Source organism: Coturnix japonica, chromosome 2 (genome assembly GCF_001577835.2).
Source record: "Coturnix japonica isolate 7356 chromosome 2, Coturnix japonica 2.1, whole genome shotgun sequence".
Classification (NCBI taxonomy): Eukaryota; Metazoa; Chordata; class Aves; order Galliformes; family Phasianidae; genus Coturnix; species Coturnix japonica.
The window spans coordinates 111,193,275-111,265,363 of record NC_029517.1 but is presented as its reverse complement, the minus strand read 5'-3'; the positions used below and the strand labels follow the sequence as shown (position 1 = coordinate 111,265,363).

The window sequence follows — 72,089 nt, the reverse complement described above, 5'->3', positions numbered from 1 at the left end:
CAGATATGACCTGATCTTGCCTGAAGGAGCAGTGAGATTTCAAATGCACTTTACCTTGGGAATATGGAAACTGAGAGACCTGTTGCCCACTGAAGTAAAAGGCAACATTCATTTATGGCAAATGGAGACTGACAAAGGTGACAGGACAGTCTTGCTCTTTACCTTTTCTATCCATGGATCATTGGCAAAGGCCTTTACCCACTACGATGGTACTTAACTACTAAATAAATATCTCTAGTTTCAAATTACTCGGCACATTAAGATGACATATATGCTTTATACATTTTTTAAAATACAAAAGGCTAATTTTTTTCCCAGATTTTATCCTGACCAAATTTCTTATGTGGAAGATTATTCTTAGCTTACAGGTTTCAATGCAGCTGAAAGAAAAATAAATGTAGTAACAGATACAGATTACCTGCCCTCTACCCAAACTTATTTGAACATCTTTGGCTTTAATGACTATAGAAGCATTTGTGCTGATGGTATGGTTTCACAGTAGACGTGAAAGAAGAAAAGAATCTACTTTCTAGACCATAAGGTTGTGTCTGGTGGCATTCAACACAGAATATTACCTTGGTTTGAATAGTGTTCAGAGCATCAACAACTTTCTGTATTTCAGGTTTGGCATTCCCTACCTGTAACACAAACAGCACAAAAAGAACTTAATGGCACAGTTTCATGACACCTTACTTTTCTGTTACAGTTCTCAAGGACACATTTTGTAACACATTTTCACATCACCATTTCATTACATAACAGGAATATTAAGCAGAAGTGACCGCAAGTGTCTCCCTAAAAACCCAGCCAGTTGACAATACAAATAGGTCAGCTGAGGACACTGGTCAGAATAAAATTATTATTTCAGTTTACAGCATGTGGATTTATTTTTGGATTTGAGCTGCTATTTTTTCATAGAAGTCACCCTACTGATAGAAGACAGTGAGGCCAGGACAGAGTGTACACAGTTAAATTACAATCACCTTCTTCAAGCAGCTGAGAAGACAATTTGGCTGATATTAAATGCTCTGGGAAATAGTAGGGAAATTAAAATAGTTGTTAAATAGGCTGGTCTTACCACTGACTCATATATATATACTACTTGGTCAGTAATGCAAATCGTTTCACTGTCCAAGTCACAGAAGTGCCACTATGAAGAAGGCAATCATGCTGCTGTAGGGTCATTACAGTGACAGATGACAGCCATACTCCACTGTAGGTGTACAGTTTTTGTATGTACAGAAAAAATCAAGAATCTGCAGCATTATTTGACTAGTTCTGGGCTTACAGGGTATAAAAATAACACTGCTTTATTCTATGTTTTGGGCTCCTGGTTCCACATGCAACATAGTAAGCGTACTACACTAATACAAATAATAGAACAAGAAGTGTAACTAACCTTCATGAGGATGCCTACCACAGTCAAACCATCAGGATGCTTCACAGCTTCAGCAAATTTGCCATATTTTACATTCCAGTGAACAATATGAAGCTAGGAACAAGAAAATATGGAGCACTGTGAAAATTATATTCCATCCATAATATTTTACAAATGAGGATGCAGGGAAGTAATTTATTAAACACTAAGAGCAGATGGTGTTTTACTGCTGAGATTTAAAACTTTTGTGTACAGTTAAGAATTTGTTACATAATTCATTAACTTTGAAGTTTCATTTATGCAAAGAGATTTCTGTCATGCATTTTATTTTGCTTCTGACTCTTGCTCCCAGATGAGTTTTAAATGCAAACTGTGGGCTGCATCTTCCTGCTTTTAGTCTGGTAAAACTCCTCTTATCTCTACAATGAGTTTTTCCTACATAAAACCCACAGGATTTTGACACAGTACTTCTAATATAGCCAGGTATTCATGAGCTCCTCTCAGCACAAATACATGGGCCTTCAGTGCAAGGACAGAAGACATTAAATATAGTTCTGACCTTCACTCTAAACAAAAACAGAAAACAGCAACAACAACAAAAAAACAGAAAAAAGCAATGAACTATCCAGACCTTTCATGGAAAGCATTTGAAAATGATATCACAAGAGTATTGAGACCACATTAGCAAGGATGCTCCTTCATTCTTTATTTCAGTGTTACTTAGTTCATATGGCTGTTTCCCAATATCTGCAACTTAAGCTGAACAAGTAATTATGGTGCCGTGAACAGATGTGAGGCAACGGCAGGATTTTTTCTGGATACGCCCAAAGTGAATCCTATCTCAGGAAAAAGCAAAGCTGATAAATTTGTGGGGCCATTCCCTTCATCTGTTCATTCAATCAGCAGCCATGTTCAGTCAATGTGTGCATTTATGGAAGGGTTAAAAAGGTATTTCACAGCAGTCATACATTTCTAACCTCTCTATTATCTTTAGAGACCTCACTGCTCTCTTTGAATACCTGAAAAGTGGTTGCAGTGAGAGCGGGGTTGGTCTCTTCTCACTGGAGACAGGCGACAGGATGAGGGGAAATGGCCTCAAGGTGCACCAGGGTGAGTTTAGGTTTGATATCAGGAAACACTTCTTTATAGAAAGGGCTGTTAAGCACTGGAATAGGCTCCACAGGGAGGTGGTTGAGTCACCATCCCTGAATGTGATTAAAAACCATTTGGATGTGGTGCTCAGGGATTTAGCAGAGGGTTGTTAGAGTTAGATAATATGGTTTGGTTGTGGTTGGACTTGATGATCTTGGAGGTCTTTTCCAAACTGAGTGATTCTATGATTATATGATTTGCAAAGGGCTGATCCTAATGTAGCACTGCACCAAAATCATCTATAGAACCCCCCCAGTCTCTTGCCCCGTGAAGGTTTGAGAGCTATTACTACCACAATGGAAGGTGAAAAAACAAACCAAAATAATAGATACAGAAGACTGGAAAGGCAAAGCACATCCTACCTCTGCATCATACTTCACGCCATCCACAGTGTGCTCAGAGCCCTGGCCCTCACAGGATCCCCAGTGAATGTGAAACTGCACCAACCTGTAGACTCCATCCAGCGCTCCTCCTTGCAGCACTGCAAAGCAAAGAGCCTCCATTAGCACCTCCTGGAACATCTGCTGTCACGTCTCACTTTAGACTGGAACATACACTCAAGTCTCCTAAGTGAATTAGTTTATTGCTCTGCATGCTGCGTGCTACTCCAGACTGTCTTCAGTGGTATGCTGCTTCAAAAAGCCCAAGTCAATAACAATATGAAACCATCAGTGACTTTATAGTGTCATCAGCAAATACACATGCTAGTATTAAAGGTGAGAAGAGAAGAATTAATAATGTAACTTTTCTGTCACCAAATAAATAAAAAAGTCCACGAAAAAGACTAGCTCTACATTAAGGTTATTCTGAGAAAGTTTACCTGAAGACCAAATCATCTTGAATTTAATAATGTACTCTATCCCCTCATTTTGGGCAGTTTATCCATAAAGGCAAATCCTGTGGCAAATCTGATCAAGTAAAACACTTTTGATTCCAAATTAAACCCAAACACTTGGCTGAGGGCAGATGCAAGGTAAAGTGCTGGGCAGAGCACAAGGCATTGCAAAGATTCAGCTCTGCCCATCCCCATCTTTTTCTTCCCAGTAATGAGTGTAAGAGAATGGTGGTGAGAACAGCAATGCTGCAGAAGCCATTTTTTTTAAGTTTGGTTTAGAAATGAGGCATTAATTTACACTCCCCACTATCTGACATTATCCCTGTGATGTGACTGATGTAAAAGAGCCCAGCCACACATTCAATTACACAGGAGGAAGCTCCCTGGTTCTGCCTGTTAGCTCTGACTTTGTACTTATTCTGTGACCAATCACCATTACAATATGCAGGATCAAGCCCCATTATTGCCAAATGCTGAAGGCACAGACAGTGTCTCCTCCAGTGCAGCATAAAGCCTGGAACAATAACAAACACTCCCGTTCAGTGGAGATATATATCTAAGTTATTAAGGCAAGGTTTCACAAAGGTTTGTGCTTTTTCTAAGTGTCTCAAATTCACTATTAAATCCCCGAGGTGCCAATATTTAAAAATCAGAAATATTTTTCAAATATGACCTGAAATGCTATAATCTTACAAATCCATTTCTGTATATAGGTGCATAGTATATATATATATATATCAAGTGACAGAAGAGTGCTGACATGAGGTGTTAGATGTACGTGTGCTCTGTACACGTGCCACAAACAAAATGATTCTGTGGAGTGAAGAAGATGCTCACCTCGGTCTGCAATAAGTCTACACATGGAATCATCACACGTGCAGGTGTGAAAACATAAACCAAATGCAGAGAGGAAATGGTCACTGTTCAGATTTCTTCTGATTATACAAAAGCATGGGCAAACATAGCTGTGGATACTTGGAAATGGAGGAACTCAGAGTGGTGAGGATCTGAGTAAACAATCAGAATGCATGAAATTTAGATGTAAGATGTATGAAACACATTAGTTTCCACTTGTGTGCATTACACATGCAGAATTTGATTCAGTGGACAAATTCAGCATTTGCCCTGAGCTCCTTCTCCGGCAAATAATTTTAGAAGTCTGCCAACACATTTCTGTTTGAAAATTATGAATATATGTTCCACTACAGTCTTTATGGTTTCACTGTGTGTAGCCAACAGATCAAGACTTACCCTGCCTATTGCCAAACTATGTGATACGAAGAGGAATGGCTGTTTGAAGTAATTAAATAGGCACATATTTCATTCTACTCCTGTATTTCTACACATTCTAATTGCCAAGGAGCACAACTTTTTCCAGCACAGTACTATGAATTGGAACAAGTGTTTTTTTCAGAACAGTTACTGGTAATGTGCACCAGCTCCATTTCAAGATATAATTGGGTGCTACATCGTTACTGATGTAAAATCATTTAATCCACACAATAACATGTTTCATTTAAAAATGATGCCATGGTGTTGCAGTTCCTTTGGCTAATGGACTTGCTGCTCATTGCAGATACAAATGGACCGTGGTCTCACCATTCCCGAACTTCAGAAGCACCAGCATAGCATGGGTTAATCTGTCATTATTAATCAATGGAAAGCATGCTGAAGAGCAGAACCATGCAATATTCTCAAATCCATTTGTGGTGTTATTTCTACACAAAGTTTGCTATAGCTTCATAATACTTAAAAGATGCACAAAGTCTCTTTGCAGGTTTTGCTTACTTTTCTCACTCTGTGGTTCTCAAATCCAGCACTAGCTTATTTTGTCTCACAGCAGAGCATTCAAAGAAAGTAATAATTAGATTAGTGTGAACGAATACAAACTCAACAGTCTTAGTTACACATCAGGCCTTCTCATTCTAGCCTCCATTAAAAGCAATTATTATTTTTCCTTAGTATTTTCCAGCCTTTACAAAGAATTAACATTTAAGCTTAAAATGTAAATGTGGAGATATTATAATTATTTTTTTCCCTCAGTACAAATTTGGATTTTTTTTTTTTTTTTTTTTTTTGTACCATAAATAAACGTTACCAGCTTCTGTACAGCAAAACCTCCTGGAGCATCTGAGCAACATTTCCATTGGAAACTTCCCTACCCTTGTCCATGTGACACACACATTAGTTCAGGCCTGAAAATAGAAGCCCAGCTCTTCTCTTTTTTTGAGGAATGGGAAAAATTCTGATTCATATTTTCATATTTGAGCACCTCAGCATTAGCTCTCTTGCTTTTGAGTTCAGTATTACTCTAAACAACCTGGAAATACAGATGTAGCTTTGTCCCCTTTTGTTCTATAGTATAGGTTCAGATGCAGAGTGAAGACAGCACTGGGCAACTTGGAAAACACATAATTTTCCCATAGATTCTTCATTCTCAATCTACATCAAAGAACTGGTCTCTACAGACATTTAGCAATCCAAGAGGTAACACCTTGAAAATGCAAGTTTTCTTCTATCTGACAGTTATTCTAAATACTGCGGTGAGACAGACTTGGAGCCATTTTGCTTACATTAAGAAATAGTAAATGTCCTCAACCTTCTACGAGTTACTGAAGAAGTTACACTACTAACATCCAGCAATTGCATTGCGCTGCCTTTACATGACCTCATAACATTTTCTAGATTAGGTAAAAATAAGTACTAGCAGAGCTAATTTGGAAAGCTAAATAACCACACAAACAGTTCTATTAACTGTTGGATTTCTGAGATAAAGAATTTGAACCATCTTTATCTCCGTTATGTGCTCATGGGATATGTGCAAATGCACAGAAACCAAGGGGCACTGCACTACACCCAGGACAGCTGCTCACTCAGGCCATACAGGTGCACTGCTGTTCCCAAAGGCAGTCACTGGGCAGTTATTTTCCCCCATGTAGAACAGGACAGCTTTACAGGAAATTCTGTGGACTACTTCATATTTTTCTTTAGGAAGTGGCAGCAGTCACATGCGCTAAGTCAGGCAGGAGTACCGTACAATTACCATAGCTCTCTGCATAAGTATGTAACGAGGCAGGAGACTAATAAATCTCAGTGAAGCAATAAACTTGTCAAAGACATAATCAAAATGGCTGAACCATAAGATTGCTTCCTGAGACAGAATGAATTCCTTCCTGTTATACAGATCGGCATGATAAGAAAATGCTGTTCTAAAGTTCATGATTCTGAGACAAAGCTGAATGAGAAAATACCCTTTGAATGGAAATCATTGCCAGCAAAACTCTTTCCAGGAGAAGAAACAATCAGCCCACTGCAGCACGATGGACATCAAAAGCTCAAAACAGAAAAGGTAGCCCTAAATGAGATACCGCCAAACTAAAACACAGCCACAGGACAGTTCAGCATATACCTCTGAGCACAGCCCAAAGCACAGATTGCTTTAGCGTAAAGAAAGCCATGGTTTTCTATCTGCCTCCAGTAGATAAGTGCATGCATATATAGCACTATAGATACGTGCACGTAACGTACATAGTGTGCATATATTTATAATGTTAACGTTGAGTAGGCATTTGTATATACACAGATATCTGTATGCTAGAAAACAGGCCCTGCAGAGATAAGGCAGAAAAACATCTCAAGCACCATGTACTATTAATGGCATAAAAAGGCTCTTATGAGTATGCTCAGGGATTAGCCCTGTGTTCTTATGCAAGGATGGACTTCCCCATCTGACAGTCTAAAGGGTTCAGCTGAGGTGAGCTGTCACTTCTGTGAAACGTGGAGTACAGAACATTACATTTAGTGAGATGTTTCCTTCTTCCCGTTATCTCTTTCAAACATTCCTCCTAGGACGCTATATCATGACAAGCAGGAGAGTAAAACAGGACGCAAGTGTATGATGTAGAGATCACACTTGCAGAAAACATCTGTAATGAGCTTCACCAAAAGAACCTACGTAATTGGTATCTCACATGCAAAAAAGCCCTGCTGTGACCTAGCTAGGGGGCTAGCCTGATAAGGTAGAAAGGATGTTCTTGAGAGATAGACCAGAATTAAACAAGTGCCAAAGCGTACCATGTCTGTATACGTGTGTATCAGCAACTGCTCAGTGATTTCAATTCAGCCCTGCTGAACTACTTGGCACAGACTGGGCAGCAGCCAGACAAGACTCTGACCTACTTAACCATCCTAAGTCATTCAGGTTCACATCTTTCCTTGTCAGCCCTTCAGGTCATTTGTCTGTGTGATTCCAACAAACATCTAAGAGAGAATGCTTGTATGCATGTAAATGTTTGTGTGTATATATCTGCAGAAAAGGAAATGTCCACTTGAGAGTGAATTAAGGGCAAGTGGCAAGAGAAGTTGCTATTTAAAAGAACAGAATACACTTTAAACTAATTATAGATGCAGCCTGGGAGTATTAAACACATGAAAATTTGACATTATGTTATGAACAATTTGTTCACATGATGTATTATCCCTGGTATAAGAAGGGTACTATTCATTTCACATGCTGAAACCCATTTCTCTCAGGACTAGGAGAGATTTTTTATGTACCATAAGGCTCCATAGGGAATCCCTGATTAGCATTCAGTCTTAACCTTTCAACCCACATTATTTGACAAAGACTTCCAAAGTATTGAGTTGGAAGCATTAAGATTCTTTTAAGAGTAACAACTGGCTTCATTTCTGACAGCTGTAACTAAAACACTAACCTCAGAGGTTGCTTACAGTACTGGATATAATGCATTGAACAAGGTGCTCATACTACTGAGATATAAGGAAGGTGAGCAAGGTGAAGGAAGGTGTGAGTATGGCCTCTAGGCACTCAACACTCAGCACCCCTTTCACTTATGAAAGTAAGTGAACAAACTGGCTGGGAAGAACAGTCAAGGTGAAATCTAGCACTAGGAAAAAATTATTTTTAAAGACATAATGCAGCCAAGTGGCTCTAAACTCAGATGGTAACTGTTAACTAGAGTTCTCTTGGTTTTGTAGTAAAAAATGCATCTAGAGAGGGAATCTGGAAGAGCAGAAGGAAGTCAACAGGATTCTTACATGCAAAAGCCATGACAAGTTTCTGCCCAGAAGTCACACATGTAAATAAACAAACAGATAAATAAAGCAAGCTGGTTAAAGTCAGGAAGGGCACTTTTGAGCTCTGTAAAGAAATTTAGGCCTGAATGAAGCAAAACTGATCTCGAGCCCTATCATTTTCCTCCCTATTTCCTTGAAGCACTACACTCAAACCACCTTCTTGCTTAGACTCTGCAGCTCCTACTGATACCAGTTGAACAGCAAAGTTACACAGGGATCAAACACACTCCAGGACCTCTGACTTTCTTGTCAGGCAGTGCACAAAAATACTTGTGACATATAAGCAGGTGTCTGAACATAGTCCCCTTGAGCCATAAGTTCCTTGATTTATGATCCAGATGGGTTATGACATTGCATAGCCCATACTGTACAGCAGAGCTTCAAGCTGTGACTGTATACCAATAACCTCCAATATTATTCTGGTGTAGCTAATGTTACATGCGCAGAGCTGGGAAGACTAAAAATAGATGCTTGGCAGTGTCTCTGCGCAAAAGCTTGGCCTTAAAAGCAGCAGATCTGCACTTTTCTTCCTCAGTTTACCTGCTGGGATGGAAGTGTAGGAAAAGAGTAACAACAGCATAGCTTTCAGTGTAACCCACTGCTAACCACACATTGCTAATGCACCAACTGTTGGCAACAAACACAACAAAATAGATTGGTCTGTGTACAGAGTCAGAATTTAAGACAGCTGAAGGATCTTCATTAATATTTCCCATCGTAGAAGAATTGAGTAATCAATTATGACTACTGACAGTCTCCCAAGGAATGCCAGTCCCAAGGTTAATGAATTATTTTCATTTCCCAGGTCTCCTCATAATTGTAAAGTTTCATCATGACTGAATTTCTGTAAAAACACCAAATTTACTTGAGAGCCTGTGTTGGACTTCAGTATCTCCAGCACAGCAGCAAGGAAAGAACACGAAACAAGACTCATTTACATACAGAAGTGACTAGTACATTTAGTAAGGTCTTTAGAGGTTTACACCAGAGTTACTGTTCACTTCTGATAGGTTTTACAGCTAAAATGTGACATCTTTATTTGTTATGAAATAATTAATGGCTGACTTTGACAAACACGTGATCAGAGAACACAGAACAGAGCACTCACTCACTGCTAAGAGCATTTCCCATTTGAATGTCAGGCTGTAGGTCAACTCCAAAAAGTTTCCCACAGGACTTAAGAGTGAAAATTATATATATATAATTATATATATATAAAAAACAAAATTGCCTTTCATGCTTTTGAGGCTCATTTGGGCACAGTCACTTCCTGTGGTTTTAGAGCTCTGAGAAGTCACCAGTTGTTTCCATCTTTCAAAGTGTATGACACAATATACATTTCCTTATGGCAGACTGCAATATCATTATGTAGGTACCCTGAATGAGATACAAAGCTCTCAGTTGCTATAAAACTCCTAAAATAAGGTACACTAGGAAGGGTCAGGGGTTACCAGCACCAGTGGATTGACACATGTCCCAGTATACAAGAGAGGATAAACCTAAACTGTATTTCTATTCCTGGTGATACTTCCACCATATAGAGGTCTTGCTTTTTACTTTAGGTTATAAAAACTTAAACACAAATGTGTACAAATACTTGTACTCTCACACTTGCTACAAGACAGCGAATGGAAGAATTCAAAAAGCAAAAAGCATAAGAGAAACTAAGGAATAACTGAAGGCAGAAGTACATTATTTGTTTCCTATATGTTTGAGAAAAAAAAAAATCCAGAAAAGGCAAAGAAAACAAGATAGGAGACAGTGTATTAAGAGAAGTATTGGAAATTCAGCAAATAAAAAAAGTTTAGAAAGAAGCAATTCCGAGTTGTCAGTTTACTTCCCATACATCCATTCTAACAGCCAGCAACTGTGAAACAGGAAGGGAACAGACTTCAGGAACCAACTGAGGCTTTAGAAGGGGAATAACACAGCCATCACATAGCCCAAGAAATTCTAAGGCTGTGCTACAAGAACTGAAATAGAAGGTTTGTGTTTAATTGCTTAGGAACAGGGTTTTTTTTTTTAAGCATGTTTACTAAGAACTACATTAATAAGAAAGTAGAGCAAAGTCTAGTACTAAAGTGATCACAATTTTAACATCACTGTAAGGGAAAATTGCATATGTTACTGGGATGGTTAATTGGAAATTTAGCCAAGTGCTACATCTATAGAGCTTCAGCTATTAGTAAAGAGATCTTTTAAAAGGGCAAAAGGGAGGAGAAAAACCTTCTTCTGAATGGGATATCACCTTAAGAAATGCTATTTTTAACCTTTTAAACTCTCCGTTTTTCATGGATATAGGCAGGAGCTCCTGTGTTCACACATGTAATATTCTAAACACAGACAGACAAAGCCCATAGCAGGGGCTTGGAATCAGGTAACTGTCTAGACCAGGTCACTCTGTGAAAATATTTCATATCAAAATTTAGAACATTCTGGTAACCCCTTGTGTTTATAATATTCAGTATTTTAATATTCAGCATCTTCTGAATTGAAATAAGTAACTGCTTTCAGAGACTTCTATGCAAACACATTTTAGCTTTCTTGCCTACCTTCACTATGTACTTTTTATTCCAAGACCTACTTCTGCACACCTTAAGAGCAGAAGTGCTAAAATGCTCAGAACTGCTGTGTCATTCGTTATGTGCCTGAAAATTCTTAATGAATGGATCTACATCTTTGTGCACTATTACTCATGCGTTGAAGATTATTCACAAATAATGATCTTACTGCTTCATTTTACGCCTACTGCCACAGATAATTCCTTACTGCAATGGGACAGATCACGGAAGCAAGCACTACAGCCTGTGGGGAATATTCACAGGGTTTTACCCCCACGTTTTCTGAAACACATAACAGAACATCACATAATCTCTCCTTGTGACTGCTGTCTAACCAGGAATTGGAGAGATCATTATACCGTTAGTCTCAAAATTCAGAAACAGGAGTGAATCAAGCACAGACAAGTCAAAGACAGCTTTATTTTCCCCGCAAAGAAAGTAGGTTACCCAGTTAGCTGCATACAAATGAAGACACTACAGGTCCTGCCAGGTAGATTTTGGGCTTTGTAATTTTTAACAGAAGTGTGATACTGAAGAATCTGCCCTTATCTGGATACACAGAACTGTTTAGTGCTTTTTTCCCCCCAAACACCCATCAGTTTCTGATTCACTGACAGAACCACTGAGAGCATTCCCACTTGCATCTCCTGCCCTCCCACTCTGAAAGCGGTATCACTGCCTATCTGTCACAAGATCCCCGTCACAGATGTTCTGGTTCTGCACTGACTTCTCAGAAAGAGCATTCTTCCTATAGATGTTCCTTTAGATTACTTTATGTTCCTGCCATTTCTCCCTCCCATGTTGTCAGACACAAACTCCCAGACCTACGCACACCAGCTGCGTTACACTGAGAGGACCCAGAGCTGCTTCCTCAGGCTCAGTGAGAGCTGACTTGCAAGGATCTGGTGAATGAAAACAGGATCCGTTCCTTATGCTTTCACTGATGGGACTTCTTCATCCTAACATTACTAAAACACATGCACTTAACTCCAGCCCTCATGGGTTCAGAGCAATATACGCTAAGAACTCAGAAGATCTTTTTCCCTTCTTTTAAACTTGCTCACACGGGTTAAATCAGACACTGCCTGGAGAAAGCAGTGACTTACAGTGAGGCTGTTTTGGCTCTCTAAGTTCAAAATAGAGGCACGCTCATTGCAACAAGGTGATTTCTGCAAACCCAGCCACGGGAAAAACTACAAGTAAGGACAACCGGCAGAACCCTCCTTGCAGCCATGACTTAAATTCCCTCTGCCTACCAATAGGGTCATTCCCTCCAGCAGGGTTACTATGGGGTTTGCAGGACAGCAAGCCGTGGGACACAGCGGGCCAGCTGCCTGCCTGCAAACTTTAAGGGAATGAGCTGGGTATACGTTGTCTGTATCTAGAAAGCCTTCAGTCAAGAAACATCATGGATTTTTCTTTAACTTACAGAAGAACAAAGAGGTATTTCCTAATCATTCTTCCTTTTACTGTACTAACCTGAGAGCATGCTGGCTTCAGAAATATGAAATAATATTTTGGTAACCAAAGAAACTATTTTCAAACTATTCCTGCTCCATGTCAGTAACTGTAATCCTCTGTTATTCTACAGCCCGTTTCCTCCAGCAGTGCCTTTTGCCTCCTCATTAACCATTTGTTCATGAGCTACACCTAGAACTGTTCTTACAAGCCACCTCTTCTGTTCTTCCTTCCCCCTCCCCATTCAAGCTCATACCCAAACCCTCCTTAAAGGAAGCAAAGGAAGAGTTCACTTCCACAGGAGTTTAAAGTAGGGCAGCTCAGGCAGTTATAGCGTTCTTCTAAGAGGAGCTCAGTTTTCCAACATATATGTATTTGTAATAATAATAATAAAAACCCTGCAGCTCCATTAGATGCTTAGCATTAATAGCAACGCTAACGACAGCGCCTCGCTCTGCCCGCAAGCACACACAGATGCGCTCACCTGACTTGTCGGAGGAGTCGTCGAACTCCACGTTGAAGGAGTGCCCGTTGTTGACGATGGCTTTGGCCGTGCCGGCATCGTAGCTGAAGCTGAGGGGCTTCAACGCGGGGTCGTAGCGGGCGGCCTTGGTGCTGATGTTGATGGGCGACTGGCGCTCCCCATTGGCGATGGGGAATTGCTCGTGCCAGTGTGCGGGTCCTGCAAAAGAGCGCGGGGCGGCTCAGGGCTCGGGGGTCAGAGCTACCGCGGCACCTGGACGGTTTAAAGGGAAAACCCGTCCGAGGAGCGAGGCGGAGACAGTCCGCGGGATGAGGGGGAACGCAGCCAGACTGTGCCGGGGCACCCGCTGCCCCAACCCCGCGTGTCGGAACGCAGAGGATGCTCGGCGCACCGCTCAGACGCAGGTGGCATCTCAAGGTTACAGCAGCAAAACCGAAGCGCCTCCGAGCTCGGGGAACGGCAGAGCCGCGGCGCTGCTTCCCGGGGCGGCAGGCGGGCAAAGGCGTCCCGCCGTGCCCCGCACTCACCGTTGTGGCTGTCGTACCCCCAGTGATGGGACATGGTGCACCGGCCCGGCTCCGTCGGCTATCGCAACGCCGTGGCCTCGGCGCGCTCTCAGGGGCTTTTATAGGCTCCCGCGAACTCCATGCCCTTCTCCGCGGCCGGAGGAAGGGGTGGGGAGCGCGGGCGGGGGCGGAGGGAGACTTCGGTCGGGGGCGGAGAGAGAGAGGTCCGCTTATAACCCGCGATCCTCCCGCCGCGGAGCCGTGCCGGGCCCGCTCGGGCTCCAAACGTCTCGTAGCTTCCCGTTGGGGGAACGAGAGGCGGCCGTGTCCCGCGCCGCATCGTGCCCGCAACGCATCGGGTCGGAACCACGCGGGCTCCGTGCCGTGCCGTGCCGCGGGGCGCTGCGACCTTGGGCCGGGGCAGCGGTTGCGGAGCGGGGCGCGTCTGTGCGAGCGCGTCCGGGGGCGAGCGGGGTGCGCGGGCGGCGTGTCGCTGCTGCGCCCTGCTGGGGGCTGCGGGAACGGCTCCGTGTGCGGGGCACGGCCGGGTCGGGCCGGGCTGGAGGAGTGCGGGGGGCGAGGGGTCGTTCCCTCCGTGGGTGCCGCTTTTGGAAGGGATTAACTATCCCCGTTAATATGGAGGCGCAAATCAAACCGCTTAGCTGGGGGAGCGGCGGTCGCATGTAAGAGGAAGCTCCTGGTTCTTACTTCAGAGTGTGCTTTCCCGATCGCTCTCGGAGAAGAAAGCAGGTAGAGCGGTGCTCACGTACACTCACCTCGTAGGAAATGCGCGCTTATTGCGAGAGCAGTTGAATCACCACTCCCACGGCTGGATGTGGGAACAGAACTGAGCAGTACATATTTCAGATGTTTTCATATTGCCCAACACCGGCCCGATTTACGCGAGCACGGGATAAACGCACACCTGGGAGCTTCATACAGAGCTCGTAGCACAGTAGCCCCGCGCCGAGCTCCGCTGCTGCTGCGCCGCTGGGGCTGCTGTCCCTTCGCTCAGTCGCTCGCACCCAGCGGGACTGCAGGCGGTCCGCTGTGAATGTTGCTCTGTGTCCGCACTGAGCAATGTATTTTTCTGTTACGGGTCTGACACCGGCAACGTTGCGATATTTTATCCCATTCTCTTATTAAGAGAGTTTATCCAAATATGTGTTCTATTGCGATTCAGCCCCAGGGTCCTAACTCTGCTGGCCATTGTGAGTCTGGGATAGCACCACCGGAACGATCCCATCATTTACATTCAGCATTGTGTGCTGTGCGTCATTTGTTTTTATTTGTGAAGAGGGGAAAAAAAAGTCCACTGCTACAATGTGGTTACTGTTGCTAATACCAAAAGGAACCAGCTGGGAAATTCCATATAAAAACTAAAGGCTTTTCTCTGGGTATAGGCAGAAAATATTTAAAGCTTATTCCTTGATGAACACAGTGTGTGTTCACTCACATTTGCATGCCTGTATTCAAGAGGATTTAGCAACCGCAAGACAGAAATGTGGAGGCAAAGCTGTATACACAAAAGTTATTAAGAAGTGTGTGTGATGTAGAATAGCAAATGGAAATGCATGTTAAAAGTGTACTGGCACTGCCTTGTTTGCTCATTAGAGGTCCTTTCTGGCAAGCATGTTAGCAGTCACTTATAAACACGCATACAGAAACCTATGCAGGTAAGTGTCCTTGAAGAATAAAACAGAAAATATTCATTTATGCCATAGGAAGGAATAAGATTTCTGTATGTTTCAGTAAGCCTCCTTCCACTTAATCTTGTTATAAAAAAAATCATTTCAACCCAATTCCTCTGTGCTCTTTATGTCAGGTATCCACTGACGTCAGAGGCAGCACCACATAAAGAACAAGGAGAGGATGAAGCACGACACAGTGTTTGGCATGGCAGGATTCATCAGAGTTGCTTGGGGTTCTTACAGGGAAGTGGAGCCAGCAGCACTACCAGGGGGCTGGGGTTTTAATTACGTTAATCTTTGTCACATTGCTGCTATGGTATGTGATGCATGCTAAGCACACACGGACATCCACCCACAAGTTTAAAGGCAGTACTTAAAATCAAGTCACATGCTGTTCAGCATGGTACTCGCAGGCTTATGTGTATGCCAAGAAGCTGCTGTTGTGAGCCTGGCCCTGAATGAGGCTTGAGGGTGGCAGCCTCTTCTTTTTCTATCTCCCACCTGCATCAGGCTCTCATCTGTGACTCAAGTTTCATGGCAGAGCACATGAATGAACCATAGAATGGCTTAGGTTGGAAGGAAACTTAAAGACAGTCTAATTACAACCCTCTGCCATGGGCAGCATTGCCACTCACTAGATTGAGATGCTCAGGATCCCATACAACGTGGCCCTGCATTCTTCTAGGGATGGAGCATTCACTGACTCTCTAGGCAGCTTGTGCCCATGCTTCACCACTCTCTGAGTAAAGAATTTCATCTAACCTAAGGTTCCCCTCTTTTAGTTTAAAACCATTCTCCCTTGTGCTATCACTATCAGAACATGTAAGAAGTCAGTCCCTCTCCCGCACAAGTACTGGAAGGTCTCCCCAGAGCCTTCTCTGTGCTGCAGGTGAAGGAGTTGGGTGCTGGTAACAGCATAGCTAACAATGCAGAAGCTGCTAAACAGAGACAAAAAGCGAGATGTATTAGCAGTATCAAAAGGACATTACGTAAATGAACATACATCTGCAGAAGCTCAAACGTCTCAGGTAAATATGCAGTATGATGCATAAGCTTGTTCCTCTGCTCCAGTGCTACTGAAATCTGTAGAATGACGCATACAAGTGAGGCCTGCTAGCACATACAGAATGTGTAGGAGCAGTTCCTAAAGCAAATGTTCACAAATCCCATGGCAATAGAAGCATTATAAATACATTTCAAGCAATACAAACACAGGGAACACATTAGATAATTAACGTACCCTTTTGATTGCTCACGACTCTGACATTAACACTGTCAGTAGAAAAGATGCCATTGTCATCCAATCTCCCATTTCTGTGCTATTGCCAGCAATTACTGTGTGCATTTGTTCTCGTTTGGAGCAATCTCCACACGTTGTGAAGGTGTTTAGAAACTAAGAACATTTCAGCTCGCTTGTGTTTCTCAGGGTTAAGTCATACTTTAATGTGGTAAACAAACAAATCTATGGATTTCATAGTACTTTTGAATCATACCCCAAAGTGCAAACAGAAGCTGCGCTGATAGCTTCAGTAAATGCAAACTGTTCACTGAGGTACTTCCAAACTGTTCGTGACACTCATTCTTGGGTAAATGACAACACAAAGCTTATGCTTCACTTTGGCCCCATTTGATCTCATGCATCCCAGCACAGCGGTTGACTCAGCACCAGAAAGAACGCATCCTGTTTGTCCACGATTATTATTATTTTGGAATCACTGACATCACTGAAAATGTCAGTATAGATGAAAAAATGACTCAGGTCCTTCCATCGCAAAGCTTTTTTTTCCCTTCTGTTTTAGTCAGTTGCCAACTTCTGCAAGCATCCTAGCTGCAGGAGTAGTCATGTTAAACATGCATCGGCCTCCAGGGTGGCTTCAGCAGTAGTGCACACAGTGACCATCACTGTACTTGCAGTCTTTTTTTCCCTCTCTTTCTGACAATGTTGCCTCTGCTCCAGTAGAACCATGCAACATTCTGATTTGTGCCAGCTGTGCTGTGAAACTTAAGTTGTAGAGTTTAATACTTTGTCATAAACTAAAGTCAGGTGGAGGGAGATCTTTCCTTGTATTACAAATATATATGTATATATATCATTCACTAGTAATTTTTAATGAGATAATAATGTATCAACACTGCAGCTCTCATGGCATATCAGTGCAGTAGAAAAGGACTGCTTGCCTCTGCCACAGCTACTGATACAGGTAGCTATGAAATACATGCTTAAGTAAACAAGCAAATATATATACCAAAATGAGCAACCTTGACTACATTAATAACCTTAGTTTCCAGAATAAAGCTATGCCATGATTCAAGGAAATTACATCAATTGACTAAACCCTATACACTGTAGATATGATGTCATCAAGCGCTCTTCATTATTGGGTTTGGGTTTGACTGGAACATTTAGCTAGGTTGCTCCATAATGCTTTCTATTTATTTCCATGGAAATTGCAAGAGATACAATGTGCACAATAACAGTGTTTGATAGACCAAAGTCTCAGCTACAAAACACTATTTTTCAACATAGACACCACCATTAGCGGTGCATTTTCACCAGCAATGAACAAGAGCTTGCATGCCATGCTCATTAAAATCTGCATGAGTGGAGGTAACCCACTGTCACTGTCAACAGTGCTGAAATGCACCACTCACTGCCTCGCTGTGCTCATATCCATTGTTTGGTTTCCCTCAGTGTTCAGCAAGCATCGGTGAAGGCCACTGAATGCATTTTTTTCTGCTTGGAGGATTTCAATCCTCCACCTTGGCTTTATATTCACTTCCATGTCAGACACCATTTTGTCAAACTTCCTCTCTGCTGCCAACTGTCACACAGCAAAAAAAATGTAATGGAATATTGGTGGGAAGGTTCAAGTCCTACTGCCATTCCACCAACATCTGCAAACATAATCAGATAGGAGGCATTATTTTCAGAGCAGTCCTCATATTTGTGTACACACCTTCCCATTCCAGGCTGGTATACTGGCTCACCAACCGCACTCCTTGATATTTTGAGCTGTCTCACAATGTGGCCTATACCTGCCTAGTCCTCACAGCTCCAGCTGTTATTTCCTTGTTTATTGTTACTTCCTCTTTACACGTGGATGTGTCAGTACTCATCATCTTGACTTTTTCCCTATGTATCCTCTTCTACATATACTCTATTAGTCTTGCAAACTACCTTCTTGTGACTTATCCTATTAAAATTGCACCAGATGGTGAACTTGTAGCAGCTCTCACTGTAAGTCCTTGTTACAGGATGTACATAAGAGTATTGCAAGGATATGGCAGCAGAAGCTCACCAGCATGACTCAGTACAACACCACACTGGCAAAGCAGTTAAAAATGGTTTATAAACTAATAAAAGCCACTAAGTTCCAGCTGTTCCATAAGCAAGTCACTTCCTATTCCTCTGAGGACAAAATCTTGGCAAGAAACACCAATAGTTTTTGGAAGACAGGGAAGATAACGTACATGAGGTCAAGGGCAGCAGGCTAGAGATTTCTCTTTTAATAAGTTCCCAGCAACCAAAGGTCTTGTTTTTACTTCTGAGATCCTCAGAGTTCTCTTGGCCCAATGCAGAGCTCCCACCTTCAGAAGGCTGTGTAGAACTCACTTTCTGAGGCAAAAGAGATTCTGGAAATTCTACCTTCATGTTATTCTCTGTGCCCAACCTGCAGAGATGATAATGTACCCAACACCGTGGCCTGCTGAGATTTTTGCAGACTAGAAGAACCTCTCCGTATAAATGCAAGTTGATTTCAGCAGCAGCAGTGAGAATCCCAGTGAGAATCCCAGACTTGCAAAGCTTTTCTTTGGCCCCAGAATAATTGTCCACACAAAGTCAAGTGTATTAGCAGTACTATCTGCTGGATCACATTCTGCATATGAGTCTTCTTTTCTCTCAAATTTTTAAGGACTCCTTGTGTTTCTAAACTGTGACATAATAAATAATGACTGTCCTGCATGTGAGCAAAATCAGATGCCTCCTGGTACAATTACCACAATGAAGCAGCAGAATTTATAAGGTGAGCTGGCCCTATGCAAGACTGTGAGTTAGAAGTTGCGTGGTTATATCATTAAAACCTGTATGTGGAAATAATGAAGCAATTCTGAGGTATAAAGTGACTTTTAGCATGCAATTATGATGAAGTGTTATCTCCAAATTCCCAACTCAATGTTTTCTACTTCAAACTTTGTGAGTTGCCACAGGATAGAAGCTGGGTTTGAAAGCCGTTGTTCACTGTGCAAAAAAGGCTTGCATTCTGCACAGAGATGGATGGTGCCTGAACAGCTATAAAAGCACTGGGTGAAAATACCAAGTGCCAAGGTAACAAATGCTCTGTTGATTTTGTTACTTTCTCTTGCTAAAGTTCCACATTCGAGAAAGCAGGAAATTGTAGAGAAAAATCTCTTATTACAAACAGAGCTTCACCCAGCTTTGTCTAAAAGCTACGGAAAACTCTTCATATAAATCTGTGACTTTTTGTCATTGATGGGTGTAAACTAGAGTGATGAATATGAGCCTTAGCCTTCGACCCAAAATTTACAGCTGAGGCCTCCAATTCTAGTGAAAAATTGCAAGCTGGGCTGGGTGATCCCAGCAGCTATGTGAGTATGTCACCAAATTGGATGTGGTTTCAAAGGAGTAATGAAACCTGCCAGTGTCTGCAAAGACAACGTAAATCAGTGAAATAGCCACATAATGGATACCCCTTTTTATTGAGTGGGTAAATAATTAAGCTTCGTGCTGAGAAAATATTTGTTGGTTTGTTTATATTTCTATCTAGAAATAACATTGTATGCAGTAAGGTTCTGAGAAATCTATTTCGCTATATATTTCTCTGTCAGGGTGCCTCTAAAAACAGCTTTTGTATTTCTAAGAAATTCAATAAGAAGTAGAGTTATTGGGCAAAGGACCTTCGGGTTTTTAAGCGTTTCATATCAGAATGGAATCTTATAACAGATAAAACTCAAGCCTCCCTCTCAGAGCTAATATTTCTGTCCCTATACTCTTTTCCTCCCAAGTAATATACCAACATTATTACCTTATTTCTGTCAGTGCTGTATTACATGCCACAGTCAGCAATATGAACGCAGACCACTGACTTCAGAAAGAATGCTGAATTTTTTCATTCCTATTTATGTGCCGAGTTTTGGATTTTAAAGGTTGCACAAACTAACAGGAAATACACCCATTATCATAGTCTGACTTTGTTTACATTTCCTCCCATACACTCCATCTTCCTCTCTCTTTATTCTAGAAATAGGTGAGACACACACACACAACCACAACTGCACCATCACAACATTTTAGGTTGGTGTATGATTGTAATGCGTTTGTTGTTTTCTGTTGTTGTTATTGTTTTTTTAGACGTAGTTTTCAGCAGGAGAGAGATACAGAGGGAGATACACACAGTTCAGCAGTAATCAGCAGTGAGTCTACCCATGAACAATGAATATAACATCACCTGCTTCACTTTTTAGGTGTTGGTTTTTTTCCCCTGCATAATATTTTCACTATATTTAAAATGAAACTTTGCTATTCTGGCTGTGAAATATTGACAATTTAAAACTAAATTATATCCACTGAAGTTGAAAAAGGAAAGCTCATTATGGGTATTATGTATGGTTGAAGCTTTGTCTTTAATCAGCCAAGGTGCTCTCTCAAACAGCTACAGCCAGGAGTACAAAAGCTTTTAAACAGCTTAGTAAAGCAGCTGCTATCCATCTCATACAGTTCAAATCAGTTCCTCTTTTTCAGTGGCACATGTAATCAAAGCAGACTGTAAGTCCAGACTTGTAGGTCAGCCAAACTCTTTTTTAGCACAGGCTGTGAAAATGTAAAGCAAAGGTGATTTTCTGAATTTGGACCCACAATGACCTCTGCTGATTCAGGCTAAGGTGCTGTGAATAACAAAAGTAGCTTATAGCTGGCTGAATTAGTTTTTCGTTATTTCTTTAACAGCTGTTAAAGTTCTTGAAAAAATAAAATCAGTCCCCATGAGTGGATAATATCACTGATTAAACAAATTACACTTGTAAGACTTGTGTTGAAATATATATTGTCTGCACCTCACTCTAGCCTACTGCCACAGGAAGCTTCTACTTGTAGGCAGAACACAAAGACCTGCTCTTTGTAAATGCATACAAAGCAGAGGTTTTTAATATAGATTATTGCCGTGGTGAGGCCACATCTGGATTGGTGTGCCCAGTTCTGGGCTCCCCAGTTCAAGGAAGACATGGAACTACTGGAGAGTCCAGTGGAGGGGTATCCAGTGGAGGGGATCGTAAAGGGCCTGGAGCTCATCTCTTATGAGGAATGGCTGAAACCTGGGACTGTTCAGCTTGGAGAAGACTGAGAGAGGATCTTATATATGCTTGTTAATATCTCAGGGGTGGGTCTCAAGTGAACAGGGCTGGGCTCTTTTCAGTGGTGCTCAGTGACAGGACAAGGTGCAAAAGGCACAAACTTAAACACAAGAAGCTCCATCTATGCATAAGAAAGGATTTCTTTACGCTGAGGGTGACAGAGCACTGGAATAGGCTGCACAGAGAGGCTGTGGAGTCTCTTCTCTAGAGATATTCAAGACCCACATGGATGCTTTCCTGTGCAACCTGCTGTAGGGAACCTGCTTTAGTAGGCAGGTTGGATTCTGTGATCTCCAGAGGCCCCATCCAACTCCAGCAATTGTCATTCTGTGATCTAAACTAATCAATACTGAAATTTATAATCATATTTGAATTTTTTCTAATTAATTACATTTTGATTAATCACATCTCACAAAACAGACTTTTCAATTCAGAAATCAAAGTTCAGTAATGTAGCTGCTATCTTTATAATTCATTCTGTTTTTCATTATATTTCTCACGCACGTACCTCTGAACATTCCTATTCAGTAAGCATTAGCATCCCTCAATCTTCTTAAGGATTCTGATCAGATTAGTATTCTCTCAGGACTGAGACACTATGCAGACCTGTTTTGAGAATACAGGTCATTTTTAAAGCCTCTCAAGATGTACAAATAACTGTACATCGTGTACAAAATTGTCTGTCATTATAGATACCAACAACCATAAATAATTAGTAACTACTGCCTATTTAAAATGAAAACATTACATAAAGTACTTTTGGCCTTTAAATTCAGTGTATCTTTCTATGTTGGACAGGCAGCTGGACATAAACTTTCCCATCACTCATTTTAACAAGAATATTTTTCAAAGAATGGAACTCAAACTTAATTCGGAGCATAGCAATTAATTACCCCTCATTGTCTGAGTTCAGAAGAGAAACAGTCCCGATCCCCTGAAAGAAAACAAAGATTTCTAGGAAATAATTACCAGCGCAGAGAACATTGGTATCTTCATCTCCTTGGTCTTGTTGTTTACAAAAGCTGATTTCCACATTTTGTGCCATTATAAAGCACATCACTTTTGGTACTAGTGATTTTGTTTGTCACTAATTCCTTGGGAAACAGGCTTGGTTAAGCTGTTAAACTATGTATGGGTCTTCAGCAGAATGTGCATTTGACATATTTTTGAGTAAGCCTGATTTTAACATGCAAATTGGTGGTTTTGGAAATAGTGAAATAACTATATAATAAGTTCACAGCAAAGAAGACACTCAGCACAATGGTGTATTGACCCAGAAAAAGGTCTGTGATAGTGTTGCATAAGCCATTAGAGCTCTTTCAGTGGCAGTGATGTGTTGCAATTGCCAGTGCAGGGGACAAGTCTTGTAGAAATACATTCTGAGAGAAGGCTGTTAACGTGAGGATAAAGATGCACATGCATAATAAGCAACACAGAATACAGGATCTGGTAATAAAATTAATAAAAAGACAAGAGTACTGGTTTATAACTTCTTGGATAACTTAGTACTGTGACTTAGAACAACAGAGCAATGTTCCACAATGAGATAGAATTAAGAATTGCTTGCCTTGTTATAATATATCACGTGTTGTGTCTGCTGAACTCATGCTGTGGCCAATACCAAGCATTATGGCAGTCAATTATTGCTACCATTTGAAATTTCTACACGGAGAGGAGAAAAATTTGAAGCAACATCCCAGAATGAAAAGTAATACAGAAGGGCACACTGACATCGCTGCACTGAATAAAACTGGCTGGTGAGGCTGACTGTGCCCACTCACAAATACACTTTATTTGAAGAAAGTGCTTAGATGAAGATTGTGATTTAGTGTGGGAGTGGTTTTACAATATGAAATGGAAGCATCCTAGCTGATCTGGTGGCAGTAAAAAGGCCAGTCAGCTTCTTCTTGAAAAGGAAAGGAGTACTCAGACTGAGCTGTCTTGGTCAGGCTTACATATGACATATATAATATGTATAATGACATATTGCTGACATATTGAATTAAAGTTAATTTGTCAACTAATACAGATCAAGTTGCAGGAGATGAAAGATCTCTGTGGCAGTAAGACAGTATTACTGCATTCATGGGCTGAGAATATTTAAGAACTCAAAAAGCAATTTTCAAGCAAATAATCAAGCAATTTCCATAGCATTTGTCCCTCTGCAGAGGCAAGAAAAGGTAGAAGTAAAACCTAGACTTTGATGCTGCTTCCATGAGTTCACTAAAACCTCTGATGAAGTCAGAAATTGGGACTGAAGACTTTTATTATGTCTTTGTCCAACAGCAGTTGTTCATTCTGAAGAATCTCTATTAGATGCAAGGCAAAGTAGAGGTCAGTCAAGATTTTTCTAACACTTTGTTGTAATGAATATCAAAAAATGATGCACTTTAGAGCATGTTCTGCTTGCCCTTCTTAGAACATGAGGCATGATGACCTCTAAGCTCTGAAATAAGACCTCAGATTAAATTCAAAATGCAAAAGTCAAATTTTTTTAATATGGTTTTGTAGGATAGATTAAAATAAACCATCTGTGCTACTGATTCACTCACTGATGCACATTTCTGAGTGACATTTAAGGCCTCTTCTTGCTTTGGAAGTGCTCTGAACAAATCACTAACATTATTTCTTGAAAAGTTCTGAACAAGTGCATACTTTCCTTTCTACATGCAACAAAAGAACTGAATTTTAAGTCAGTAATGAGTTTGCTTACATTACAAACACCTTGTATGACTGTGTCACCAGAGATACTATAGGTGGTCTCCTGCAAAAGGAAGAAACGTATTTCTGTCAAGTTCACTTAGTGACTATGTTGTCCACACAGGATCAAGTTCTCTTCTAGATTAAAGATTCACCAAGTGCCTGTACCTTCCTCTGTGTTGGACAGGGATAAAACCTGGCTTTTGAATGGGACAGATATCTTTTCACAAACCAACACAGTACAGTTTATGAGGTGATACAAGCTGATCTATGATGAAGCAGCATTTTCATCAAGCCTTTGTTCGTGGTAGTTCTATCATGAAGGCAGAACATATTTAGATGCTTAAAGGAACAAGCAGCTCTTGTTAGGGAAAGTACGAATGTGAAAAGATGATCTGTAACTGTTAAGAATGGGCTCCAAGTATTGTATGATCGATAGTCCAAAATATTACTTGACTGTGGCTATGACTTGTACCAGAGACTCTGAAAAGCTGAGGAAAGGAAGAATTCTGGTGACGATTCATAGTGATGTCAGCTTCTCCTTGTGGCCAAGGGTAAGCCGTGGGAGCTGTGTGCACAAAATGCGCTGGTGTGACTCCAGATTCTTCTTCCCACAGCTGAAGGCTGCTCACCAGACCTTATGCTCGCAGAGGCTCATTGCCATTCAGACACACCCCTCCAGCATGGATGCTGTGCTATAATTGCTTTCAGGTTACAAGAAATTTACATGCCAAAGTATGGCTACCTCTGCCTTGAAGACACACAGGGCCAGGTGCTGTTAACATCAGTTCACGTACATTATTTGCTGCACGGGAAGCAGTGGAGACTAGGATGATGTAAGAACCCCTTGAGCAGGAACAGTTTGTATGTGGACTGGAAAGCAAGACAAAGGACTGAATGACAGAGTCAGCAGAAAGAGCAGCAAACAGAAGGGCTCTGAACACTGCTGCAAATTGTGCAATGCAAGGTGTTGATTGCATATAGACCTGCAGTCGCTTGCCTGCTCACTGACCTTGAAAACACACCCACTCTGCTTTATGACTATTCTTTACAAGTGATGTACACTGACAACAGTCTGACACTTCATGGCAGGAAGGGTTCTGGGGAAAAGGTTACCCAGAACTCATTGTGGACAATTAAACTATTCCAGACCCAAAAACCAACTGCCAAACTGAAAGTCTCTCTGGAGAGTAACTATAGGGTGCTTCAATAACGAGTGATTATTTCATCAAGTTATATAATTTGTCCAGTCAGATTAATATGTTAGTGGCAAAGTCAGACCTACATAAATAGTGAGCTCTCTTTATCATTACACTGTAGGATAATCTGTAATTGTGCTTAATGAAGAAATGCAATCAGAATCCATGCATTTTTTTTCATGTCTATTATATAATATGTTCTATATTATAGGCAAAACTAAAAACAGTCTTCTATAAAAAATGTCTTAAAACTACCTCTAAACATTTTATCAGAATAAACATAAATTTAAATGAAGCTTAATTCAACATTCTTTGAACTTTCTGCTTGAAGGTATTTTCTTTAGGGACAGGACAAAGGGAAACAGCCATAAACTGGAACATAGGAAGTTCAGCACCAACATGTGAAGGAACTACTTCACAGTGAGAGTGACGGAGCACTGGCACAGGCTGCCCAGGGAGGTTGTGGAGTCTCCTTCTCTGGAGATACCCAAGACCCACCTGGACGTCTACCTGTGCAGCCTGCTGTAGGGAGCCTGCTTTGCAGGGAGGCTGGACTCGATGATCTCTGGAGGTCCCTTCCAGCCCCTTCAATTCAGTGATTCCGTCATTTCTATGCATTATCGTCTTCATAGTTTTTGCCATTAAGCTCCTTCAGGTGATGGAAAACTGAACTTTCCCTGAAAGCAAAACATATCAAGCCCTCCCACTTCTATGTCTGAATCTAATTTATGCAAGAAAAAGGTAGTGGGTGTGGATAGCTCAGAATTAAATATATGTCATAACTGTGTCTTGGTCTTTGTTAAAATTCTAGTCATTGAATGTTGTAGTCACTGCAAAGTAGATTTTATTCAATGGCTTGTATGCAAGCATTTCACATAAGCTTTTGCCTGGCAGACATGGCAAACTTAGAAAAGTGAGCAAAACTAACCTTAACAACCTTAGGTTTGGTCAGAATTGAGATAAGTCTCAGTAAAAGAATTTGTGTCATCAAATCTATCTGCTCTACAGGTTGCATGTTAGTATCTTATGCTGGCATAAAACCCATATAAATGCAATGTTGCATTCATCTATATTACGCTCTGGGAAGAGTTCCTAGAACGGCAGCAGTATATGACTACAATGGCCTCATTAAATATATATATGCATTTCCTTTAAAAAGACAGAAAAGAGAAAATAGGTTACTCTTTACTGTTAATAAAATGCTAAACAAACTTGACTGCATGGGATTTGGCTCTGAAACAAACTAAATATTTTGTCTGGTTACAAGGCATGTAATAGCTTCTGGAGGAGGTATCAATCTGAGACATCTTCTGCTTTATGCTAATATTTACACAGGGGATGAACGCGGTTTTAGCTTACTTGTCCTTAACATAAAAGTCAGTATGAAAAATAAGAGCACAGAAACACAATGTGATATATATTACCTTTTAACTGGCTCCTATTTCACTTTACATCATTCATAAACTACCAGGTCTAGAACAGCACAAGCTCATGGCAGCATGTCATGTTTACTACGAACACCGACCTTCAATTCAATATTTATAACTGGCAGTTATGCCATACAAGTTGTTCTTTCCTCAAAATATCCAAATTTATTTGGAAGCATCACAGACTCTTTCCGTATCTTGACTCAATCTTTCTTAACTCTTGATGTGTTTCATCCTCATTTTAGAATCTAGAATCTAGTAGACATGGCTCAAATAATGACTTGTTTTTCCAGCTTCTCCACTGCATTTGTTAACTCTCTTTCTTAATGCTTCTCATTTCTTTCTGGGCAGCCTGGTCTGATGGTTGGTGATCCTGCTTGTGGCAGGGGGGTTGAAACTGGATGATCATTGTGGTCCTTTTCAACCCAGGCCATTCTATGATTCTGTGACTCTCTCCCACTTTTCCTTACAGTCCTCTTCTCCTGAGGATAATTCATCCAAATCATCCAGCCATTTTGTCTCTGCTTTTCTGTAGCAGTTTATCTTGCTCTGCTCTGCACTGTGATTTGATGAATTTCTGATAATATCAGTTCATGCCTTGTTTTTCAAGCAGGCCTTGTGATCTTTCAGGCTGTTTTCCAGAGAAGCCTACTAAATCCACTAAATATGTATTTCTACCTTGTTTTTCTCTTACACTTTCTGCAGTGCATATGAAGCTTTTCAATCAGGTGGCAGAACATCTAAATTCTTCAGATAAAAGACTTGTCTAATTGCAAGCATTTTTCCTGTTAAGTGGCAGGTATACTCCATTCCCTCATTAAGAATTCTGAGTCTTTATATGTCTACAGTGATAACAACCTGAGTTAGCTGGCTTATCTTTAAGAGTAATATGATCTGAATTTACAAAACAGTCTTATGAGAATATATGAGTTAGAAGTGAAACCTGCCTTTTTACCTGCAAGTTTTTCAGACTAAATGTAACATTGAGGAGTCATTTTTGCAGGTCCAGGCATCATGGCTCTTCAGCACTAGGGCTATTCCGGACCACACAGATATTACTGGTGCAAGATTTGGGTACCTGCGGGGTTGATGGGTAACCAAAAGTTCCAGGCATTTGGGGTAGGGAGGTGCAAACAACAAAACAATGAGCTCAGGTGCTCAAGCTGCTGCTGCACTATGCAAGGTGTGCTAAACATCTTACTGGGACTTAAAAAGGAAGTACTCTGCAGACAGGCAGCAAATGACTGCTATTACATAACTCCTGCTAGGCAAGCTGCTAGAAAGCCTTTGTTTTCTATGTATGTCGAATCTCATTTTCATGAACCTAGGGTTAATTGTTCCACTTTTGAAATTCCTTCAATGTTCTGGTGTGCTTGTATTATCTCCCTGACTGCTCTTGCTATATATATTTGCTTAATATCTTATCCTTTCTTGCTTACAAAGAAATAAATCTACATACCTATGAGTTAGGAGCTTCTTTAAAATTTAAGAAAATATCAGTTCCTTAGAATAGAAATGTAAAGATACCTCCATTATGTTGAGTCGGTAAGAGAATTTAACAGATATTGACTATAGCAGGGAAAAAAAAAAACAACAACACAAAACCCAGTAAAACAATATGCAGTTACAAAACAACAACAAACAACACAGTGATTTGAACAGCCCTAGGCTGCAGTCTTGCTCTTTGCTTTTTCTTTCTGCCTGCCTGAGACTTGCAAAATGAAAGAACAGTTAAGCATTTCTCCATTGGCTGCGTAAAGGTCACATGAGGACAGCCTCTCTGATCACCCCGCTGATGTCTTCCACTGAGGAAGTGGAGGGACACTCTTCCTCCTTCTGTATTAGGGGCATTCCTGAGTTAAGATAAAATTAAATCAATCTATATTATGCAAAATAGATGCTGAGTAAGAGATGTTCCTGAGGTTATAGAAAATATGAGTTATCAAGTATAGAAATAATTTGTTCCTCCACTATTTTGGAATTAATTTGATTCTCTTTTCCCTTTTTAAACTGCTAAAGAGAAGAAGAGTTTGGATAAATCTGACAGATACAAGAACACCTTGTTTACCAGCTGAAACACAGTAAAACATGTCATACCTGCCACCCACCTCTGGAAGCCTCACCCTGCAAAACACTGAGCATTATTTACAGAACCACTGAAACTCCATGGTGTTTTGTCCCTTTGTCCTTTACTAGAAAAGACTTGATAGCCTTTTTACAGGTTAAGGCTTTACATTTTAATCCCTTTTACCAAACAACAGTCTTACTCCTACCTCCGACAGGGTTTATAAGGTTTCTTTCACAATTCAGATATAATTATTTGGACACAATATGCATAGCGCTGTGTACAGAGATGATGAGCATCTGAAGGGCTGTAGTGGAATGCATGGTCGTGCTGACCCAAAAAGACACTTCAAAAATTGAGATTGAAACCATCATGTATTCAGAAGCCATCACATCATATTCATCATATTCATTTGTGTGCGGAGTGTAGTGCAAATGTGGATATAAAAGCTGCTTATCTTCATTTTCTGTTACAGTGGGTTCTTGTGATTGTATGGAGTTGTATCAACCACAGAATCTCTACAGTGATGCAGTTTCTCTGCAAGGTAAAAGGCCTGCATTTTTGTGACTAAATCCAACTTGCATACAGAGGGCGGAGGAAAGATTATATCAGACGTGAACACACGGCAGCAGCCTGCACCCATCCCCTGCAATTCTTCCCTCAAATCCCCGTTAATCCGCTCCCTGCTTTCAGCTCAGAACCAGATTTCTACCATGTCGTGTCCCACATTTCTCTCAAGGCCGGTGAGGCGGCACTCAGCGGCTGTTGGGTCACTGCTGCCACCTGGCGCCCAGCAGAGGCCGAGACCTGCAGCCCCGGGCCCGGCTGGAGCGGGGTGACGCCGGCTTGTCCTACCTCTTTTGTGAGGGAACTGCGGGCTTCCCAGCTGTCCGTAACTTACTGTTTTGGGCCTGTATTTATCAAATACCAATTTATCAATATCTCCAGAGAAGGAGACTCCACAGCCTCTCTGAGCGACCTGTTCCTGTGCCCCGCTTTGTTATATTGAAGGCCTCAGTGCAAGAAACCCTGTTTTACCACTGACAGGAAGACACAATCACATCTACTCTATTACTACTTTAAACTACTTCAGTTTCATCAACTATAAGCTACTGGTTTGTGCTTTTAAGTCCCATTACAACTGTCTGCTGTGCTTTTTGTCATCTGTCATTCACCATTTAACACTAGCTCCTACACGCTATGAGGTTGTGCTATCGATCTGCATCACTTTCACATAAAAATATCTCAGCCTCCTATATTTAGTCCAATATTTGCATAGGGATTCCCTGGAAATACCTGCAAACTGTTTTCACTGCTTTTTTTTTGTTGTTGTTGTTCCCTTTATAAGCTTCCACTTTGTCATGGTTCACACAAAGAAGGTGGCAGTGATTAAACAACTGGTGTGCTGAGTTCCTTGTTTTTTGAGGGTAATTGTAAAATCCTTTAACATGCTTTTTTGTTGTTGTTTCCGCTTGAACTTAGCCAGTGAAAAAGCCTGTGAATCCTTCAAGTCATATAGATAGCCCATGCAGCCAGCCTTTACATGTACATATTTCTTTTTCACAGCAATTACATCTGATCCAGTGGACCAATTCCAATCACACCTATCTAAGCATTCACAGCTTGTGTTAGAGAAGAATAACCATTAGTCCCACAGATAACAGGCAAAAAAAAAAAAAAAATCCACAACATGAGATCAACCTATCTGAGGTCAGAGCATCAATCTGTTAGAGAACATCTGTTAGAGCTCACACTTTAGAAATTGAAGATGACCCTTAAAAAGCACATCTATAGAAATTAAGCTTCCTTGACTATACAAGGCAATTAACTACTATTTTTAGAGATCTTTGAAAATGAAAGGGTGTTTTCTCCAGCTCCTTCTTCAAGAATTGAATCTAGAAGGATGGTGGTATAAGAGTCTAGAGAACATTTGAGAAATAGAGTCTGCAGAACTATCTTAGCTATCATGTTCTTGTTCTACTCTAAAACAAGATATAAGTTAATAGCAGGAGGAAAAAAAAAAAAAAAAGAAAAAGAAAAAAAAGAAAAAAGAAAAAAAAAAGAAAAAAATCCAACAACTACCAAATACAAACAACATCATCATTCACATATAAAGAGGGTTAAGTCAGAATTATTTAGTATGTCCTTCACTTCAGTGGTGAGTAGAGTCCATGATACTAAAGTGCAATATATATATCCAGTGTTACTGACAACAGCATTAAAGCAAACCTGTAATTCAGTCAAGACTTCAAGCACCCACAAACAGCTATCAGATATTTCATAGTTATAGAAAAGAGTAAAATTACCTAGCTGGTATGATGGAATCCATGGACAGCATTTTGCATCTCTCTCTTAGGACTCAAATATTTCTAAAGCATAACTTTTAGTGAGCCTGTTTGTGCCTACTATTGGCCACCAGGTCCACAGACTATGATGGAAGTGCAACACACAGCCTGCATATTGACTGTAGTGATGCTGCTGGAGTGCTTGACTACGGCTGGTGCGAAGGAAACAATTAAACCCAAAATAAATGTGGTGGTGCCACCCACACAAAGTAAATATCCATCAAAAAGGTTATTTTACACTCTGCATCAGACCAAGTTCCAGCTGAGATCAAAAACATGTTGCAGATTGGACCAGTGAGTCAGACCTTATCTATTGTATTTTAAATGAATTTTATACTAAAATGAACATATGAAGGTGGGCAACATGACAGCATACTGACATTTTGGTCCCTGAGGCAACAGTGACTCAGTAATGACTGCTTTCCTCTGAGCCACAGAAATCTGTAGCTGATAACTCTGCAGCGCAGATAGCTGAGTCAGAAATGAGTCTCTGAACAGACTTGTGTTTTGGAGACAGAAGCTAATGTGATTGCACCTGCATGCATAGAAAAAATTCTGAATATCAGTTTTGGTAAGAAGAATAAGATATGGAGAAAACCTTTCCAGACAGCTCTACATTCAAATGTTCTATTTGAATACTGATATTTAAACACAGCTTGTGCAATAGCTTATGATAACTTTACCCTAAGGATTATGTTTCACATCATATTTGCACTCTGACGATACCAATCTATTTTTCATGAAAAATAAACAGATGTACCTGTATGGGATACTAATGTGAGCCAAAAATTCTAAGTAGTGGCAGAAATGCTTACCCCAGGTGATTTGTACAATATTATCATGAGCCCATAACAAGTTTTTCTAATGCTTGTTTGTTTTAATACATATATGATAGCACAAAAGGATATAAAAGATCTCTTAATTAAAAAACAAATGGAAGTTCACATTCCCACAGTGCAAGAGTAAGCACTGGGCGCTTACATGGACAAATACTATCTGAATAAGACAAATGAATGCTACAAGCTCAATAGTTTCAATATCCTTGCAATGGCAGTGGAGTGGCAGAGTGCTCCTTATGAGTAACCTATAATACAACTTTGTCTTAAGTACTCTTCATTTTCCTAAAAACATTAATTATCCCAAGGCTGAAGCTATGTATCAGAATTCTTCAATGAAATTTGCTCAAACTAAAAGAGGTTCTTCACTTGTGCAGTTGCCTCAGTGAACAGGGTAGAAGTCACTGAAAAGCAATGCTTTGGTTAGAATTAATTGAGATGATCTCCAGATGTATTTGTTTAGCATTTTATCTAATAAATAGAACATCCACTAGATTTTAGGAGGGAATCTGTTGGGTAGAACAGAGCTTTCCTTTGTCTTGGATGACTGAGGAAAAATCCAACACCACTGTCTAGCCCTAATCCTGACCCTCATGATAAGCATTGTGATCTGGGAAGAAACCTACCTAAAATAAAGTCAGTATAGCTTAATAGGTTTCTGGGTGGGTCCACTGAAATGAAGTGTAATGAAGTGACAGGACTAGAAGGAATAGTTTCAAACTGTGGCAGGGGAGATTCAGGCTGGACATTAGGAAATATTACTTCTCAGAAAGGGTGGTCAGGCACTGGAATGGACTGCCCAGGGAGGTGGTGGAGTCACCAACCCTAGGGGTGTTCAAGGACCGATTGGATGTTGTACTGAGGGACATGGTTTAGTGGGAGCTATTGGTGAACAGTTGGACTGGATGATCTTTTAGGTCTTTTCCAACCTTGGTGATTCTATGATTTAAAGTTCCGAGCATCTAGAGGAGGTATTTGTGGCTGAAGAAAGTGATGTTTCAAAAAGAAAGATTAATCAAGGTGAAACCACAAATGCAAGATTGCTTTGTGTGGCTTTCTTTGTTGATTGCTTCTTACAAAGTGTTAAACCTTCCACTAGATTTTAGTTCTGCAGTCTGACGTGATAGTCCACAATTCAAACTAAAGCAGCATGACTCTTCAGCATATAAGATGTTGCCTTTGTACTGCTCCTTTACAACATGACAAAGGAGACACAGACTGAAAAACATGTTAATTAGGTACAGTTGGAATCTAGAAATGAATAAGTATTTGTCTTAGAACAATGTTGTAATAATGAACAGCTAGGGAGCACTTTGCCTCTCTTAAAAAATTAGTTAATAAAGATTAATTTGAAATGTCAAAAGAGTTGCCAGATACTATTCTACAAATTTGCCCTCATTCAGCAGGGCTCTAACTCAGGGGTGTCCAACTTTTGGACTTGCTTAGACTGCACTGAGCAATGAGAAATTGTCTTGGGGCTGCATTAAGATGCATAATATAGGTAACGTATAGAAGCAACAAAACTTATATATTTATTATATGTTAAAAAAGAGAGAGAGAGAGAGAGGGAGGGCAACAAACATAAAACTAGTGGGACACTTGACCTTGCAAGTTAAACTTAAAACAGAATCACACAGAATCACAGAATTACAAGGTTGGAAAAGACCTAGAAGATCATCTAGTCCAACCGTTACCAATACTTCCCAGCTAAATCATATTCATCAACACAACATCCAAACGTTTCTTGAACACTCCCATGGTCAGCGACTTCACCACCTCCCAGTGCAGTGCATTCCAATGCCTGACTACCCTTTCCGAGAAGTAATACTTCCTAATGTCCAGTCTGAATCTCCCCTGGTGCAGCTTAAAACCCTTCCCTCTAGTTCTATCATCGATTACACGAGAGAAGAGGCCAACCCCCAGCTCACTACAACCCCCCTTCAGGAAGTTATTGAGAGCAAATGCATGAATAATGTGTGACGGTGAAGCGAGGGATCTTTCTTTCTGGTAACAAAGGTCTTAAAAAGTCCAGTCAGAGTACATAACCAATTTTTTGAGTTCAATGTCTTAATGCAACTCTGTACCTTCCAACTGAAAATTCATATTCATTCATATTTATGTCAAATGGATTTGCAAATATACTGAAAAATGGGTGATTTTTTAGAAACCATATAACCTATTCTCAAATTCCTACATCAAAATGTACATAAGCACAGCTGCATATTTTTGACTGTTCACATGTCCGTGTTTAGCCAAATGCATGAAATTGCCAGAACTTGAGCTTGCTATAGTTTAAATCTCATTTTAAATGCTGTTATTGTTTGAAACTTAGTATTGATAAGCTGATTTTTACCTTGAAGATGCGAGAACTACAAAATTACTCAACAAGTGACACAAGCACATGTAATGTGTAGCATGTGTGGGTTTCAGTTTCAGTTCAAATGAATGTGAGGCAATGTGAAAGACAGCCTGCACTGTGCCCTCCCCTCCACAGCACTCCACTGTCACCCACGCAGTTCACACTCGAGCTACACACAATCTTCTTATGAAAAATATCACCAAAATTCATATAATATTGTTAGAAGTTTACAACCCTCTGAGGCCACATTCCTGGCTGTCCAGGGCTGTAGGTTGGACAGGTCTGGTTTAGTGGTAGACCTGGCAGTGCTGTGTTAACTGTTAGACCTGACCATAGAGGTGTCTTCCAACCCAAATGACCCAAATCACTGAATAGCTTGAGTTAGAAAGGGCCCCAAGAATCAAGTTTCAGCCCTCTGCCACAGGCAGGGCCACCAACCTCCAGGTCAGGCGCTGGACCAGGTTTCCCAGGGCCCCATCCAACCAGGCCTTGAACACCTCCAGGGATAGAGCATCCACAGCCTTCACAGCCTTTCTGGGCAGCCTGTTCCAGCACCTCACTACTCTCTTTGAAGAACTTCCCCCTGACATCCAATCTTATCTCCTTGAGCTTAAAACAATTCCCCCTTGTCCTATCACTATCTACTAGAGTAAAATGTTGATTCCCCTCCTTTTTATAATCACAGAATCACAGAATGACCCGTGTTGGAAGGGACCTCAAGGATCATGTAGTTCCAACCCCCCTGCCTGGCAGGGCCACCAAACATACACATTTACTAGATCAGGTTGCCCAGGGCCCCGTACAACCTGGCCTTGAACACCTCCAGAGACGGGGAATCCACAACCTCCCTGGGCAGCTTGTTCCAGGGCCTAACCACTCTCCTAGTAAAGAACTTCCCCCTAACATCCAACCTAAATCTTCCCTCCTTCCACTTGGATCCATTTACCCTAGTCCTGCTATTGTCAACCCTTTTGAAGAGTTTACTCCCCTCCCAGGAGTAAGTTCCCTTCAGGTATTGAAAGGCTGCAATGAGGTCACCCCGCAACCTTCTCTTCTCCAGGCTGAACAAACCCAACTCCCTCAGCCTGTCCTCATAGGGGAGGTGCTCCAGCCCCCTGATCATCTTCGTGGCCCTCCTCTGGACCCTTTCCAAAATCTCCATATCTTTTTTGTACTGAGGGCTCCACACCTGGACACAGTACTCCAGATGGGGCCTCACAAGAGCCGAGTAGAGAGGGACAATCACCTCCCTATCCCTGCTGACCACCCCTCTCCTGATGGAGCCCTGGATCCCATTTGCTTTCCGGGCTGCCAGAGTGCACTGCTGGCTCATGTTAAGTATCTCGTCCATAATCCCCTTTTAAATACCAGAAGGCTGCAATGAGGTATACTCACAGCATTCTCTTCTCCAGGAAGAAAAAGCCCAGCTACCTCAGCATTTCTTCGTAGGGAAGGTGCTCCAGTCCACTGATCATCTTCATGGCCCTCCTCTAAACCCTCTCCAGCAGCTTCCCTGTACTGGGGCACTAGGCATCACTGAGCAACAGACTATGACATCACCAGGTAATGGACTGTGACTGCATGGCCCTCACTGCTTATATTGGGGTGCCAGCAGAGCCTGGCTCAGTCTGGACTGAACCTGAGGTAGGTTGCAAAAAACATTTTTTAGGTCTTATTTTTTCATGAGGGCCACCTGTGGCAACCTGGGCCAAAGTTTAGCCATGACATAAGTATGGGGTTAGGGAAAGGGTCAGGGTGGTTAAAGGCTAAGACTAAAATGCCTGTTGGAGTGGAGTTGCTTAAAGGATGCCAGTAGAAGCTGTAAAATGTAAAAAGATTTTTTGCCACTGCTTCTGAACTACTTGTCTATTTTCTTCTATGCTAGTCCGGACCCAAGGCTAAGTCAAGCTCAAGATTTAAAGCCAGGTTCGGTTCCAGGCTGGGAAAGAGTCATAGATTTACCATTGGTGTAAAGTTGAAAAGGAGCTGCTTAAAAAGCTGTGGGCTGCTCAAGGCCCACAGCCTTGGTCCTAGCCTCTACTGCTTTGCACAGAGCTTTACATAGAGCTTTCCCAGCCCTTTGCAGCTCCAGCGGCAGATCTACCATTTGTGCTTCGTTCAGCCTTACACCTAGCCCTAAGTAAGTTATGCTCGTCGCACAGCCTACTTCTCTGTTGGCTAAGTGATGCAACAGGGCAGACATGCCCTGGGCTCTGCTATGAAATCTCCTGAGGTTTCCAGACACTTATCTCTGCTCAGAGCTACAACCAGCGTCACTTTAATGGATGACACACAGTTAAATAACGTGACCGTCACTAGAGGGCAGAACAGTCCGCAGGAATTCAATGGCAAAGCGCTAGGAAGGAAGGCTTAGAAAGACTCTGTCCATATCACACAAAAATTAATAACGCCTGGCTGGACTTTCTTTCCATGACACACCTCAGAAATGAAGACCCTTTTTAAAACACTGGACATATTTTCCAAGTGAGCAGCTAACAGTGATTCCTCTCACTTACAGTTACCTGCCACAGAGCATATGAGGATCCTGTTCTTTTGGCACTTTCTGAACACAACTGCTGACTATTTCCATGCCACATATAAGTCACAGCTTCAGATGCTTGCACACATTTCTGCCTTTCCTTTGAAAATGAGGTTGGAGAACAAATGCATCTTCTTGCCTTCTACATTCAACCAGCTCTCCAGGGAAAATCTTTCCCCAGGTCCATGAAAATTTGCCCACAGCTGTCCACATTAAAGCCTAGGTCATATAACTCACTATGGGCAGATACCCATACTCAATATGCTGTGAGACTGAGCTGAGGGGCTAACTGTGATTGCCATGTCACTTTGCAGTCTGTGCCAGCCATGATACCAAGCACTGTGCTATACTGCTCTCCTTTCCTATGGAGATATGGCACTCAAACTACTGCCTATATACCTACCTACCCCTGCCATTAGATCTTCTATTAGTTTCAAGGCCTGGAATACCGTGACTGTACTTGTAGTATGGATCCAAATTAGTATGGATCCAAATCCTGTGATAAAATAGCAACTTTGCAAGGGATGGAAGGATGTCTCCTTTACTTTCAAGAACAGTTGAGCTATGTGAGACCCTGGAGACTTAACCCTTCACTTCCAGTCCTCATCCTCATGTCCGTGCATATGAGAAGCTGTCTTTGCTATTGTACCTGGAGCACCACTGGGCTGTGAACCACGGGCAGTTTGCCCCACAGCAAGTATGCATGTGAGTGTGTGTGTAAGAGACCAGCATCTCAACAAAGCATGAGAGAGAAATCATCATGTAATCTTGGACTTTGTGGACAAGTAAAACTGAAATACAGACAAAAACTCACTCAAGATGCTTCTAATAGTGGTGTGCAATGTGTGTAGAGTAGTACCCAAGCACTACTCAGTTGCTGCGGGTCAAACACTGGGCATTTGGTAGTGAGGAGAGTTAATCTAATCTGACAGCAACTAGACTGTGAAGGAATTCCTATTTGTCCCCTTTACTTTCCTGGGAGGTCAATGTTCAGTCAAAATTACACAACTAGCTTTGCTCGATAGCCAGTAATGAAAGGCATTTGAAAAGGGGTGGGTTTATCCCACATATATCAAGTACATCTTTTAGGACTAGCCCACACTGTTCCAGTGCTTCTGCTTTATGTTTTGTGGCTTTCTGAAATCCTTTCATAATTTTCAGGAAGGGAAGGATAAAACTGAATCAAACTGCTGATAGTGATACAAATGAAGGCTGACTTTTTCAGCGTTGGGAAAAGCTGTCCTATGGACCCTACTGAGGAAACGACTCTTTGAAATTTAATGAAATATAAGCTAGAAGAAGCTTTAGAAGATACCTATTGGGGCTTGGAATCGGAGACAGTGATTGGGATAAGCCCCATAGTTATACCTCTTGGTGTTAGAAAAGGAGAGCAGATCCCACTTGCACAGCTCTCCTTCCAGCCTGCTCAGAGGGCTGAGCCTGCCCTACTTCTCTGCTCTTCCTGAGGAGCTTTGTTTCTAGCAGGCAATATATTACTGCAACACATTTTCTTCTTTATTTTCGAATCCCACTGCTCCACATCTCCAATAACAGTCCAAAGGAATTAATCCTGTAACTTTAATGTTACAGTTATCTGAGTTTGAACTTCCCTTCCTTCCTCCCTTTTGCTGTCCAAATCTTTCTGTCTCTTGACACAGAATCTGTAAATTACAATGGAAAGCAGATGTAGCTGTTGCATAATAAGTCACTGTATATCTGTGACAAGATATCAAAGCTGTATCTTAAATTAGTCAGGAATTTCAATGAGAATAGCTATGTTCTTTAATAGCTGTGTTTGTGTATTGTTTTTTAATTGTGATCCATGTGACCTACATGAAGCAAGAAGACAAATGTGGCCATAGTGATGTGGTAATTCTGCTGGCAACAACATCTCTCACTGCTATGTTGATGAGTGTCTGAGACAAAATTTATGGCTTGGCTTTGTTATGCCACGCACTACGTAAATCACTAAGACAAAAAAAAAGAGTGAATTATGACTAAGCATTTATTTGATCTCACTCTCCTGCATCTAAAACAACCCCACATGTAAAATAAATAAATAAATAAATAAGCTAAATATGAGAAGTTATAATGAACAAACTGATATTCAGGCTTTTAATTTCCGCATACACATAAAGGTGGTAGCATAGAGCCTTCATAGATCGTTATATGGATAATCACATTATTGGGGAGCTATATTCAGCAGTTTTAGAGTGAATCTGTGGGAAACTCTTCAGTGCACAGTCCTTAATATAAAGCAGAAATGATTACCAAATACCACACATTTCATCACTGGCCATGAAATAACTTGTTTCCTGCTTCTTCTTGCCATAGCATACCTTGCAGAGTCACATACCTTGCCCCGTGCATTGCATACTGAAGAAGATGTGAAGGCTGCCTTTTTGGCACAGCTCTTCTTTGAAATCCAGCTTCTGGACGACTCCCACAGTCAGACAGATGCGGCCGCAGAGCAGATCCGGCACTTGTTAGTCTGGCTGTCTATTGGGCTCAGGCCTTTAACATACGCTTTGTGGTACCGTAGTCAGTTACACTCAGTGAGGATGAGGATTCTGCAGGGGGTTTGAGGACAATTCTCAGGTGGAAACATTCATTCATTCCAAAGCTGAAATTCTGTGGCCAACAGACCCTCATCTCTGTTTCACTTTTTGCAGCTATAAAAGTAGCTGCAGACACTAGAAAACCTGAGACAAGGACTTATCTGAAACACCTTAACTTGCATTAGAGCATATCTCTGTTCACGACAGCAATTCTTATGCAGTGTGAAAATCCAAGCAATGCGTAATCAGTACCATACATTTGTTGCCCCTAGAGTTACTCCAAGCCTTGTCCTCTGTATCATTTATTCTCATTGGTGAATTCTCATTTTGTATCCCCTGCTTCTGGTTCATTCAAAGCGACACTGAACATATGTGCAAGTCCATAACATCTTTAAGCACATGCATCTAGATTCTCTGCCTTATTTTCAGAAATCTTAAACATCATTTGTAGCAAGGGAGATAGAAAAGTAGAACAGAAAGAGAATTAACCATTTGTAGGTACCTAACATAGCAGAAACTGTCTAATCTCATATCCTTAGGTTTTGCCTAGAGTTCCCTTATCTGTACAGGGCACCTTCTTGAAGCAGTACAGATCAGTTTTCTCAGGTTTTGCACCCATCAGCAGTTTTAAAAGAGGAACACTAACAGGAGAACAGGCAAGAAATGTAGCAGAACTATATGGGGTGTAGAGATCTAGAACTAAACTAAACCAAGCTGGGAGGTGATGGTGTGCAATTTGTAACAGTAGAACCAAAAGTACTCAGGAGTCCTGAGGCACTTCTGGATGTTCCTCAACTCCATACTTTCTCTACAGCCTGTGTCCATTTATGAGTCTCTCAGGGGTGCTTTGCCATGGAAGCAAAGAATGAAAACCGAGCATAACATTTCCTCAATACAGGCTTCATAAAAAATTTAATATACTCTCAACAAAACCCAGAAATGTCTAAAGATGTCAAAAAAGAAAAGTTAGGTAGTGCCTCATTGATCCCTGGCCTTTCCAAGAATATAATGTTGCATTTCATTTATTATATCCTTCAACAACAAAAGCACACAAATGTGGTGCACAGTGAACACTCTCTTTCCTTAGGTGATTATTGCCACACTATATGTGCTCTGACTTTGATGGTATGCTCGCTGAAACTGAAGACTCTCATTAGGAATGAAAATTTGTCTTGATCTGTCTGCACAAATGTGCTCTGGCAAAATCTGATCAGAGTAATGCAGCAATGAAAGTTTGATCTAAGCTGTTTGTTCTTGTCAGCTCCACAGTCACTCAGTATGAAATGCCACAGACTGGAGACTTCCCTCCCCCAAGGCAAAACCTGTGTGTGACACATAACCAATCACTTGGGGACAGCTCAAAGGCAGAAAACAAGGGATGCAAAGAATTGGGATAAAAATTCAAGGCTAAGAATGCAAGTAAAACCATCACACCTTCATAAACGTCAGCATCAACTGTTTTCTCAGGATAAGCCTAAGATCAGAGGGATCTGTAGGGAAGGTTCTGTAGGAAATACACTCTGGTCTGGCAGGAGAGAACAAGACACAGTTGGACATCCAAGTGTCTGAGATGAAACCCATCTGTATCATCTCATAAATCTGCCAGAGTAAACAAAGGAATATATGTAAGCTATGTGGCTTTTATATAGAGCAAATATACACTTAATCTTCTAGTGAATCACCTTTTTCACACAAAGATCATCAGTGATCCCTAGCAGAACAGCTGCTCAGTCACATTCGGCTGTGGCCTCAGAAAACTCCCACACCAATGTCATGAGTAAAAAGCTATAAAAGCTGTTCTGCCAGGTTGGAGGGTCAAATAGCAGCCTGTAAATGTTTTTTATAGAGGAGAATGCGACTAGAGATATTCATCCTTCTCTCTTAATGGCCTTATGCAGAAGCAAAGACCAAGAGAATTTTTCATAAGATAGTAAAACATAAGTTCTGTCATAAGAAATAAATCATTTCCATCACATTTGATTTTTCATTTTGTTGGGACTATGAGTCTAGGCTTTGAAGTTGCCTTGGTTTTATTATTTCAGCTCTCATATATTCTTTATTCTTTACAATCGTCACTTTGATCTTTAAGAACAGATAAGTGGTTTTATTTGCCGTAACAAAAAGTGCATGTGCATATTCACTTGTGCACATATCTGACTGACAGTCCCTCCTGGATACATCTGAATCCATTGGCCAAATCTGAGTAAGAAAGGTCTTCAAGTTTTCATTTCTCTGTTGCATGGAGCATAGAGAAGATGTGAGGAGACCATACTTCCTCCCTATGGAGAAGGTCTGCATCTCCAGGTACAGCAGTGTCAGTTCCAAAGCTTCAGTGGTTTTGCTGTACAGTCACTTGTTTCCAATACAGGCAAGGAGAATCCCTTCTACTGGGAATTCTCAAGGGTCATGGTGGCTTCTGAGGATTGTCTGTAGGGGATTTTACCCAGATACTTGGCAGACTGACCTATTCACAAACTATGTAACAGTATTATCTTTCATCCGAGACATGCAGAAAAGTTATCAGTACCAAAGCAGTAAGGAACTGAGTAATGGTTGATCACCACAGAGTGTCACTGCACTGACAGAGTGTGTTTGTCTGGTTTTGTTTCTATAACTCAATAGGTAGAATAAAGATAAGACACTTCTTTGTAAAGGCACAGATAACTGTATTTTGTCTTAGAGTCTCTCTGCAAGTAGCAGAAGTGCTACGGATTCAACATTCCTCTGCTCTGCTCAAAGGGAGAAGGTAGGAGAGGGTGGATCTTTTGTGTCTATGTCCTAGCCTATGGCCTAGTTCTGTAGCTGTATTTGCACTGTACTCTCACTGTGTTCCTGTCCTCACCATTCTGATGCTTCTAATTTAATACACATTTTGACAGTAAATGCATTATTGTTAGGAAGCCCCAAAACTGTTCTCATCATTCATTGTGAACTGCAACAACCATGAGACTTCTCTACCAGGTACCACAATCTTCAGAATCTTCAGCCCAAAACAGAGAACCCTGGGACCTGAGCTTTCAAAGTGTTTCCACTTGCTTGCTGACATGGTTCCATAGATTTCTGCTTTCATTCTCCTCACCTTGCTTCCGTAGACAATCGCAAAGTCAGTCAATACTGAGCCCCACTACTGAAGAGTACAACAAGTACATTGGCATTAAGAGAAGTAAACCCAGAAATGAAAAAAACAAAACACAATGCCTTTTTTGCATAAACTTTTTCCCACAGGAACACAAGGCAAGATGGCAGGTCTAATGAACCATCTACTGGAATGAAGGCTCTCTGTCTCATCATCAGCTACCTGTGAATGTTAATACTACCCTGTGCTTCCATGTGGGATCACTACATCTCTGTCCTGCTGCAGCATATAAAGAGTAAAAGTCATAGCCACCTACCTTCTTGAAGGAGTTGATTTCCACTTACCAATGAGTTACACTTCTGCTTTTCAAGAGACAGAATTTGACCGCCTCCTAGTTTTAGAAGTTCTTCCTACTTTCTCCAACCATAGTGAATCCTACCATTAGATCAGTCTACACATCTACTGTGGTCACCTGTATCTGGCGCTACCTGCCCAGTTTTCTCCAACTCCTTCTGAGACCTATGAAGTTCTTCATCTTTTTCCTTCAGTCAAGACCAATATCAAGAAAAAATCTGTTTTTTCCTCTTAGCCTAATCAGACACTCTTCAGCTTCTTCAAAATTACCACTACAGTTTGTAGACTGGAGAATAGAAAAGGCAACTGCCCCAGTGATCTCAGTTATAATCAACTGTACTGTTTTGATGGATTTTTATTCTTTTTCTCCCAACCTGCAGAATATTTCCAGTTCTTGGAAAAGGAAGGACAGGGAGCTGTTTCCTCCACTACTTTATTCTGCAAGACTGCTAGATGGAGCAGGTTTTGTAAAAGCAACAGTAATTTCAGTAGAGAGATGCTTCTTCTCCTGTAAGTCTGAAACTAATTGTATTTTCAGTCAAAATACATTACATCACATTAAAAAAATAAAAAAATAAATGTAGTTTATTTACGTAGCAAGCATTTCGGATATCTATGGTTACGCATTAATATATATATATAAACATTAGGCTTTAAAAGCACAGAGACACAGGTCTATGGGAAAAAGGCTTTGAGATGTGGGATCAAACATCATCCAAAACATGCCAGATTTCAGCATGTTCTATTGAAAGCATGATGTGTTATCTAATGATCATAGTTAGAGATTAGCACATGTCCTTCTGGAAAGATGGATTTCTCCAGCTGTCAGATTGAAGAATTCAGGTCTAGCGAGATGACACTAATGTAAAACTGCCCATGAACAGGACAGAATGCCCATGTCAATCAGTTCTTGTCATCCCAAATATTTATCATAGGATGCTTTATAACAAGGTCGCAAAAAATGCATGACAGACCAATTCTAGCTGTAAAGAAAACCTCCAATATTTTCCATCATCAAAAGATAATGCTAAAAAAGTGTTGAGGAGTGATGTTACACCCATGAAATAGGTTCCCACATGCTTATCATTGAAGAGGCTGAGAACAAGACATTTTTCCCTGAACACCGAGGAAGGGACGTAAATTGAGAGATTTCAGTGGGAATATGATCTCATTACTTTCCATGGAGGGAGTATTAGTAATACTCAGGCTGATGAGACTACGGGAGCAGATTTGACACCATACATGCTGCAAACCAAAAACTCAAATGCAGGGAGCCTATGACTGCTACTCTGGAAGCAGCACAGACTGCAGAGCAGCACTGTGATTTGTCGACAGGCCCAAGGTATGAGAAATGATCCCACTTTGCATAATGTGTTCCTTGCACAAAGTCTACCCATGCACTCCGCAGAACAACAAAAGGAGACCAGGGCAGCTGGGAAACAGAATGCAGGAAGGGGAATTGCCCACAAAATCAGGCTGCACAAATTCATGATCAGGCTGCTGCTGCGAGTTAGCATCATCCTTCCTATGAAATCCAGTGAAGAGAATAAGATTTTCATTTCACAGTATCACAGTATCACAGTCTGGTGCGGGTTGGAAGGGACCTTAGAGATCATCGAATCCAACCCCTGGGATTCGAGCCTCCTGTGTAGCAGAGCGGCACTTCTACCACTTGCGCCACAGGGGGGATTCGAACACCGGGCCTCTGGTGTTGCAAGCGGCACTTCTACCACTGCGCCACTGGAATATCTCCAATTTTTAACAGAAATAATTTAAACGCAAGTCATAATAATAATAAAAAAAGAATAAACAGTCTTCAGCAAAGGACTAATCTTCACCTCTTCTTTGTATCTTGTTATCTTTTCTTAACCTCCCTCTTTCATAGGTAATACTAATATTTGTCTAGTCTTCATGTTATATCGCGTATCTTGAAAGTGAAGAAGGAGGCCAAGTAGTAGCCATAAAGAAACCAAAGTGTGAAAACAAAGCAAGCAAAAGTACACAAAGATCAGTTGTGTGGCTTGTAACACCCATGTCCCAGTTCACTTCACTTTACCCTATTCCTTCATGGTCTTTTCTGATGAGGAAAACAATGTTACAGAGCTTCTGGTTTAAAATCCACACTGGTGAATAAAAACCTTTCCTATTTCACACATTTGAAGTAGTGACATGAGTAGTCAATTTCTATTTTGCAGCACTGCTTAAGTTCTTTTTGAAAGCACAACAGACATTGCTGTTGATTCCCTTCCTACAAGGAGAAATTTGAACTCTTCACAACAAAATCTGAATCTTGAGAAAATAATTCAGAATTTTTCTCAAGGTCTTTATAGCCAGGCACATTGTGTCTTATTTAACATAAAAGAAGGGGTCTTAAAATCTGCCCCTTACAATTTAGATGACTCCAGTGAAATGTCCAAGGAATAAATCTGGACACAGAATAAATCTCATGTAGTCCAAATCTAATTAAATCCCCATTAAAAACCGTGTCTATTTTAATAGAAAATTTCAGGTCAATATGTATACCTACTTCTTTTTGCCTGCCTTGGAGATTTCCATAAAGTGAGACTGTGAGTTGTTTCCTGCCTAGCTGCATACAGTTATCATAAGGATGCCTTCTCAGACCAGCGTGATGTTGGGGCTACATCAGAGACTCCCAGTGAGCAATGTGAGAATTCATTTCTCACACATCTGTCATGGACATCTTTTAGTTTGACCTTTAGGAGGATCCTCCATAAAACTGATAGTGATTCATCTTCACTGTTGATAAGCATAACTACCTCTGGTGCTAAAAAAAAAAAAGCTACGATTCTTTCCATATATACCTTCTTATTCAAGAAAGCAGTAACCTGGGTGCATGTACCTCAGCATCTTTAAATGTTTCAAGCTTCATGAAGACTCACAGCAGTAGAGAACGAGGCCCAGCTACCTATTTTTGATATCTATAGAGGATGAACAGTGACTTAGAGAAGAGGCTGTCAATGAGCTATTCAACATGGCTGAATGTCTCGTGTCTACACTTCTGTTTTAAAGGGAGGGATTGCTCCTTTTTAGCACTGTAATACCACATATGTCTTAGCTGTAGTAAATAAAGTATAAATCCTTGTTTTCCATTGCATACAGATAAAAATTCTATTCTTCCTCTTTAACAGGTGGCTTTCTTTTTCTTTTCCCAGCTGAAAAACAATGATCCAGGGCTTTCTGCTCTCATTGCACTTAGCAGTACCACCCCCGTGGAGGAAATGTGCAGATAGAATTGAGATGTGTGGGATGTTATGACTACAGTGATCTGTGTTCTTAAATTCATTCAGATCAGTGATTAATTTTTCTTACAGTTACAGAAAGCTGCAAGCTACAGGCTCAGAAGGACATTTGTAAAATAACAGTGAGCTTGGCCAGAAGGGAGGGAACACATTCTGAATGCTGACTCACATTGCCACCCTTGCTGCCTTCAAAGCTCTCCTTAATCTCCTCATACTCACAGTTAACAGCTCAATCTACAACCCCAGTGCCCTTGCCACCCCCCTTCTTAAGCTTTTTGTTTTCCTTGTACTCCTACATTTCCATTTTTTTTTTCTGACTCTGGCAGTGCCACTGTGTTCTTGATTCATCCATTACCTCAGACAGTCCCTTAGGCACTGCAAAACAGTCCACAAAAAGGCTGCTGGAGTATATCTGGAACTGAGTAAATCAGTTCTGGGCCCAGTTTAGTCTACATTTTACTAATTATTAATAAATATACTATGGAACCACCTGCATGAGAAAGTCAAATTACACTTTTTTTTTCTAGAGGTTACTTAGTCTGCAAGTTCAAAAGAGCATCCTTTAGAGATGTAACTCTGAAGGATGAGGCTGATCTTAGCTTCATTTACAGAACCCAAAGAGTTCCTTCACAAAACGTGACTGGGAAACCATCTCACCATTTAAAAAACCCTGAGATTGTATGTCCCAATTTTTCACCATCATAAATTTCATGAATGATATAGCCTACTCAAAGCCCTAATATATACAACTTAGTTGTTTTCATAAAATAACCTACCTATCTTCTAATTCATGGGATATATATTACAGAACTGACTGGAGAAAAAGAAGTAGAAAGATATTCATAATATTGTGTTCTCATATTTTCATGCATCAGGAAATTGCCGTTTTCACCCAAAGGTAGGAGACACAGGGTACTCCATCAAAACCCTGTCCTGCATAGTCAACAATGTTATGACTTGTATTCCTGTTCAGAATAGAATCATTTCTCAGATATAGAATACTTACTGTTTCTGTTTAGATATTTACTTAAGATACGAGATAAATAAACCTTTGTGAATTAAACCTGCCTCTAGGAGAAAGCAGAATCAAACAGCACGTCCTTGTCCCTACAGCTAACACTGTGTTGGGTACTGGTGGTCAAACAAGAAGCTATGGTTTGAGTTGTCTTTGAATGACCTAGCTGAGAAAAAATACATTTAATCAAGCATTTATATATATATATATATATATATATATATTTCAAACGTAAGAACCACCACAGGCTGATTGTAATTCTGAGTAATTAGAATTATACATAAGATAACCTATGTCAAAATCAGAATTGTATATGTGCAGCATAGAAAGTATTAACTAACTCATCTGAATCCTTTCACAATATGGCTGCAAATGAGAAGCAAAAAACATGAACATTACAGTGCAACACACATGGAAATTTCCCAGCCAACAGACTGCCTATCTGAAGGAAGAATGCAGGGTACAGAGACAGTCTAGAAGCACATCCCCTGTCACATGAGTAAGTTCAGCAATACCCCCTGTCCTAGAAAAGAGTAGCAAATAATTCACTCATGGCACAGACACTGCAGCACTTTGTATTTCCAGAGCTGAATCTAAATTACCATCCAGATTAATGGTTTTAAATACAGATTGAACTTCCCCAGCATAAAATCAACTTGTGAAGGAGTTGATTCATGTGATATTACAAGAAAGCCAGAGACAGAAAAAGGTGATCTCACTAGAAGAATTGATGTGGATCTCTCAGCCCCATACCATGTTTAAGATGTTATTTCCTTGCAGTCATATAAAACATTTTCAGTACTCTGGAAATCCAAGTTAAAAGTCTGAAAATCCATCCATCATCAATTTATTACAGTGGACACTGAAAAGTCCTTCTTTAAAGTTTTCTTATTTTTTCATGCTCCCATAAGTGGAAAAAAAAAGCCATGCAAAACAAAAATCCTTAAGCATATGTATTTATTAACACTGGGTTTTCAAATGCAGAGATGATGTTATTTCAACTACAGGTTTACAATCCTGCTATATTGCTCCTGAGGCCAAAACAAAAGAGAAAGAACACCTGGGTCTACTGCCTTTTGATCAGAAGAGTCAAACTGCATTCAGATATTTATGCACAAATCTCATTAACAGCAGAATCAATTATATTTGCATATGAACAAAATAATTGCCTCAAAAAAGCACTGAAAAAGTTAAGAACTTTTACTATTTTAACAATCTTTTAACAGAAAAGCTATTAGCATACATGCAGAAAAAATATATATTTAGAATACTAAGATGAAGTTCTCAAAATAAATGTCACTTTGGCTGTTATAATGTTGAAATACAAACTAGTCTTAATATGGACAACCAGTTGTGACACAAATAGAAATAGCTCTTCATCAATTCCATAGTTTTATCTAAGTATCATTTAGTGAATACAGTTTTCAGAACAGACCTCTGTTACACCTGTCCTTTGCTTTATCAAGTTAAAAGCTGACTTTGAAATCAATGGTAACGAAGTAATTCACTGTTCTTACATATTTAATATGAATATCAAATATCAACAGTGCTTTCATTTATTGATATGCATAACTGGTGCAGCTCAGAGCAGAACACAATCTGAAAGCAATTACTGAAGAATACAGTTTTATTTTGAAAACAATTACTTCTCTTAACTGCAATCTCTTTAGTTTGTAATAAGGCAAGCACCAAGAGACGCGGGCAATGGGAAATGCTTTTATATTCATTAGTAACATTTTCTTTATTCCTTCATACTAACAACAAAAGCTAATGCTAAAGCAGTTATGAAGAGCCAAACAGACTTTTTATTTCCATTTTAATAATAGGACTTTCAAATGTAAATTTTATCCTCTGAAATTCCCATTTCACATCTCAAAGTTTCAGCTTCCAAACCTATACCTGGAGTCCTGTGCAACAGAGGATCCAAAGCTGGACCATCTCCTAGTTCTAGGTATCACCTCACTGAAGGGCAACAAACCCGAGCCAGGTCCTAAAGGAATGATGCGCTCACCATCCTGAAATATCGAGGCTGAGTTGGGCGCCAGTTATCAACCAGGGGGAGATCGGGTTCATTCTCAGCATTCTTTGATAAGCTACGAAGCTTCGCCATCTGCAGGAGAGCAAAATCAAAGTGTAGTCATGGAAATCCCTTGGGATCAAATCCATAAGCCCAGTAGTTAAACAAAGAGAATGGTCCAGATCCAGAAGCATGGGATAAAGCTTCCTTCAAACTTTGAGGATGTTCTTCACCCTGTCACCACAATAACTGCACTCACCTTGTTTTCCTACCAGTAATATTCTTTGAAATAAGAGACAAAAAACGGGTCATGTGTGAACAGCATTGTGAGAAATTAAGTGCCATCATGTATGCATTGTCTACAGAACTGAGAACAGCTACAGAAATAGTAGGAAGTCCTCAGAATATGGTTCAGAATATCCTCAGAAATGGCTCTGGGCAGCCTAGTCTGGTGGCTGGTGACCCTGCACATGGGCGTGGGCTTGAAAGTAGATGATCAATGTGGTCCTTTTCAACCCAGGCCATTCTATGATTCTATGAATACGTGACTAGAACAGCCTAACAAACTTCTACTATTAGCCTATGTCCTAATAAACTTCTACTTACTTTCACCCCACCTTAATGTCTGATTGTTTACCAGCAACTAGAATTGGAAAGTGTTAAAGGGTGTAAAGACTAAATGATATACTAATTCATCACTTCTGTGGTGAGTCTGTAGCAAAGGATATACATCCTGCTGCTGAGATAAATACATTATTAGTTAAACCTGGATAATGACCTGGTCAAGATGTCAGATGGACTGTAAACAGGGTCTGCAGCTTCACTTTCTGGTCTGCCTTTCTTTCTTGCTTTTTTTTTTAATATCAAGCTGTATTCTTCTTGAGAGATGCCATAAAAATTCTGCTCATATTCTTCAAAAACACATCATTCTCTTCTGCTGCTGCTCTCTGATCTTCAAAAACCCACACCCACTCACAGATACATTACGTTCATTTGTTGTCACTGCCACGTATGACACTAAGACAGAAAGCATATCAGCTGTGATTCACACACTTGACATTTCCCTTTCCCTGGCTTACTTTGAAGAGGACGCACATATTTTTCCTTATGTACACCTGAAAATGTATCCCCACGCACTTCACAAGTTAAATTTCCTTACAACTAGCTTCAGCACGCTGATGTATCTACCTTCTATAGAACAGAGTTCAAGCCTAATTGAAGCAGAACATCTGTCTGGGCTGTAAATCCACATTCACCACGATCCTATTCATTCTAGATTATGGGTTGAGCCAGCTCACAGATCTCAACATTGTCCTTCACTGCACAGCTTAGAAAAAGTGTGAGCAATGACAGAATCACATTTATACTCAATATGCATCAGGTAGATTATTCATCTGAAACTAAGTTTCTTATTTCAAATGAAAAGTAATTTGTATGGGATCAGTAGGACATGAAAATAGTTCATCAGTTTTGTTAACACTGAAAAAGTAATATTAGAGAAGAGACTAGTGGTTTTCATTTCATTTTCATTCCAAAAACATTTTGGAAGATGCTTTTGGAAAATAATATACCAATTGAGTAAATATATATATATAGTTCCAATCCTCTGCTATGGGCAGGGTCACCATTCATTAGATCAAGTTGCCCAGGGTTCCACCCAACCTGGCCTTGAATGTCTCCAGCTACATAAGGCAAATGAGTCTGCAATTGAATAGAGGAATTCCAAAGTTAAATCCTACCCTTTAATGAAACTAAACCTGAACACCCAGGTTGCCCATATTACATCTATCACAAAGATTTCTGATTTTTCCGGCAGAGTACTGATTCTCAGTGACTGAACTTATGCTTGTGGCTAATATGCTACTACTGGCTGGCTGCAAAAAACATCCAAATGATCCACATGCACTTAAAATAAATAATAAATAAATACTGCAATGGAAGCATACTTTCCAGGATTAGAAATAATTGGTAACATGATTGTGTTTTTATGAATACATTATATGGACTGCAGACACTCTGGAGTAAGAGTCTGTTGTACTTGTATATGGCACCATGTACAAATGGATAAATTTGCCGGTAAAAAGTTATCTCAGGAAGAAGCCTATGTCCAATCTCTGTATTGAAACACCCTTTTTACCTTAAATACTCTTTTCTTCTGCAGCAGGACCAGTTACAGATCTGCCTGTATATCTCCCGAGACTCACTAACTTCAGATAAGCTGAAAAAAGACTACAGCCCAAACAGATCAGTGACCAAAAAGTCTTCTGATAGAGCTGGATCAATGACATGATTAGCCATTCCTTGCCAAACTCATTTTAAATTAGAGATGCTCAGTAATGACTACATCTTCCCCAACAAAACTTGTAGGAGGCATTACTTTCAGATTGACCTACAAAGTTACAAAAGCATTCAGTTCTTCACTGTACTTTTAATCATGGAACTTCTCACAGCATCCAGTAAGCAGCTTCACTACCAAAAGAATCAGAGCAGCTTACAGAATGCAACTAAAATGAAGTAAAATATTATTTGAAGTTTACCTGGTCAGAACTGACTATGATAGGCTCTCGAAGAACAATCCAAGTGATGCACTCTTCACAAGGTGGGGTAGTGAAAGAACCATGGTATGTCCAGTAGTCATGGGATTTAGGGAAAAGAATTGAAGGATCAAAGTTTGGAAAAGGAGCTTCTTTTCCCTTTAAAAAACAGTAACAACAAAAACAAACAGATTACACACCAACAAAAAAAACCAAACCTTTTCAACAGCTCTAGTCAAGATTAGGTAAAGAGTCAAGCCTGGCTTAAAAAAACAGCATGACTCTTATCAATTAAAAACACGTGCATGGTCTGAAAAAAGCACTCATCTAAATAACACAATCACAGAATCATAGAGTTGACAAGGCTAGAGAACATCTTAATCATCAAGTCCAGCCATTAACCTGACCTACCACGATCCACCACTTGACTTCGTCCCTTTGTGCCATGTCCATACATTTCAAATAATGATACAGTGCAAAGGTAGCTGGACTGAATAACTCTCACAGATGGAGAATGACACAACTCCATGATAATATTTTTTCAACTTGACCTAACTCATGTAAAGCAGCATTCAGTACCAAAGTGTCTCACTCCTTTCTGCTCTCTTCTTTCTGGCCTGCTTTCTCATGGCAATTCTGCTTGTGTTTTGAATCGGGATGGGTCACTATACAATGAAGTATGACATACTTTACATTTTTAATATTTGTGTTGATAACAAAGAAGAGAGCCTAGCAAATGTATATTAACGGAGAGATTCTTATCACATGAAGTTTTCTGAGACACAGATGTCTAGTTAGTGGCACTCCTAGAGAACCATTAAGCAGACTATCTCAAGGCAGAGTGAAGTATTTTCCAAAGGTGCCCTTTCCTCCTAGCTGTCTACCTCAGGATTAATACATGTCTAGTTTTAGGACAGTGAAGCTTGGTGAAATGATTTTCATTTTAACAAAGTGTTGCAAGGTCCATTAAAGTCAATAAAGGCTCTTATGAGAGCAGGAAAAAAACCAACTTTTCTTGCTAAGGAAAGTTACCCTTGATTTTATTCACAAGTATACTCTGGCAATGTTGCAAAGTTGATGTTTTTTTTAATCTTGAGAATTCCCAGCAATCTTATTAAAACAGCCCAGCACTGTTACCTTTGTTTTGATAGCATTTATTTCTTCAAGAATTCTTTTCATCTCTGGTTTGGGTGTTTTCCCTACCTGTAAAGAAGAAACAATGAGCAATCCAAAAAGTTCTGCTTGTCAGTTTTCTTCTTTTTAATATTCTTTAAATGTGCATCCAAACATAAATCAACTATTAAATTATTATGTGTCGACCAAACCTATAACTCCTACCAGATAAGTAAGATACATCTTCTGTCTATACCTTCTGTCTGTACCCTAGTAGGTAATGTGATTCAAATGAGGAAATGACATCAGTATAGAAGCTCAGCAGTGCAGATAATTTTGCAATGCAGTAATTCCTTTTGACATTGTAGGCAAAGAACTCTTCAGATTCAAGTATAGACTTAGGAAAAGTTTCACACTAGTGTGAAATTGAGACATGATCATATCTACTGTTGACAGCTGCTGATCTCAGAAAGATGTTGATCTTTTTTATCTCTGGTGTATATTAATCAAACAAGAAATAGCAAAAGCCTGTATTTCAAGCTAAGACTTCATGCCTCTAGAAGGATTTATTTTTTTCTTTTTAAGGATGAGTTACATGTATAGTCTATGAGTTAGTTTTGCCTGGGAAAAAGTTCACAAATAGCCTAGGAGCAATACCTGTCCTTGAAATCAGCCGATGACTAGCACCACAAACATCTGACTGCTTATGGTCCAAGGGCCACTACTGACACTGTGTCCCCAAAGCAGGGGAAAATACATCTGGATTTACAGCTTCCACCAGCCACATAGTGACACTATAGCTGCTGGGACAAAGTACTGGATACCATTTGAAATAACATGACTCATACTCTGTAACTTGAAAAGCATGCACTACTGAAAGTCAAGCCCTTCAGTGTGATATGAACTCTAGAAAATATATTCAGAAGGTTTTGTTTTTTTTAACCCTGCTAGAATAGAAACCCCTAGAGTAGCTGTACAAAGGAGGAACAAGAGCTCCTACTTACTTGCAAGAAAATGGCCAAAACAGCTATACCATCTGTTCTTCTCACAGCATCAAGGTAATTACTGTATTTTGGATTCCAGTGTAATAAATGTAACTGAAAATAAAGAGATAAAAAGAGATCTATTACTGAGTTGTAAGCCATTAGAGGCTGCATATAGAGTTCTTCATGTATATGACAAATTTTGGGGCCACAGAAATTTAGACACCAGTTGAAATATGAATTATACCAAACACACTATCATTTAGAATATTATTTTTATTAAAAATAATCTACAAACATATATAAACAGCAAGGAATATCAGAAGTCTCATCTTGAAGCTAAAGAAAAGATATTTAAGTAGGCAAGCAGAATATATATGTACATCAGAAATTATCTACTTGTACATGATTCATTTTATTTTTTTTTCACAAATTACTGCAATTTTAGCAAAGATTTCATAAGAATATATGCTCTATTATTAATCTACAGTTCTTATCTTCTCACCCTCAAGGCAGAAAATCAAAGTAACATATATTTTTATTTCCATGTCCACGATTCTTTGCTTTCACTAGGATGCTAATCTTTCAGAATAGTGTATTACTAAGTTTGCTTTGCTTCTCAGTAATCTTGATGCCCTATTTTTCAAGCCACAATGGCTTGAAAACATGGAAAATTTTGTTTCACACAATCTTTTTCTTTTCTTGTGTTATAAGAGTTACTTTAGCTCACAATCATAATTATTTTAACTCACAATCATTAAGAATCCATGGAAGAAGAAAAGATAATGCTAAGATAAAACATAAAGAAAAGATAAATTAAGTTTGACCTATTAAGTTTGACCTGCCTGAAAAGCAGACAAATCATAATTCTTGCCCAGTCCCCCAAATGATAATGAGAAATATTACTTTATAGCCTATTTTAAAGCAAGAAGTGGTGGCACTTACCTCTCCTGCATATCTCTCTCCATTCACAACATGCTCAGAACCATGGTCATCAGATGAACCCCAATGAAAGTGAAGCTGACGCAGCCGGTAGACTCCCTTAAGTGGCCCACCTCTCAACACTGTAATTGACAGTCTGCATCAGCATTAGATTCAGATAGATATACTTCAACTTACTTTTAAGAAATGTATAGAATTCTAAAAATATTTACATACTATCACCATATGGAGGCCCTCTGGGAACAGAGTGCCACCTACACTTTGGAATTTGCAAGAGCACTTCAGGCAACCATTTTCAGCCACAAGCACTTACAGGCACCAAGTGCCTAGGCTTTCATTACAGACAATTGAAATCATTGTTTTAATTCCACTGCATAAATGTGAGCAAGCTGAGATATGCTAAAGGTGTCTGCACAGGGCTGGCAGATGTGGTACGAGATCTGAAGGAGAACTGTACACTTCTAAAGCAGCACCTGGAGAAAATCAATAGACATTACGTCATCAAAACCAGCACAAGATACCTATCGTTTAGGTAACTGAAATAGGCTTCTAATCAGAACAACTGAACTGCTAAAGTAATTCTGCTTGCTTTAAGCAAACACTCGGCAGATGATGACCTGACGTTCTCTCTAGACTCCATTGATTCATTGTGACTCCACCTCCAGTGAATAAGATGTGAGTTTCGATACATAGCTCACCTACATTTAAAAGCCCACATAAGACACCTAAGCTTAAGTGCCTTAATGTCCTTCTAAATATTTACTCATGTCAAAGCTCACAAAAATATCCATGAAACTCCATAGACTGTGTCTGGTACTGCAGACAAAAAATAGCTAAGAAAACATTGATGCTGCTTCTGTTATAATGGCCTCTTCTCCTGGCTATAGTAACAGTAAATGAGCCAGAAAAGCAATCACAGAGAATGCAAGCTATTGTCCTGAAGAAAATTTCAGCCTGTGACAAGCAACAGTCTGTATTCTAAATAATCTCACCATTTACACAGTAATGGAAGCAGTGAGTTTCAAAATAACTCATGCTAATTAGGGAACAACTTCTCTACATTCATAAAATATTAATTAACATTCAACTTTCATTTGTATTATTTGGAGATAAATTAATAAGTGTTCCATTCAGCAGTTCACAGGAAGAGGCTTTTATAAGCTAAATATCCTTAAGTCTGGAAAGATAAGGAATAAATTCTATGGTCACCTCAAGTAATAAAGAACTGAGAACATAAGGAATACATTTTATTGAATATTAAGAGCATGCTGTTACTCTCCACAGATGACTTTTACGTGTTCCACAGACATGCAGTACCGTGACTAATGCTGATACAGATACGGTAACAGTAGTAGCTAATAAGGCCATCAATTCTCCATTAAAATAGATCTGTAAGACCAAATAATCCAGTTTAAGACCAAAATGTGTCATTATTTACACAGATGGGCCATCAGCAGACATTTTTGATCGGGTATTGTGTGAAGCTCTGCATTACCTCATGCCAACACATTACTCTTCACTCCTTTATAAATAGACTAATTTTTACTTAGGACATTTTGAGCAGACAGAATGATGCAAAGATAGTGATACCTATAAATCAACATTTGTCCACAAACAAAAAGGGTTGGTTTTTTTTCTGTTTTATTCCAAGTGAATTGGCCAAGAAGGCCAATGGCACTCTGCTGCTGAGGCTGCACCTGGAGTACTGTGTTCAGTTTTGGGCACTACAGGAATGACACTGAGGCCCTGGAGCATGCCCAGAGAAGGGCAATAAAGGTATGAAGGGTCTGGAGCACAAGTCCTACGGGGAATGGCTGAGGGAACAGTTGTTATTTAGTCTGGAGAAGTGGAGGCTCAGGGGAAACCTTATTGCTCTTTACAACGATATGAAAGGAGGTTGTGGTGTGGTGGGGGGTTGAATAACATAGGGAGCACCAAACAGACTCATGTAGCCAGTTGTGTTTATAAACAGGACAAGAACTAACTGCTCTTACAAGGTTCACCATCCTCACATGCTGCCAAATCCATAAAGCAGATTCCACAGTGAAATGAAATTAGTAAGGTATTACCGCAAGACAATTGAAGGCCATAGCCTCAGAAGGCCCTTAGCTGTTCAAGCATTTATAGCTTCAACAGTTATGCAGAAGTCCAAAGTCAACAGAAACTCAATTCCTAAATCCCCTGAACCCAAGCCCTGCACTGCTCATTAACACTAAATAACTTCATGAAGACACCACAAATGATAAATGTGCTAAGCACCAAAGGAAGAATTTATCTTTGCAGCCTTTGGCGGTATGCAGTATACCATCCAGTGGTATGCAGCATAGCTACTGGGGTACACAAGCATTGGAATTAAGCCGTGTTATTTCTGTAACACCTACTGACTTCTTGTATCACTTCAGTACCCAGGAATCAACCAAATCTACAGCATGCACAGATACACTTGCCAGTTAAATTTACTGGGTTTCTTCTTCATTGTAAAACAAGTCAACAAATATGTTTCTTCATCAGAAGCTGATAATCAAAAACTTATTTTATTTTTAACAGAGATAAATGAGATTTCCCACAAGGTGGTACTCTTAGAAATGGTGACCACAAGTGCTAGTTATGCTAAAGAAGAAAGATAAGCAACAAGCTCTCACTATTTACAGTAACAGTCTGCCTTTGATAAGAAAACAAGAGATTCTGCCAAAAGCATCAAGGCAGCCTTATAAAAAGTGTCTCTGCACAGTGGTACTCCAAGTCCTTAAATGTCATTCATCAGAATCTCATTAAAAGGATAAGCAGGAATCCACTTTGGCCAGTGAACCTCCACAGAGTATATTAAAGAGACAACAAAAGTGCCATTTCACATCACCTTAGCCTATCTTTCTCCAGCTGCTGGGGCTGTGTTCCAGAAAAAGACTTAAAAATCTTTACTGCTTATTTAGTGATTGAGCATTTGACCTATCCCACTGTCCACAGAAATGACAAATAAAGCTACAGTAATTAGTGCTAATTAAGTTAGAGGCTAAAGAACTCATGCAACATCATGACAATGCTCCTTCCAGTTGGATGGTATCAGGATGCTCCTCTGGTGCGAATATTTTTGGGAACTCTAAAAGCAAAAAGACTCTACTAGTAGAAATAACACTGCAGTGCTATTTCAAAACAAAACAACTACTGCTGGATTTAGAAGAATACCTGACTTGACATTGCAGCCAAGAAATGTGGCAGTGCCATGTACCTGATGAACAGATAGACTGCCAAAGTACCCCAGAGTGCAGGGTTTTCTTGTAGCCACCAAAAGGTGGCACAACCACCTTCTTCAACATAGGTATGGCAAGAAAGACAACTGAGTCCATGGTAACCCATTAACTTTCAGAGACAAGCATCAGAGATACAACATAGCTCCTAAAGCAAGTATCTGTCAGAAATGTCTTCAGTTATAAAGCTGATTCTTGAAGTAAACCAAATTTATAAACCCCAAGAATAGGTCCAAAGATAAAGCAGTTAAGGCCCTCTGCAACAGAAAATGTTAATTACACTGGGCTGCACTTTTTCCAGAAAGTTCTCTCCAATAATGTAACAAACTGTCCTAATGGTGAATATTAAAAGTTTTCCTGATAGAGAAAATACAATGAAAGTATGACTCCGAGAGGTCATTTGCAATTTACTTAGCAATTAGGGGAGGTATAGGTCTATTTTATCCACCACTAATGAAAATCTAGATTAAGTACAGACCACAAGTACGACTGCTCTACCCAAAAAAGTTACAGAAATAAAAGAAGCCCTTAATTTTCTGGCTAACTAAGAAATATTTCAGATAGACAGAATGACAGGTAGATAGAATGGTTTTGTTCCAAGGGAACGAAATATTTAATTTGTTATGATTGTTATTATATAGTTTTATAGTATGCAGCAGGTGGTTTCTTTACAGAGAAAATAAGTTACTGTACATATCAAAAGAAACTTAAAACTTGCTCAAGTCGGTAGGAGCATGCACAGTGGAATTCGTCCTGCAATTAGCACTATATTAGAAAAGGAACACCACCCACAGACTGCAGATAATGGTATAACAAAAGGGCCATAACAGTAAACACTGACTGTTTCTTGCCTTCAAAGACTTCAAAAATACACCTACTTTTCTTCCAATGAGTCACTTTTTATTTCTGAGATCAGAACACAGCAGTTACTGAGTAGTTTATCTGAAAAAAAAATTCAGCATATTCCAAACCTTTCTGCTCTTTCTAGCTGCAGTGTATGTATTGCTGTACCTGTACATTCCCCATCACACACAACTTGAGTAATCGTAACACTGACATTAATGCAAGAGATGCAACGGTTGATATATTTGATGCTGTTCCAACATGCAATGAAGTTGGTTAAAAAAAAAAGCCAGCAATAGTCACAGAGATCCTCACATATGCCACAACAATATACCGTTACTAATGTGCAGTGCCATCTGACTTTAAGAATAATATTTTAAATAAATAACAGTAAATATTCCCACTTTGCTACAAAGTTAATCAAAGACTTCACTTCTGAGTTGTGATAACATATTGACTAGTTCTCCTCACATAATACATTTTATACTCAGTTTATGTGAAATCCAAGTCATTGAAAATCCAACTTTAATGCATGTAGATATTAAAGACCAACAAATTTATTAGCCAAATTTCTCCTATGATTTATTGCAGTCAATCTTAATTATATATTAAGCTTCATTTGCCACTACAGTATAATTAAAGTGTAAGTCTGTGCACTGCAGTAGACAGACTTCCAATATTTTACTAAAATGGCCTTTTTTTCCTTACCAACTCATGTGCTATAAATAACACAATTCTGTTGAACTCAATAAAAGAAGAAAGAGAAAGGTATGCATTTGATTTTTCCCTTTTATCTCAGTACTAATGCAATTTCATACTTCTTTAATGTAATGTTTTTTCCTTTGAAATACAGCCAACAGCATCAACATGAAACTGCAGTGGTTATGCCAACAAGTTAAATACTTCTAGCACCTGTTGAAGAGAACAGACATAACTCTTCTAAATACATGGCCCCACTAGCTCTTAAAAGGTATGCATTATATACTGAGCATACACTTCATCTTAATCTGAGTAATAAGATTAAAGATTTTGGACATCAGAACATTCTGGACATTGAAGATGAAGTGTTGGAATTTCTCAGCCTTCTAGTTAAGATTAAATCTCATGAATGCTAAGGGGCATTTTAACTAATTAAAGTTATAAGGTGGCAACATCTGATCAATTTCTTCATTTATCAGAAATCATATAAGCATAGTTTGCGAATATTGTGACAGTTACAGATGTTCTTCTGGGCATCTCAGATAGCCTAATATGGAATTCAGTCCTCACAGTCCCCTGTGTCCCTAGGAAGCAACACAGCAGCACCGGCCTTTGCAATTGCAGACATTTATCCTTCACCTGTCCTGCATCGAGCTTTTCTACAGTTCTCTTAATTCCCTGGGATTTTACCTATAGACTTCAAAAGTAGTTTCACATCTTTCCTGTCAGATGTGTGGGACACTGGAGGCACAGGTTCTACATAAGGACCTTCTGACAGCTATGAACACTCAGAGTACTCACCCAATTTGAGAAATATATGCTAATATATAGCAGCAGCTCAAGCTGAAAACAAGACTAACCTGATCTATCAAAAGAATCATCAAACACAACTCTGCAGGTTTTCCCATTATTGAGGATGGTCTTAGCTGCACCAGGATCATAACTAGCAAACCAGGGCAGCAGGGAGCTGTCATAGTGCACTTCTTTGTTATTGATCTCAATGGGGGACTGATGGCGTCCTTTGGCAGTAGGGTAATTTTTGTGCCACTGATCTGGTCCTAGAAAAATAAATAAATAAATAAAATCAGAGAAACATTATGAAAACCGCTTCCAGCTAGGTAAGAATCACATTGTTTCACAAGGAATGGAAGGTTGGCATTGCTGAGCTACATCAGCTTAAGTACTAATAAGTGGATTACTAACAGCAGGCTGTTAGTCATGAGCTGTCAAGAGCAGCACTGTTGCAAGCATTTATACCATTCTAGCTGCAACATTACTGCACATTATTCATAAGAACCCAAACTCACGTCACAAACTGCCTTTTTTTTCTTCTTACTAGGAGCCAGACAACACACCAAGTGAAAACCAGAGGTGGATTTGGACCAAAGTCCAGCAGCGCCCAGAAACATGATAGGATACACCCATTGACCCCACCATGACAACACATAGTCAACATGAGACAGACAAAGCCCTCGGCAGTCAGTGGCGGGCAGCATGCTGGGGACGCATGGGCCCCCCTCTCTCTCACCGTCGTCGCCGTCGTAGCTCCACGGGTAATAGTTGGGGTTGATCATGGCGCCGCTCTGCCCCTCGGCGCCCCTCAGCAGCTCCGGCGGGACAGCGGCTGGGCATCACGGCGGCTTTTTATACGCTCCCACCAACTCCATGCCCTTCCCCGCCGACAGGAGCAGCGTCGCCCCAAGAGCCGGGGGCGGGCAAAGCCGCGATCCCTCGCCCCGCCCGCCCTGGCTCCGTCCGGCGACGCGTGGGAAGGCTGGCGTCCCTCCTCAGCCGTCCTGAGGGGAACGGGGATGGAACCGCTGCTCAGTGCTGGGAAGGCCACCCCAGCCTGCCCCAGAGACAGGGGGATGTAGAAGGGTGTGAAGCAGCTCCAAGCTGTCAAAGAGGGCAGCCCAAATACCTTCTGAGATTGGGACAGCTTCAGGCTGGAGCTGGAGCCTCTATCAGCTCAGTTCTCCCTCTTGAGCAGGCGCTGTGGTTCAGCAGTGTGCAGCAGTATAGGCCTGCCCTGATGCTCTGCCACCACGTTTCTCCAAGCTTGCTTGGCTCTTTATGGCTGTTTCTGGAAAGCCTGTTCTCTGTGAGACTGCATCAGGATAGATCAGACTCGGAGTCCCCTGAGCTGTGTTTTCCCTACCTGTATGTATTACGGCACAGATTTAAAGGTCAGCTGAGGGTGAGGCACCACATCCAACAGCCCCTGTGTGCAAACAGCTATCACAGATTCACACCCATCCCCATAAAATTTCCACATATACAGCTGGAATCCAACATGGCTCCCCAGCATGCTGCCTGCCAGTGTTAACATAAACAGCATCTCAGTGAAGTTAGTTGTCCCTGGCCTTCATAAAGGGACTGCCGTCCTACTGCAAGGGTTCTTAGTGCACATCCTGCCTGCTTCAAACAAAACCTTAATTGTCAAATTAAGTACAAGATCTGTTTGTTTTGCTTCGGCTCTAGTTCTCTTTTCATTTAGCAGGGCGTTAATGCATCAAACTGCACTTAAAATTGTGAGCATACTTAGCATGCATACTCTCCTTAGGTGACTTACGTGTGATACACAGAACTCAAATGGCTTCTAAGAAATATTCAGTGTTCTGGCACAACAGGAATTATTAAGAGTTAGATAAGATAGACACTAACACCAGTGTTGTAAAGTGAACCAAAGGACTAATGAGGCAGCAGAAAAGACATTGCACTGAAAGGGGAACTATTGTGGTATAAGCTTTAGTTGGCATTCTATATTTAAAAAAAAAAAAATAATAATAGTAATGAAGGGGAAATTACATCTTTCTGTACTTATACTTCAGACTGGTATACATCAAGAAATGAAAAGAGTGACTGAAGCTGATAAATCAGCCAATAAACAGATACGGATACATGGGTAGCCAAGAAACAGAGGCAAGATAACTTGGAGGCACCCAAAGTAGTCTATTAGCTTTTTACTAGGAAGGTGGGGACATGAACACTGTACACGGGATCTGTGTATTTATGCCCTACAGAACACATACTATTTCCCACTTCCTCCTTCTGTTACTCCTGTTTCACCATCTTCTCACTGCTTTGCCCCACAGAGAAATCTCCAGGTCAGGGCATCTTCTGGTGACTCAGAGTATACTTGCCCATCTTCCAGATGGAACTATGTTGTGAACGTAACCACAGCTCATATGAAGTAGCCAAGGGCTATGAAGAGAACCCTGAAATAGTTATAAGAACTTCTATTTCCAGTCCAGCATTCAATTACCGGAGACTTATTTCTCTTCACGTTTTCCAGTTTGTCAGTGTATTTTTGTTAAAACAGCTTTATGTTGTTTCTTACAGCCAAATTAGAAGTAAGTCAGGGAAACCACAATGAGAAGATGCTTGGGAAGGAGAAAAAGAAAATAAATGGAGTTCTGTTGTATGTGTACAGGCTAATGCATTGAAGCTAATTTACTCCTGTACTCTACAGAAACCTTAAATACATTGACCTTAGCAGCAGAAAATCTCTTTTTCTGCTGAAAGAAAGCTATTAAAAGTCTTTGCTGGGCTTTTTTATTGCTGGACATGGCCTAAGTTGTCTGCACACTGCAGACAAGAGAAGCGTTATAAGTAAATGTACAAATGGCATTGAAAACAAAAGTGACAATTAAATTTAGTCTAAAATGGAGGCTGAAACGTATTTTCATAGAGCAAAATGGCATTCAGTATTGGACAGTTACATATCCCAGTCTGCTACAAACCAGGTTTCATTATGCACATTGAAGTCTCCAGTGCAGAGATATTAGATTCAATGAAATACTGTCTCAGGCACCATGGCAATAACTGCTTTTAAAGTGGTAAGAGTTACAGGAGAAGAAAACCCAAATATATCAACATATTCTCTATGTGATCTGCATGGCACTCTCTATGGCAAAAGAAGAAAAAAATGTTTTCCCCCAAAATATGCTTTATTCACATGCACGTTAATAGACTCTATTACATCCTAGGATTATTATTGTTGCTATTTACTCTTAATGTTTAGCAGTAACAGTCAGAGGACATATCATGCCATGTATCTCACAAATACATAATAAGGCCCTCTTTAAAGGCCCGAAAGACAGGTGGAAAGAGGCAGGCAGTCAGTAAGAGCAGCTCAGAATTACAAAGCAATTTAATGACACTATGATACAGGATTCCAAGATTCCTGATGATTTATCCAAGGCACAGATCACTAGAAATTTGAGTTAAAAACAAAACACTGTTTTTCTAATTTCTTGCTGAGATACAGAAATTTATTTCAAGGCAGAATGCAAGTCACAATTTGGTGGGTCCTGTCCTTGTGCAGGAACTAGTAAATATAGTAAATACTTTAGATAATGGCAACGAGATAAAGCAAACAGATTTGATTTCTGATTTAAAATCCATTTAAATAGAGCTGAGTTCAAAGATAAAAAGCAGACGTGAGGTTAAGAAGTCACCAAACAACATCAATCCTTTAAAAAAGTAAACAGGCACATTCACTAGTCAGAATTCTGTAAGCTAGGAGAATATCTGCTGTGGTGTTATTGAAAGATTACCCACATGGCATGCACACTGAAATCAAAGTTTCCATTCAGTAACGAAATCTGAGTTGATCTATCTGCTCATGTCTGCTTTAGCAGTGCAGCATTTATAGGATTATAGTATAAATCTTCTCCCCAACCTACATATTTGAAGGATTTAAATATATCAGAACTGAAACAGTTCTGCAGTATGGCTAGTTAGAGGAAAAGTCCTTTGATAGAAAGCACAGCATGAATCCACATTGCTTACATGTCATGGAGAAGTGCTCAACAACAGTATCTTCTGTGTCAGTATACTAAAAACAGTGGGAGAGTAGATCTGCAATTGTGAGGATCCATCAACCAAATCCTTCATGCATCTGGTGGTGATAGGGACAGAGATACAAAGACTACTTCCAGAAATAGATAATAGGTTGTCTTTGCTCTTGTTTCATAACCCACTTCCATAGAGTGGAGGAGGTTGCTATTTCTAGCAATCCTGACACAGAGATTCCTCCCAAATTACTTTGTTTAAATTTTCTAATGGGAACAGGAATTAGTGCAAGGTCCTTGACTGATTAGCAGACTTTCACCTCTATATATTGTTTTCATCTCTCTTGATTATTCACTTCTACTTACATACGTGTAAGATAGAAAATAATTAGCTCAAGAGTGTGTAGTCTCATTTTGATTGAGTGCAAGAGTAATTCCAGTTCAAAGAGGCAGAGGCACATAGCTGGCCAAGAGATTTAGGTAGTGCAGTTATATTTGCTTCTCATACATTTGTTGTTTGGACTTTATACTTAAGCTACGTGTTTCCACATAATACTAATCGTGGTTAAAACCAGGGCTTTGATAGGGGAGGTGAAGAAATGATTAGAAGCTTATTCTGAATTTGTATCCAGGGCATGCACAAAACTGTTTTAATAACAGGATAACTACATTCATACGATCAGTTTAAGAATTGCTGTATTTCTCAGTAGCATAAAGCATACTGACACTTTATTGAGGACACGAGAAAGAATCTGTGACATTACCTAGATGCATCAGAGGGTCAAATTATACAGTCAGGGAAAAGACTTTTAATATGTAACATTGCCAGTCTCTTTCTTTCATAATAAAAAAAAGTGAAGAGTGGGATATGTCTGGTATTTTTGTATATCCTGCTATGAAGCCTAGGAAGAACCAGGCCCTGCTGTATTAGCTTATTAACCTACTCTCATCCAAAGAATTTTGTTAATTGCATACTTTATTTTCAGAACTAAGTGAGGAAACAAATGGAAAGATTGGTTGAGAAAGTCTACTATTGCACTAGAGAAATTCATTCTTCCATTATGAGGCAGATCAGCTGCAATGTGCAGTAAGATAAGACTTCTCTTTCTTTATGTGCTTCTACTTATAACCCAACACAGGATTTGGCTGATTCATATAAACACTGGTTTATACTGCATTTTCAATTCAAGTATTTTTTTTCCCAGATAGATAGTATTTCTTCCTTTTCTCCTTGTTCTTTCTACTCTTTCTTACCTTATTTGTATGAAGGAGAACAAAGCAATGGAAGAGCACAGCTCATAAAAGCTGAGCCTCTGCTAAAAGTCTGTGCCTACTAATGACATGCTTCTTTAGGGATATATCAGTAAAGGGGCAGATGGCAGTGGGGATGGTAGCTCTAAAATGGTTTCACTGAAGGATGGAGGAGCTCGAGCAGTACTTGGGCAGTGGTGCCTGGAAGTTGCCAATAATTTTTTGGTAGATGGAAAGCTGGACACAGACCAGCCATGCACCCTGGCATCTCAGAAAGCCAAGCACATCCCGGGCTGCATCAAAAGAATCGTGGCCAGCAGGGCAAGGGAGTGATCCTGCCCCTCTACTCTGCTCTGGTGAGGCCTCACCTGGAGTACTGCATCCAGATGTGGAGTTGTCAGTACAGGAGAGACATAGACCTGTTGGAGCGCATCCAGAAGAGAGCCATCAAGATGATCCAAGGTATGGAACACCTCTCCTATGGGGACAGGCTGAGAGAACTGGTTCTGTTCATCCTGGAGGAAAGAAGGCTTTGGGGAGACCTGGTAGCAGCCTTTTCATATCTAAGTGGGAGCTATAAGAAGGGGACAGACTCTTTAGTAGGGTCTGTTGTGACAAGACAAGGGGAAATGGTTTCAAACTAAAAGAGGAGATGTTTAAACTGGATATAAGAAGAGAGGTTTTTTGGGGGGAAGGCAGTGAAGCACTGGAACAGTTTGCACAAAGAGGTGATGGATGCCCATATCCCTGGAGACATTCAAGGTCAGATTGGACCAGGCTTTGAGAAACCTTATCTATCTGTACATGTCTGTGTTCACTGCAGAGGAGTTGGACTGGATGACCTTTAAACGTCCCTTCCAACTCAAATGATTCTATGATTCTCTGATATTCAGATTTGTAATACTGAAAAGTGCTTCTGCGAGAGTCTGAGCATGGTAAATTGCCTATTCAGTTCTGTTTTACCTCCCAAATAAACTTTTAGTAAAATATTTACAAAATAGAATAGAGCAGAAGGTATAGATAAGAGATCTGTGGGAAAGTTATCCAAACTATCAGTGGTGCTCAGATTGTAAGCTTTGAGAGACCAGCACATCTTTAATAGCAGTTTCATGGATTACATTGAGAGCCTTTACAAGTGAAATTTGGTGGTAAGTACACACACCAGACTTCAGCAAAGAGAGTGTGAGAGCTGAAAGTACTTTGTGTATTTTGAGGATCACCAAAGGAGAGCAAAGAATTCATACTTCGTAAGAACTGCTAGCAGCTGTTTCTCAAGAATACTGGCAAAGCAGTTACTGGAAGAAAGGAAGACACACAAATACTGTATTTCCTCTACCTTTATTGATTGTAGCCCCCCAAAAACCACAAAAATCAAGTGATCACACCGGAAAAATGACTTAAGAAATATTTAGTGGAAAATATTTTCCTATCTTTCATGTCATGATTATGGCTCATCATAGTTGTGTGCTTGAGGCAAAATGTGCATGGAGTGGTTTTTGTATTTTATCTTCAAAAACAATTGAAAATACTGCCAATGGCAATGGTGTGATCTTTTAAGAGAGTTTATGAAACTTTTTAATAGGATATAGTCAGAAAATGTCATCTTAGTCTCATGTCCATACATGAAAAGCATTTGAAGATGGTAAAAGCTCAACTGCTGTTAAGCTACAGTGCTCAAGGTGTTTTACAGTAGGCATATTGTTCAGTAAATCTGAAAAATGCACACATACAGCAGAGTAAATGTATGAGGGAAACAAGCTTACAAAATGGAGACATTTTGGTACAGTTTTATGTATACAAACTGATCTATAAAGACAACCTGAGAACTGTTTTGAGATAAGCACCGCATAACCAAATTGGCTAAGCATTCTGACATCATCTTCATGACATTTCTCTGTCTGCTTGGAAGTAATGTGATAACTAAAGAATGGGTAGCACCATAGCATAAAATACCTCTGCAGTTTTCTGCAGATCAAATAAACAGCCAGCTGGTCACACCAGTTAATGCAACCCAACTATAAACTGAATGCTTTCCCTATTCATCTTCCCAGTTAGGCATATTTACAGGTAAATTACTCAGTGATTTATTGGCTGAGCAGGAAAAATCAGGAGAAAAAAGAGAGATATGAAGCATTTAATGTGTGGCAGAAAGAATAGCCTGGGAAGGAAGGAGAGTGGGAGATGAGTATGGGAAATAAATAACAGAGACCAATAAGAATTCCTGAGGAAAGCAGAAAGGGTAGAGAAAGGAGACTGAATAGGAAGGGCAGCAGTGAAGAAAGAGGTAGAAGATGATTTGTAGCACAAAAATTATTTGCATGACAGAAAATATCCTGGTTACCAGGCGTCCATAATACAGAGAGGAGAAAAGAAAGATGGGAAACAGTGTTTGTGAGTGGAGAAGTGAAAAGAGCCAGTGGCAAGGTCAATAAATATGTCCAGTAAAAGCAGTAATGCACTGGGACAATCCTCTAGTATGCAGAGACTCTCCATCCTTAAAATTTAGTACAGTGACAGAGATCATGATAATTTTAGTGAAATTAAGGTTGCTATTTATTCAGGTATTGTGAGCAATGGTTGTTACAGTAGGGTGACCAATAGTGTCCTTGAATGAAATTTATTTTGTTTTACTTAATGGCAAAACTAATATGACCTGTAAAGTGGCACAGAATACACCTTCAGTGAATGAAATCCAGGGCTGCTCCTCAGGGACACTGAGACAGGCTGGGGAGTTGGTCTGACAAAGGCACAGTAAGGTCCTGCCGCTAGGCAGAAATAGCCCCAGGACCAGCAAAGAGTCCATGAGGCTGTGGTGTACCCTGAACATGGTACACACCAAGCTGTGCCATCAGGAAGAGGAAAGATAATTTCCCTCTCCTCAAAACCTACGCAACTGCTTTGGAATCCAGTTTTAAGTCCACAAGCACAAGAATCATAGAATCATAGAATCGTAGAATCGTAGAATCATAGAATCAATAATGGAATCAGAAAATGTCCTGGACTGAAAATGAGCCTCAATGATCATCCAGTTTCAACTCCCCTGCCACAGGCAGGGTCACCAACCACCAGAGCAGGCTGCCCAGAGCCACATCCAGCCTGGCCTTGAATGCCTCCAGGGATGGGGCATCCACAACCTCCTTGGGCAACCTGTTCCAGTGCATCACCACCCTGTGTGAAAAACTTTCTCCTAAAGAAGGAGGAAGTTGTTGAAGGAAGAAAGATGTTGGGAAAGTATTTTGAGTTCAGTGGAGGGCAGTTAAGATGGCCAGTGGCTAGAACACATTGCCTGCAAGGAGAAGCTGAGCATGCTGGGTTTGTTCAACCAAAGAACAGACTAAGATACAATTGCTCTCGTTGCATATCAGTGCCTTGATGCAGAAAGATTGCACCATATTACAGAAGAGTTCCAGAATGACTGTTCTCTGTCTACTACAAATATTACTATAGCATAGCTTTCATTTTAATTAGGAATTTATGGAAAATAATGCAACAAAAGTGAAGCAGCAAAAAGCACTTTCCTGTTTTGCAGCAGATTGCTCATTGTATGCCTGGCAGTGAGCGAGAGACATTCCCATTGTGCTTTTCATTGAGCATGCCATAGTTGGTGTGCCATGTCACAGCCAAGAAGCCAGTTTGTCATATGCCTTCTACTTCACTGAAATTCATGCCAGGCTATGGAAAACATGGCAGGCATGAGTGGAAACCTGTCAACAGCCAGATCTCTGTCTGCCAAAATAAAAAGAACAGCATACTGAGTGAAATCAGGTTGCTAATATGTCACAGTCTCCCTGTTTTCCTCCAGTTTCTACTGTCAAAGAGCAGAATCTGATACTGGCAGACTGTGAGTAGATAGCTCTATAGAATATATTTCTGCCAGGATTTTTTCTATTTCTATTGCTGCTTCTCATAACTGTTATGGCTTTCTCCATTTTAACACATTATTTTTGTCCACATGAATAAAAATCTACACAACAGGAAGAAAATGCAAAGTTTGCTAATATCAGTAACTTTGTCACCATCTCAGGCAAAGGTTTTTACATGTGGAAGAGATAAGAAAAGCCCACCAAGTAAACACATCTAGGTTAATGGTCAAAGTGTGTTGGCACTGTTGGCTGGAACGCTGGATAAAACACTTGCTGTAATTCAGCACATGTTCCCATCTACTCACTTTGCAATGCAGTGCATCTACAACACATAATTGTGAGCTCATTTGGATACCTTCTGAATGCCACCCAGCCATTTCTGTCGACTGCATTGTTTTGTCTACTACCTTTCAACTCCTTTCAAAGCCCTGGAAAATATTTGCTTTTGTACACATGTGCTCACACAACCATTGCCCATGTGTAATTGCCAGAGCAAACAAGTATGCTTCATTTAATGTACAGGGGGTGAGGTGGACAATAAAAGCATGCCCAAGAAGTGTGTTAATGGGTGGACAGAGAGCCATGTGAAGCTCTGCACAGTAGCTAGTATTAAGAGAGTAGTGGAGATGTTAAGTCAAGATAAACAAGAAACAGGTTTTTCTGCAGAAATCACTTGTAAAAATATACCTGGCACTCACGGATGGGTCAGTCAGACTGCTGCCCAGAAGGACACCAGCAAGTCTGGCAGATCTGCTTCTACACAAAACCCAACTTTTTCTCCTTTGACAGTTTGCAACCCACACTAACCATCTTCTAAGTAATGGGAAGTGTGATTTTCTTAGATCAGATGTAGAAAAGCAAGAAAATATTATCATGAAAAAGACTGATGGTGGAAGGGACCTCCACAAGCCCTCCAAAACTTAATAAGATTATGAGACTAAAGTCTAGAACAGAGCCTGCTGCTGGAGAAAACACAGGCACAATCTAAGCAGAGATGGCCAACAGGACAAAACATCGGTCTTGTTGGTACATTTGCACAGAGCAGAAGGAAGAACCATGTCCTCAGCAAGACCTGAAGCTGAATACATAACACTGAAGCATAGATTATTTTGGAAAACAAATGAGAGGGATCTCTGGGCTACGGCCAGTTTAATTATGTTTATGGAATTGAATTTAGCTTCTGTTCTGGAAAAAGCCATACAATATCCTTCCTCAGGTACCATCAAGGACATGTTCCAAATCAGTAACTGTACATAACAAAGTTATTTGTATGTTTGGTGTAAATGTCCATACACCGATGAGAAAAAAAAAACAAAACATGTAGAATCAAAAAATAAATCTGAGCAAACATTAATGTTCAGAACAGATGGATTGTATAGCGATTCCAAGTGACAAGAAGTAGATAGGAAAGCTTTCTGCAGGTGGTATTACCTTGGTGCCCCATCTATCTGAGCTGCTGGCAAAACTCCATGTACTAATTTAAGATGATATGGATGTTCTCACTGATTTCTGCTACCAGTTCCAATTTCTGAGGTGTGAGATTTTATATGCAGCAGACAGACCAGACGGTGAATCAGAAGCTGAGGTGAGGAGATATCCCACAGCTTCTCTCCTGCTAGCTGGTTATAACCATCCTTTGCTATGATGCTTATTCACCAGTTGTGATTTTTATCTCTATGGATGCATCAATTGAATTGATCTACCCCTTTTTCTGACACATAAAGTATTCTGTTCCCTTGCTGGCAAGAAAATATGTGTACATATATTCAAGATGTCTATCTATGCAACAAGTTTTATGGAGGAAGTATTTAATTCAAGAAAATATTGCCAAGTAAAGAGGTTACTCATATGAAAAATACATTGTGAACTGGACCTCATAATCCTATAATGTGGAGGTTTATTTTAATAAATCAATCCATTCTGCAAGCAGAATGACCTAAATGGCCTAGAACAGCCTTTGAGGCTGTTCCATGCAAAACTTTTCTGAATGATAGGATACCAATGCCTGCCTAAAGGTGTTTCAATACAACAGGAAAAAATAAAACACTAAAAAGCTTGATTGTAGCACTGCTTCTATTTTCCTCTATTTAGATAATTGCAGAGCAAGGGAATGGCAGAAGTATTGCAAACTGGCTAACCCTTCAGTCAGCATCTGTGACCAGTGAACACCATGCTTCCAGCACGGGCAGCACGGGGCTCAGCAAATTAGCACAAGCAGCAGATTCTGTCAGCTTTCTGAAAATGATTGGTAATGCTTGCTTTTATTAGTTTAAATAATAGTAATAATAATAATAACAACGATACATTTTGTATTCAATATTAACCATTAAAAGTTCAAATCGATCAAAGTACAGAACAGCAGAAAGCGAAACTCCGTACAACTCAGATAATATCCTTGAGTAAAAAGTCACAACTGGGGAGCCAGAAAGAAGTTCTTTTTATAAAAAAAACTGGTAAGATTATTTGCTTATCCCTTCATTTCCCATCAGTTCCGAGATGATGAGGATAATATCTACATCCACAGCAAAGGCTTCTTACA

At 40.2% G+C, this 72,089-nt stretch overlaps 2 protein-coding genes and 1 long non-coding RNA gene across 4 annotated transcripts in view; 1 reads left to right on the top strand and 2 right to left on the bottom strand.

The window, feature by feature from the left end:
• Positions 1 to 13,739, bottom strand: part of LOC107310310 (carbonic anhydrase 2) — a 16,204-nt gene extending 2,465 nt beyond the window's left edge. Inside the window, exons 1-5 of one of the 2 annotated variants that reach the window (XM_015855823.1) lie at positions 13,493 to 13,739; positions 12,966 to 13,163; positions 2,893 to 3,011; positions 1,400 to 1,492; positions 576 to 638 (exon numbers count right to left, since the gene is read on the bottom strand). In XM_015855823.1, coding sequence (XP_015711309.1) covers positions 576 to 638; positions 1,400 to 1,492; positions 2,893 to 3,011; positions 12,966 to 13,163; positions 13,493 to 13,526 — 507 coding nt within the window. In that variant the 5' untranslated portion in view covers positions 13,527 to 13,739. Of the gene's footprint in view, positions 1 to 575; positions 639 to 1,399; positions 1,493 to 2,892; positions 3,012 to 5,153; positions 5,268 to 12,965; positions 13,164 to 13,492 lie in introns of those variants that run through there. The other variant, XM_015855824.2, reaches the window with a different exon arrangement.
• A 14,362-nt stretch (positions 13,740 to 28,101) lies between these two features.
• Positions 28,102 to 44,556, top strand: LOC116652980. The gene is made up of 3 exons (XR_004306267.1): positions 28,102 to 28,402; positions 35,860 to 36,106; positions 42,785 to 44,556. It is a non-coding gene; the product is annotated as an uncharacterized LOC116652980 (long non-coding RNA).
• A 3,648-nt stretch (positions 44,557 to 48,204) lies between these two features.
• LOC107310337 (carbonic anhydrase 3-like) lies at positions 48,205 to 61,392 on the bottom strand. The gene is made up of 7 exons (XM_015855893.2): positions 61,169 to 61,392; positions 60,501 to 60,698; positions 54,857 to 54,975; positions 53,933 to 54,025; positions 52,953 to 53,018; positions 51,819 to 51,974; positions 48,205 to 49,374 (listed from the first exon to the last, which is right to left on the bottom strand). Exons 1-7 carry the CDS (start codon positions 61,212 to 61,214, stop codon positions 49,255 to 49,257), a joined length of 798 nt encoding a protein of 265 aa, XP_015711379.1. The 5' UTR covers positions 61,215 to 61,392; the 3' UTR covers positions 48,205 to 49,254.
• Positions 61,393 to 72,089: the final 10,697 nt, after the last annotated feature.

Bases quoted from the DNA above. Each gene is read 5' to 3' on its own strand.
- LOC107310337 (XM_015855893.2), bottom strand. From the start codon at position 61,214: ATGATCAACCCCAACTATTACCCGTGGAGCTACGACGGCGACGACG. The intron at 60,699-61,168 runs GTGAGAGAGAGG...TTATTTTTCTAG, and splicing joins GAGCTACGACGGCGACGACG to GACCAGATCAGTGGCACAAA. The intron at 49,375-51,818 runs GTAAACTTCAAA...GCTCTCCTGCAG, and splicing joins TCATAGTCAGTTCTGACCAG to ATGGCGAAGCTTCGTAGCTT.